The sequence below is a fragment of the Podarcis muralis genome, chromosome 9 (assembly GCF_964188315.1).
Source record: "Podarcis muralis chromosome 9, rPodMur119.hap1.1, whole genome shotgun sequence".
NCBI lineage: Eukaryota > Metazoa > Chordata > Lepidosauria > Squamata > Lacertidae > Podarcis > Podarcis muralis.
This window is the reverse complement of record NC_135663.1, coordinates 30,036,574-30,108,662: the sequence shown is the minus strand read 5'-3', so window position 1 is coordinate 30,108,662 and position 72,089 is coordinate 30,036,574. Positions and strand designations below refer to the sequence as shown.

Sequence of the window (72,089 nt, the reverse complement as noted above, 5' to 3'; positions counted from 1 at the left end):
AATGACATGTTGCAGAATACACCACCCAAAAACAAACACACACAATCTGGAGGAGCTCCAAGAAACATCAAAAAGAAACTGTTGGCCAAGAACCTAGTCTATGGTTGCAGCCCAATGCACATGTACCTGGGGGTAAGCCCCATTGAACTTAATAACCCTTCTCAATAGACCTGCATAGAATTGCAATGTCAGCCTTGTGTTTTAGATAAATCCATCACACAAGTCTGCCATTGTACAATTCCAGAAGTGTTATTTTGAAGTGATAACATGGAGACTTCATGATCATTTGTGGCATTATATAGCAATGACCTTGGCCGTAGGTGCAAAGGTGTTTTGTGAGGAGTCAGGCAGGTCATCCTACTATCTTTACCATATGACCCTTTAGATTTGACGCCTAAAGTACCCCTCCACTCCCACAAAAATATCTCCCCAAACCAGGGGCGAGCAAGACTCAGCAATTGGCTGAGCAAGCAGTGCCCTCTGTTTATTTTAAACACTAGTGTATTTTTATTTTAAAGTGGCTTTTCCTTCCTTTTCGCCTACCATTCCCTGTGCTTTGCAGGTTGGAGGTGACAGCTAGACACATTTGCATTGCTTCCACCTGAGCAGCTCCCAAATTATCTCTTCCAAGTATCGCTAATTATGTTTCAGAGCTAACAGCTGTAGTTAAGCTATAAAGATTTTAAACTTGAGTCTCATTTCAACCAAAATAGAAACTGGCTTTTTAATAGACTGTGCTCAAAGGTGTAAGAGGTGAGGAAATCTAGCAGTCGGGGAATGCAAATAGTTTGGGTTGCCAGCTTGTAACAACAGACATTCACAGCCGGTTTGCAAAAATACTGGATGTGCTAATGGGCAATGGTGAGGGGAGACTGAAGGGGGGGGATGATGGTAGAAGAAGCACCCTCTACATGTTGTTATTTGCTCTTGTGCTCAATTCTTGCTTGAGGGTCCCCACAGGCATTGGGGAGCATTGGGGGAACAGGATGTTGGACTAAATGACCCATTGGCCAGATCCAGCAGGCTTTTCTTGTGTGATTGCAGTTTATAGGAGAACTCTTAGGAGCCTATCAGAGGAGACTGACAAGAAAGAATCGAGGGAATCTCTGAATGATGGGAAATGTATGACTGTTGACTATGGGGGATGCAGGACTGCTAGGCTTCAGCTTTGAATTTTGGGGTTGGGGGAAATACCGGTAGGGTGTTTTTGCCCTCACTTTGCCCTCAAAAAACAATATCCCATGGAGCAAACACCACCCTCAACTTGTTGTTATCTAAAGTTGACAGGTGAACTCTGGGGACGCTAAGAGTGTCTTAAAAGGGTAAAGGGACCCCTGACCATTAGGTCCAGTCATGGCCGACTCTGGGGTTGCAGCGTTCATCTCGCTTTATTGGCTGAGGGAGCCGGCGTACAGCTTCCGGATCATGTGGCCAGCATGACTAAGCCTCTTCTGGCGAACCAGAGCAGCGCATGGAAACGCCGTTTACCTTCCTGCTGGAGCGGTACCTATTTATCTACTTGCACTTTGATGTGCTTTTGAACTGCTAGGTTGGCAGGAGCTGGGACCGAGCAACGGGAGCTCACCCCGTCGTGGGGATTCAAACCACTGACCTTCTGATCAGCAAGCCCTAGGCTCTGTGGTTTAACCCACAGCGCCACCCGTGTCCCTTAAGAGTGTCTTAGCTGTGTGCTAATTCACAAATTGCAGCTGCAAAATGGTTGCGTGTTTAGACCTTTTAACCTCCCCCTTAAATACATTCAGACAAGACTCAAATTTTGGTTTGGTTTTGGGCAGAATTTATTGATTACATCAAGTGAGTGGTTGCATAGTCTCTGGTTCAACTAGCTCCCTGCACCGTGGCAGGTAGCGCTGACCCAGGGCACCAGCATAGGTCAGCCTAGGGTGAACACCTGGATAGACGGAAAGCCATGGTCAGGCTAGTCCACCACCCAGATGTCCCCCTGGACTCAGGCACGGGCACAACCCCTCTCAGGGTTGACCAAACCATTTTGAGTCCCTGGATTCCTTTAACTTAATACCCTTCCCATAGGGGTGGCAAGATCATTCCCCCATCCCTATCACCTGAACCAGAGCCTATCCACAACCTTACAAGTTGTGACGATTTGCTACGTGGCAGGCGAAACCCAAATGGCAACAGCCAATCAGCCAAGTGGGGGAAATTCCTGCCGTGGCCCTGTCCCAACGATAGACGACACACGATGGCATAGCAAGGTCAAGTGCCAGCCCTAAATATAGGGATAGGTGGGTGGGTGTTCCAATGCACTGGCCCAAAGAAGAAGCTCAGGGTCATGTGCATGGGCATATAGAGGTCCCTCGATCTGTTTGGCCAGCGTCCCATTGGCCTGATTAAACCCAGCATCGAGGGCCCTACCAATAGGGTGTTGTGGCTATCCAATCATACCCAACCACAACACAGGGTGTTGGTTGTCAGGTGGCATCACAACACGTGCCCTCTTTGAGGGAGGACACGATATGGCCTGGCTTTAGTATTCCCCACACTGTACAGGGACGCGGGTGGCGCTGTGGGTAAAAGCCTCAGCGCCTAGGGCTTGCCGATCGAAAGGTCGGCGGTTCGAATCCCCACGGCGGGGTGCGCTCCCATCGTTCGGTCCCAGCGCCTGCCAACCTAGCAGTTCGAAAGCACCTCTGGGTGCAAGTAGATAAATAGGGACCGCTTACCAGCGGGAAGGTAAACGGCGTTTCCGTGTGCTGCGCTGGCTCGCCAGAGCAGCGATGTCACGCTGGCCACGTGACCCGGAAGTGTCTGCGGACAGCGCTGGCTCCCAGCCTATAGAGTGAGATGGGCGCACAACCCTGGAGTCTGGCAGGACTGGCCCGAACGGGCAGGGGTACCTTTACCTTTACACTGTAATACATGCTGCCATTGGAAACTTCAGAAAACTCCCATTGGTTCAGAATGCAGGCAAAGATGCCCAGTGGTTCCCAGGTCATTTCAAGGAACAATTCAAAATGGTTGTTTTAATACAGTATTTGAAAGTCTCAGTAGCCTGTCTCCAGTATATCTCTGGAAGCATCTTTCCCCATATAGACCACCTATCTTCTCTATTTACTGTTTGGATGGTGGAGAGAAGCGGGGAACCTGATCAGTGGTGGCACCCTTTCAGAGGAATTCTCTTCTCAGGCTAACTCCCTCCCGACTTTTTCAGAAAATTGTGAAATTCTTTTTATTTCAGCAGGCCCTCAGACGGCTAGAAATTATTTTGAATTAGAGTGGCCTCTTTTATTGCCTTAGGTGCTCTTTTGAAATGGCTGGCATTTTACAACACTCTGATCTTAGCTTTTAGAGTTTTCAATGAATATTAGATTGTTGTTGCCCTTATTTGTGTTATGTTGTATACTGCCTCAAGTTAATTGGGTGGAATAGAAGTTCTTAATAATAAAAAAAAATCAAGTGAATTCTATTTCACATTTCTTTAAATGCAGAAAGTATGCAAGGTGCCTTCGCTTCAGGTAGATGCTATTTCTAGCCTTATCAAACCCTACATAATTTTTAAAAGATTCTTCATTCATCTTAATTTAAGACCAATCAACATAATCGTATTACAGCTTTTCCTATCAAGTGCTAGGAAATGAGCCAATTTGATCAAATGAGGTTTAAATTGGAGCCAGGAGAGTATATTTAACACTTAATCAGGATGAAATAAATCCAGAACTCATATAATTTGAGTGCCATTTCTTTGAAAGTGCAAGCTTTATACTGCTGTACAACTGTTACCATGTGACAGCCTGATCCATAGCCCAGTTAAGCTGAAGTACTTGGCTTTTATTTTAATGATTCTCACTGAAGCCCCGTACATTAAACAGGCTTGGTTTAGCTTGATGGGAGATTAGACTTACCATAGAGACACCAAAGATATTCTCAGGTTAAATAAAAGTTCACCCATCTATAGGCACTCCCTTATTTAAAAAGACATGCATATGATACTCTCTTCCACATAGGATTTTCATTGTCTATTGGATTTAGGATCATAGCAAACTGCATTATACTGAGTAAGACCATTGGTCTGTCTAGTATTGTCTATATATTGACTGGCGACAACTCTTCGGGAATTCAGAAACTGATCTCTCCCAGCCCTACCTAGGGATGTTGAGGATTGAAACTAGAACCTTTGGCATGCAAACCAGATGCTCCAACACTGAGCTATGCCCCCCAATTTATGTGGGCTGTAAGCTAACATCATCAACGGCCCTGCTGTGAATGGCCCTGCTTGGGGTTTCAGGATAAACGTTTCAACGTTAGTAACTCAAAAGTATCCATTCCAGACCTGCCAAAATACAGTGGACTATACTTCAAATCAATGTCAACATGGAGAAGTTCCACATAAAGGTCTAAGAGGACTGTGATCTCATCACATTCCAGTGGTGGTCCGTATTTCAAGGAATTCAGGGTACTTAAGCTAACTTGGAAAAGGTCATTGAGGAGCTGTAAAGGCAAGTTTTCCTCTTTTGGGGGCTTCACTGCTTCCCATGCCAGCATGTGTTTGCATAATTCAAGCGGGATTCTGGGAAGAGAAAACATGTGGTGGCAACCAGGCAAATAAGGAAGAGCCACCACTGTAACAGTAGGTGACATTGCTTTTACACAGTTTAAATTCTTTCCCCTAAACTATTTGTAACATTTCTTGCTGCCATGCTCAAAACCACTGAGATGGTGGCCCCGTTTTGCCATCTGGGAACACCCATGGATTGGTTGAATTGGGGAGGCAATTTTCGACTCATCCTCGATTGAAGCTTGCTGTTTAGCAACCACTGCTGCTCCTGTAGAGGAGTTTGGAGTCTTCTGTAAAAGAGAAACTGGGCAGATCTTAGAAATAGTACTTCCAGGCATGGTTCATGGCCCCACCCCCACTGAAGTTTCATCCCAAGGTGCCATCTTGGAAGCAGTCTCTAATGGAGGGGGTGTTCTGATGCTATCCCCAGCCAAGGGGCACATCGTATCCTGTTCACAGACCTATATAGGGGCCCCCATTTCACATATATTCTCAAGATAGTAAAAGTGAAGTAATGTGCATATGAATAGGTTTTTTTTAATCATTGCTTTCCTGGCAGGTAACTGGTGAATGTTGTGGTGTTTGATTCCTTTGGGTTGGAGTAGGGAGTGCAGGGAGCACCCAGAAGCATTCTATTACAGAAAACAAGGAAGAGGCAACATTAAAAACTCATTGCAGATGCTCAAACAAAAGCCCCGAGGGGTTGAAGCTGCTCTTTCACATACAAATCACGGCAAATAATTGAACGGAGTGCAGTTTGTATTTCATAAGCACTGAGGTCTTGGAAAAATCTTCATATACAAAATGATAACAGCTGCTGTGCATTATGCATGGCGTACTGCTGCTCTGTAGTTATGCTACAAAAATTGGTTTCTTGCTGCTGCAAAGCAAGAGTATTAGTTTACAAAAAAGGACAAAATAAAGAAATTCATAAAGGGGCTGCTGATTATGTTAATAGACCTTAGCTAGAACAGAGAACATCCAGTATCTGGGGGGGGGGGGGAATGAGTATTCAGTGGGTCAACATGCATTCTGTTCTTCTAAACTGGTGTGCAACAACTCTTTCCATGTACACTGTAGGCTGGTTCATTCTAGAAGGAATGGGAAATCTGTGACCCTCAGAGGTTGTAGGACTCCAGCTCCCATCAGCCCCAGCCATAATGGGCAATGGTCAAGGATGATGGGAGCCCGAAGTCTAGCAACATCTGTATTCTTATTGTAATATGTGGAAACAGATATCACTTTTGTGTATCTTTCTAGATTGCATAGGGTCAGTCTACCAAGAAAAGCTGTATGGAGTTTATGTATAGGGTCAACTAGCATAGATCTTTGATGTTAAAGGCTTTACATGTGGCTGCAGAAAATGTATGAGGCTAAGCTTGACTGTGTGCTCTGCCCCACATTTCTCCGCAATGCTCAACCCTGCATTTTTCAGAATCAAGTATGTAGTTTGTTCAGGAATGGGTAAGGTGGTCAGGAAGAGTTAGAGTGGATGTGTACATTTGAGGGAGGCTGAGGATGGATTCACATTTGCAGTGCTTCCATTTCATAATACTGGTAAAAACACTCTTATGCACAATGCTACTTACACCAATTAATCTTATGCCAGCTTTTCACCATGCATCTTAAATGATGTTGGTGCTTACTGGGGCTGATGTTCAGCAACATCTGGAGGGTGAAAGGTTCCCCACATCTGAACTAGACTATCCTGATTCGAATCAGTGTGAGTACTTTAAAATAAACAAATTAGAGATATCAGTTGGGTTTCTCAGCTGTTACAGCTCAGCCAAACATCTTCATCCCTGGCTGAATTATGGCTTTACTCTCAAGGAAATTAGTCTATGCAAAGTTTCAAGACAAAAATTAATTGGCAGTTCTTAACCTTCTTCATGTACAATAAATAAACACATGGGGTGTGCAGCTGTTCCAGATGTTTGTTTATACTCTCTGGAAGAAATGGCCTTGGAGCATTACATAAACATTGGCAAGGATTTTAATGTTCATATAAAAGAAGGGACTGTGTACTGTAAGATCATTTTTAAATAATGCATCTACTGCTTTTAAAAATTTAGCTAGTGAATAGTTATGATACAGCCCATAGCTCTCCCTTCCTCTCATAATTAGAACTGCAGGAGTTACTTGGAGCCACATGTGAGACCAAGTGAAACTCACTTTAGCTGGAATTTCATTAGAGTCCTGAAATTTAATTCTGGATAGAAAACCAACTTTGAATGATCCTGAGCCAAGTTATGGCTTAGGGTGAAATCCACAAGAAACTTAATTATTCTGGCTCATTGTTGTCCAGAAAAGCGGGGGAGGGATACTCGTGCCAGTACATTTTCCTTTACAGCTGATTCTGCCTTTGGCTCTGTGGTCACGGAGGCAGGATGGGCTCTTCAGAATGGCAGAGGAGAGGAGTATCCAAGTCCGGTGACTAAGAACCATTGGTGTTCAATATCCCACTTCCCCTTGGCACAAGCTTCATAGGCCCACATTGTAAGCTAGAAAGGAGGAGGATAGTTGGAACAAATGCTGAGTGACCAGGAAGGTAGATTGTCTTTTTGGAGAAATGAACACACACACACACACACACACACACACACACACACACACTTACTTCAAGTGAAGCTCCTTTTATTTAGAATAGCACCATCCCAATGACCAGCATAAGCAGTAAAACGAATACCACCTCTCATCATCCTAGTATTATGGCACAGCTATGCAACTGTAAAGGCAGGTGATGGTATTTGTCTACTTTTTTCATGGCGTATCCCACAACTGTCTGGAAAAACTGGGACCTCTCAATTTTCCCTGCAAGAGAACGGTGGCCATTTGGGTTGCTCTGATTTTGCAGTGAAAAATGCACTTGGGGGGAGGGTCATATTCTTTCATGGTGCCCCCAAATGCCCATTTTTGAGTGCCATGCCCCCAGCGTGAAAATGGTCTCTCTGCGCTCATGATATAAAACTGAAATATGGCATGCGGGAAGATGGTGTCCCAGATTTTGGCTTCAAAGTGTTCAGCTAAAGACGTTGTTTCTAAACATTGGTCCAGAACTTCTGAAAACCATGAACAACTAGTGGGTCAAATGATATTTGCGTGCAGCACCCTAAAATTCATGTGGTGCCACCACTACCCGATTCTGTCATGATTCTTGACTGCATCTTGCACATCATTCAAGCAAAAACTGCCAGTGATTACATCTTAAATGTGATGTTCAACAGCTGAAGCCTTGTTGGTGGTGCTGACACCAAGGGCTGCCCCATGACAGGGCTTTTCCGTGGTGGTTCCCTGGTTGTGGAATGCCATCCCTAGGTGAGGTGCACCTGTCCGCATCATTATTAACTTTCAGGAGAGGTTTGGAAACATTCCTGTTTGCCCAGCCATTTGATGACAGGAGAATACTCACCTTGCCAACCGAAAGATCACTGAATGAAATAATGTTTTTAACTGAAGTTGATTTTTTATATTTCTAAGTGTGTTTTTTTTAATGCTTTTGCTTTGTTTTACTTTTTAAAATGTTTGCTTGTTTGCTGCTCAGGAAGAAGGGCAGAGGATATAAATGCAATAAAAAAAAGTACAGTGGTACCTCAGGTTAAGAACTGAATTCGTTCAGGAGGTCCGTTCTTAACCTGAAACTGTTCTTAACTTGAGGTACCACTTTAGCTAATGGGGCCTCCCACTGCCGCTCCACGATTTCTGTTCTCATCCTGAAGCAAAGTTCTTAACCCGAGGTACTATTTCTGGGTTAGCGGAGTCTGTAACCTGAAGCGTCTGTAACCCGAGGTACCACTGTATATGAAGCACACCTCTCTCCTACACCTGCCAGTGCAAGAAAAAAGGATTAATTCAATGGTGTTTCTTCTTCAATATTTTTAAAATTATTATTACTTTTTATTGGGTGGTTTTGTGTTACAAAGCAAACAGATAAACAGGGAATGGTACATCTATTGTCTCTATTTTCTATTTATAGTCTTTTTCACAGTTTGTTTACATCTGATGAGAGACATTTTTGGCATAGACATATTGCAGTTGGGGGAGAGAGATGGGGATATGTTTTGTTTTTTATTCTATTGCCTATTCTTAGTGTAGGGGGTGTTGTGTCAGCATCACATGAGTAGGTGCTTTGTTTGTGTATTTATTTATTTTTATTGATGTTGCAAGAGGTTAGGGGTTCCTGAGCTTGGTTGGTTGTGTTTAGTTGATTGTGGTGTGGCTTATTTGTGTGAGGTTTCTTCTTCCATATTGTCAGGCAAGTGATCTAGGATGTTGACAGTACTGTACTCCTGTATTACAATCACATTTGTCACACCCTTTCCAGCTACTGTTCATTGGAGTGACATTGGGGAAACACATTAGTAAAAGCCTGAATGGCAGGATGAACAAAAAGTGCCAGCATGCAGTGCTGACTCTCCAAAAGGTAAACACAAGTGCCACCTAGTGGAAGACACATCCTTCTTTTTGAGAGAACTGAAAAGCTACGGCAATGGACAATTGTGTAGAAATGCCAAACACTGGAAAGCAAACCTCCAGAAACAGGCTCTAGTTAATTTTGATTATTATTCTTTAGCTTCATTTTTTGCATAGTGTCAAGGACTGGTTGAACGCAGAGGCATGGTGGGAAGAACCGGCTGGGAAACCACCAAGAGTCTGGGGAGTAGTGGTGGGACAGTAATGAGTGGTCAGAAGGAAAAGAGAGAGAAGACTGGGAAGAGAAGGTGTCAGAAGCTTAAGAGGTAACAGGGTTTAGGTAGCAGGGAGAGTCTATGGCAGAGAGCTGCCCAGAATCAGAATCAGAGGCAGGAGATGAGGAAGGCCAAGAAGCAAAGAGGAATCTGGATGGTGAAGAAACCAAGGTGTCTCCCCATCTTGCTGCGACAAGAACCAGGAGAGGCATGAAGAGAGAGCAGAAGTTAGCTTCCTGCAGGCACAGTCTCAGATTGCTGGGGAAGCAGCTACATGAATAATTCTGGTTCAGCAGGTTATCATGCCCTTTGTACGGAGGGGGTGTCACAGTAGGGCAGAAAGTCAGCAAACCAACACAATGTGATATTTTCTGAAGCTCGAGCCCATCTGGAAGTCATGCCCTTTGATGTGGTAGCACTTTCTCCTGGCCTCAGATGTATGAGGACTGTAGGGTGGTTAGGGAAAGGAGCTCCAGGCATGTTCCAAGGAACTGTTCTCAGCAAGCTTATGTCACTGGTCACAGGACTGCCTCTGCCAGCCATCTTGTCTCAGGATCTTTGGCTGGATTGAGAAGGACTCAGATCAAGATGATTCCCATGTGATCATAAAAATCTCTAAGTAGCTTCCATCATCCTCAGAGGCTGAGGGTGACTCCTCTGCAGCCTCTTCTGCAGGAACATGTGACTGAAAAATAGTTTGTTGTTGATTAGTCCTTTAGTCATGTCCGACTCTTTGTGACCCCATGGACCAGAGCATGCCAGGCACGCCTGTCTTCCACTGCCTCCCGCAGTTTAGTCAAACTCATGCTGGTAGCTTCGAGAACACTATCCAACCATCTCGTCCTCTGTTGTCCCCTTCTCCTTGTGCCCTCCATCTTTCCCAACAGGGTCTTTTCCAGGGAGTCTTCTCTTCTCATGAGGTGGCCAAAGTATTGGAGTCTCAGCTTCACGATCTGTCCTTCCAGTGAGCACTCAGGGCTGATTTCCTTCAGAATGGATACGTTTGATCTTCTTGCCGTCCATGGGACTCTCAAGAGTCTCCTCCTGCACCATAATTCAAAAGCATCAATTCTTCGGCCATCAGCCTTCTTTATGGTCCAGCTCTCACTTCCATACATCACTACTGGGAAAACCATAGCTTTAACTATACGGACCTTTGTTGGCAAGGTGATGTCTCTGCTTTTTAAGATGGTGCTTTAAAGATGGCTTATGGGTGCTTTAAAGATGGCTTACAGTTCTTGCAAGGGCTGGGGCCAGTGCAGCCCTGCCAGCCTTCTGAAACCCTTAATTGATTCTGGTCCTTGGCTGACATGCCTTCCTTAACTCAGTCAGCGGGGCAAACTGGGAGCTGCCTTGCCTTGCCATGCCCTAATCATTTCACTTTCGCTTTCAGGGCTCCAGCAAAGCATGACAGTGTTGAAACTTTCTAGGGTGAAAGTCTGCTGAACTTTGGTTCAAATCAAGCCATGTCGGTTCATTTCAATGAGTTCTTTCAACATGATGCTACACTGAACAATGATAATAATACTTTGAAACATCAGTATCCCCCCCCCCCCCCCGTTATGAGCTGCCCAATTAACAATAGCCTAATATTGGAAATAATCTATAGAAATCCCCACTGAAATCTGGTTAAGTAATATTTTGAATCTAGTTCTATGGGAACACCTAACTCACCACAGAAGGGTAATTAAAGGCACTTGAAGGATAGACATTTTGGTGTGATTTGGGTTCCTTTCTTTTCTTTTATAAACAAGATAAAAGATACTTTTATTCCACCCTCAACACAAGAATCTCTGTGGATACTTGAACTGATAATACATAAATAAACATATTGCTTATGTACTGTGTACTGCATATGAAACTTAATAAGAATGTACTACTGGACAAGTAACTGTAGTTATGCTGTTCTTGAATTAACATGAAAAACAATAATAAAAATGGGGGGGCACATCAAGGTCTTTGTTTCTTTTTCCTGCAGAAATGATAGTAATAAATTAATTCAAAGTTAACACCACAGTTCTTGTGATTGGGAATTTTGACTACTTTAATATTGCAACTTCCTGGAAAAACCCACAACCCTTTCCTATGAATCTGATGAAGATTGTTGGATTTTTGCACTTCAGTTTTTCTGAAGACCAATCCAGTTGCATTGAGACAACTACTGTACTTTTCCGTGTATAACACGCCCCCATGTATAAGACACCCCCTATTTTTCAGGACTAAAATTTAAGGAAATGGGGGGAGATGGCTCAGAATTGTTGAGCTTTTTGGGGGAGGGATTGCCCAGAGTAGTTGAGCTTTTTTAGGGGGGGGATTGCAGAAAACCGCTCAAACACACACAGTGAAAAATCCACCTCTCATCTGTCCCTTTGCTGGCAGAAGCTGCCAATCGCCCACCCAATTGCCGCAGCGTCAACCAATCAACACCAGCCCATGACGCAGCAACCAATAGCATGCCCAATAGCTGCTGCCAGCCGCAGCAGCAACCAATCAAACATCCACCCTATGCATTACCCATGTATAAGACTCCCACTTTTTAGCATGATTATTAAATAAAAAAACCAGTCTTATGCACAGAAAAGTACAGTATACCCAAATTGTTATAGTGTCTGAAGTTTAGATTTTTCTTTGTTAGGGGGAAATAGCACTGATTACTTAAGAACAAAACACACTGTGTGGTATTTATTTCACTGTAGTTATAGTCATGAATGCTCAGAATGTGATTCATTAGTTCATTTTCCCACTAGATGGCACAAAAGTCCTATCTTTTAGCTTTTCCCAGAGGATATTCTAGAAGTTAGCAGCTATTTTAACAAATTAACCTGGAGGACAGACTGTGATCCTTTTTAGAGGCAGTAAAAAGCTAAAGTAGCTTATTTTTCTGCCATTCATGGCAAGATGTGCATATCCACCGAAACAAATATATAACATAGGAACATGTGAAGTACCTAACAGGATAGATATAAGTATTCATGAATCTAAGCAAAGACAGTTGTTCCACAGGTCTCTCTTTTTTTTCTAAAGTAGGCTAAGCATTTATAATGTGCAGCTTTCAAAGAGAAGATGTTTCAGTCACATGGGATGTAGAGAGATTAGTGATGAGGGAGGGATTTTATTTGGTTTGCACTGAAAGGCGAATCGACCCAATTCACACTTTCCAAAGCAATCTGAGAACCAAAATGCAGCCATTCTTTGAAATTTGCACTTATCTGAATTTTGTCATGCCGTTTTCCAGCCAAGTGACATGTGCTGGGATAAAATGTGCATATTAATGTATGTATTAGTGAAATGAAAATACAAAGATGTGTTCTATTAGAGAAAACTGCTTTGCAAAAATAAGTGCTAGTTGACAAAATTGCCTACAAACATGTGAATTTCACACTAAAATGGTGGTGGGTTTCCAAAAGGGTTTCTTTCAAAAAATTGCTAACCAATGTGGAAATGTGGAGACCTGAAATTATGACTGGAAAAAATGAGAAATGGAGAAAACCCAAAATTGACAGATCCGCCCATCTGTAGTAGAGATAGAGAGGTGCATGAAATAATTTTATGTTTTATTTCAGTGACTTAGCTTGATTGCTGCTTTTGGAAGTGAGGAACCAAAATTTCAAATATTTGTAGTAATGGCATTTACCAGGTAGCTTTCAGTCATAATTCCTCAAGTCCATATCACAAATTAAAACTTTAAGTCAGACACACTGAGACTAAGAGCCACGAGGCCTCTCTGATCAGATTTTTTAAGGCGGCTTACAGATAAGAACAAAAATCACTAAAAACATAGAAAAATCATAGCAATAATTACATACCAATGTAAAACATACCAATAATTACAAAAAAGCAGCAAAAGCCAGTGATGAACACAAGACATTCAAGTTCATTAGGTTCCCATTTTAATGTGAACCTATTGAATCCACACTTCTCCAACTTTTGCAGTGTGGTTCTCCATCATAAAAGCATGTCTGTTAGTGACAATGACATTCAAAAATGCATTTTATTGTGGCAAATTGCCTGCAAAAATGCGTACATTGTGATATTTGTGTGTGTGTGTGTGTGTGTGTGCGCGCGCGCGCGTGTGTGTGTACAAAAAGATAAATAGAGAGAGAGAAATGGTGTAAACTGAAGACTGAAAAATAAGAAACTGAGCAAAACTGAATGATTTGTTCATCTCTAGTCAATGATGTGTGTGTGTTTAATATTACACAAATTAATCAGAGGGGCTGCAGAAGTGTTCTTAACAACCCTCTGCTCATTTCACCCTCCACTTCTAACATACAAGCACAAAACATTCCCACACTGCAGCCTGGACAGCTACTCCCCTTGCTGCCAAGTCGGGACTCTGCCTGCCTTGGGGCCTAACTTGGAGAGTAGGACGTGTGTGAAACAGACGCCCAAAATATTATCTTTCAGGAGACAACTTGATGTTCTGACACTACCAGTTTTTGGCAGAAAATAATATATTTAATTCATCCTTCTGTTTATTTTTTTAATTTTTTTTTAAACCTGTGTTGTTTTGGCAGTTAAGAATCTGACAGCCTTAAAACCAGAGATTAAAAGAAAGGGCTGGGTGTGCTTTTGTTGAGGGCGAACTGTCAACTGTGGAACGTCTTCCTGACATTATAAAGTTTCAATATTGCTTTGAGATATTTAATGGGAAGCAATCCATAAATGGAAATAAGTACACAGGATTGCAGGCAGAAGACGGCCTGTTTGAGTTCAACGTCTCCCATGTTAGAAAGATAATGTTTTGGATCCAAAGAAACACGAGCAAGAAGAAAATAGTTGGTGGTGATATGCTCCGAAAACATGTTCAAGAAAGATTTGATGCAGGGCTGTAAAAGGGTTAGGATTTCCAAAAGTCTTCCCATGAGCAGAAAGTACCGTATTTTTTGCTCTATAAGACTCACCTTTTCCCTCCTAAAAAGTAAGGGGAAATGTGTGTGAGTCTTATGGAGCGAATGCAGGCTGCACGGCTATCACAGAAGCCAGAACAGCAAGAGGGATTGCTGCTTTCACAGCGAACTCTCTTGCTGTTCTGGCTTCTGAGATTCAGAAAAAAAAAATTCTTGTTTTCCTTCTCCAAAAACTAGGTGCGTCTTGTGGTCTGGTGCGTCTTATAGAGCAAAAAATACGGTACATTTGATCTAACCCATTAACTTCATTAAAATTCCAGTGGAGATCTTCGGTGAATTGCATTGGTGAAGTAAAATTTTCTTTCTTGTATATCAAGTTTTGGAACTAAACAAACTATCTGCTAGTTGTATCTTAATCAAAGCTGCTTTGATGATAGAATAGTTTATTTGATCTTCAAGCACCCTTCTAGTGAACTTCTTGAGCACACAATGCAGGTTTCTCAAAAGCATTTCAGCCTTTTAAATTTTATTAGTCATACCCCTGCTTTGTGATTTAGCTCCGACAACCCAAATTTCCTTCATTTGCCACTCACTGTACTATTGCCTTAGTGATGCCACATGATCCTAACTTCTTGTTAAATTGTTGTTGATTTTCTTCTTGTATACAATCATTAACTGTAGCATTTGCACTTCTTCCCCTGTAACAATCAGATTACCAACAAACTGAAATCTTAAAGACAGCTGAGAGTAAATTCTGTAATTTTTAAAAATTGATGATGCATTGGCATCTTTCCATCCTGCAATAGGTGACTATTGGGGGTCTCTTCTAGCAAAGCAAGCTTAGACTTAGTTACCTCAATCTGATACCAAATCGTTTTAAGGATTTGGGATCCTGTTAGGTAGGTGACTGGTTATTATTCCGCATTTTCTCTTGCTGCTGGTGTACAACTGAATTACAGCAAAGAAATAGTGAAGTCTAAGCTGTTTAACAGCCCAGTAATAAGAATCTAGCTTTTTCCAGTTGCCTTGAGTAGAAGTAAACCCTTCATCTCAATTGGGTTATGAATTTGACTGTTAGGTATTAGAAATAAAATAAACCAGTTGCTGCAATGTTTATATCTGTCAGTCACACTATTAATAATTTGAATGACTACCTACATTTGCAAATAACAATGGTGTCATTCCTGCTAAGGGTCAGTGGGAGTTTTGCTGCTAACGTGACACAGGAGTAAGGATTCAGTTTTTACCTCTCAGGCACTGACATGAAACATGCTCCTTATAAGGATGGTATTCTTCTGGCCACTGATATGTCACAGGATGTTATTTTCATAGAGCTGGTAGTAGCAAGTGTTAACGTAAATCCCATAATTGACAGGTTAGTGGTTTGTGGAGGCAGTGACTTCCCCGGAGGGGATTTCTTGATTAATTGTGATGGCAGATTTAAGGCAGACTGGTTGCCAGTGGGAGGCAGCTGATTACACAGTGTCTAATTACAGACTTTCCACTTTCCAGGGCAATGTAGTGTCATGCGTAAACCTGCCAAAATTCTTTCAAGACAGGAAATGCAGGGGAAGCTAGGCTGACCAAAAAGAAAGACACTGCTAGCAAGGCAAATCTTTGATGGATCATGTATAAACAAGAAGCAGGGACAGTGGGAGACAGTGAGCTCATTGACGACATTGGGAGGCAGTCCGTGCAGTTGGGGTAGAACCAAAAATACCAAAGGTCAAAATCTAAGATATACTTCAGCTATGGGTAAGTCCCTTTCTCTCCCTAATTCAGATTGATTTCTGCACCTGAAAAACAGGAATATGGGGCAATTCTCAAATGCTGTTAACATAAAAAATACATGCCAATGCTCATACTGTATAGTACAAAAAAATGGGATCTGCAACAAATTGTCAGTGTGGTGTGTTCCTGTCTATTGCTGCAGTTGGTCAGCCTGACCCTACAGAAGACTTGATTCCATTTCCTTATCTGCCATATTTTCCATTTTCCCTCCCCACAGCCAATCAGCTCCTTGGTCAATCCTCATTGGGTTCTTTTGGAGTTCTTCCTACTCTGGTTTTATTTCATTTCAAAACTGCAATGCTACAATCCTTGTTGTTGCCCCAATCCTCCTGATAACCCCCTCTTGTGCATGTGTAAGCCATGGCATCTCACCTGAGCATCAGAAATTAGACAAAATGACTCTATTGCATGCCAAAGTGCAAACAGCCTTCTGGGTTATAACTGATATATCCTGTGTAATTTGTAGACTTAATGGGTCTCCTTCATTGAGAAGGGCAGCTGAAGGATATATTGTTCCATCATGACTGATCTTCCTCTATATCTACAGTTCACAAACAGCCACAGGGATATGTGAGAGGGAACACTCTCAATTCAAAATAGGTGATGGTAAGGTCCAATGCTCTGCCTTGTGAACTGAGGGTTTACCTAGGAACATGCCCCCCAAGATTCTCTATAATGTACAGGGTCTCTGTTGTAGAAGTTTCTCGGCAGTTTCTTGGCAGATGCTGATATGGAAGTTGTTGCATGGTGGTAAAAAATAAAATAAAAAACCCACTATGCTATGCAATTCCATGTCAGCCGTCAGCACTGCCAGATGTTTATTACCATTGCAGGTCAATGATCAAACATTGCAAATTACATATCAGATATCAAAACCAAACATCATTTGGCTGAAACACAGACAGCAATAAAACTCTACGAATATTAGGAAACTATTCCAACATTTGCTGTTGTTATCACTGAATAATTTACATCATGAAACTTTAATTAAAGTACATGATGTTCCCAGGTGATTTCCCTCCAGAGAGAAATACTTTGAGAATATTCAGCATCAAAATCCACAGAAGAGAATTTTGAGGACAATTGTTGTTTTATTTCAGCTGCAAATGTTTCACAGGTAACTTGGATTCTTGTAATCAGCTTAAGCCCGGCTCATTGTATGCCAAGGCAATGTGCCCCCCCCCACCCCATTTTCCACAGCAATAAACCAGACAGAACACAGTGCTTTTGGATCAAATAAGGCCACAACTTTACTGATTGCAGATGTTAGAGGTTTGGCATAGGCATTGGTTACAGCCATTGACTTGAAGCCTGCCTTCCGGAAGTATACCCAAGGTCAATCCAACAGCGGGGGAGTCCTATGACTTATATCAAGTAGGAGTACCCCATGGGATGACTGTCTTGATGAGTGCTGTGGCCCTAGCCCCCATCTAGGACAAAAGCAACTCCTCACATATCTCTTTAGTGAAATATCCTTTTCTCAGAGGGACAGGCAGAGCCACAACCTCTCCTCCAGCCAAGACTAAGGCTTACCCAATACCTAAACCACCAAAGTTGTGATGACTGCTGTGAGGTAGGAAAAAAAACAACACTGGACTGGAGCAAATTTGCTGGATCAATTTCTGTCCAGCCCCGAATATGGTGACCAATGAAGTCTACAGCAAGGCCAAGCAAGCATACCATAATTAAAGCTGAAAACATAGGCAGGGCCCAGGGCTGTCCGACTTGCAAGCCCAAGGAGTGGAATCAAGGGAAGCCTGAATGCTCCATTGGGCCCGCTTCTGAGGAGAGCCTGTCTCCAGGCCCACCCACGACTGGGCAATTTGCAGGCAGGCCTGAATCCAATGCCCTGGCCATTGACGCAAGTTGTTAGGTCCAACGTTCAGTGCCAGCACCAGAAGTGAACTATGGCGGCTGCGCCAGGCTGCAACACTGCCTGCCCCCTATGTGGTAAGTGGACTTGCTACAAATGTACTCTGTTGATGCTTTGACTACTTGGCCAATGCCAGACAATAATTGACCAAATATTTCTTTGCTGGTTGAGTTTACGAATAACTGGCCCATCCTAATGCAGTCGGGGATTGTTACACTCCTAGATCAAGAGAGAATGGAGTTGATATAAAGTATGTTTTGATGGTGTGAATCACATTTAAGTAATTTGCAAAATATGCTTTGCTCATACGGAGCAACCAAAGCTTTTCTCTGACCTTCCGTCCGCACACCTGTGGGGTTCTCCAGGATCACTATCTGCTGGGATGTACAACACATCCTCTCTCCCTGTTCCTCTCTCTTCCCGTTAGCAGGTGATTTACGTGACCCCCATTGGCTTCTGTCAGTTACCTTTGATTTGTGAACAAGCTGGAATGAGCCCAGGGCTGGTGGGATCGCATGGTGACAGAGGGATGTTTGAAAGAAAGGTTACATGCAGCCTTCCACTCCTGTGAAAGCCAAACATGCCATTTTTCATAGCTGTAGCTCTGTGATTTCACCTTGCTCACTCGTTTGGCAGGAAGCACAGCTACCGCCTGATGACAGTTCTGAAACAGAAGCAATTGAAAGGGCTTCTTTATTATCTGGAGGTCAAAATAATCAGAAAGTGGAAGAGAAGCAGACAGTGTGACATACAGAATGAACCAGGGTTGCCAGACCCTTATTTTAAATTGAGGGTGAAGGGGAAAGAAAATTAAAGAAACTACCCTAATGACAGTAATAGTCCTATGTCAACAGAAAAGTGCACTTTTCTTATTAGTGGAGAAGGAGAATCCAGTGGTTTCTTTCAATGGGCTTAACTTTTACCTGAGATCGATTTGCCTCTTGACCTCAGAGTTCAGCAGTAGTCAAAGTAGAATTTGTTCAGTGTGTATCTCTTTAGAAATGAAACCTTATTTTTAACCATCTATAAAGCATGGAATGCAGTAGGGTAAATGATTGAGCGCAGTCCCATTGAGTTCAAGTAGACTTGCTCTCAGGTATAGGATTGGAGCCTTAAAATAGTTTCTATAGGTCAATCCTATGCATGTTTGCTCAAAGGTAAGAAATTCTGACTTCAATTGCACTTACTCCTAAGTAAGCAAGTATAGGACAACAGCCTAAGGCTGTAAATCTAGATGCACTTAGATGCACCCGTGGTGAGACTTCCTAATATATACATATATATGCATAGAACTGTAACCTTGCAAGTCTTGACTTCATATTCTTAAAGATATGCACTTATTTATTTAGCCTTTCACCCACCTTGTCCCCCAAGGTCAATGTGGATTGAACATCAGAAAAACCAGATACACAAGGATGTGATGATTGCTAAAAGTCACCTGCTGTAAGATGCCTGCCCAACTTCTTCTGAAATATTTCAAGGGAATTTCAAGTTATTTGCTTTTAATTAGGTCAAGTGTATCTGTGCAGTATGATTAATTGCCTTAAAGGTAAAGGTAAAGGGACCCCTGACCGTTAGGTCCAGTCACGGATGACTCTGGGGTTGCGGTGCTCATCTCGCTTTATTGGCCGAGGGAGCCAGCGTACAGCTTCTGGGTCATGTGGCCAGCATGACTAAGCCGCTTCTGGCAAACCAGAGCAGCACACGGAAACACTGTTTACCTTCCCACTGGAGCAATACCTATTTATCTACTTGCACTTTGACGTGCTTTCGAACTGCTAGGTTGGCAGGAGCAGGGACTGAGCAACAGGAGCTCACCCCGTCATGGGGATTCGAACCGCTGACCTTCTGATCAGCAAGCCCTAGGCTCTGCGCTTTAGACCATAGTGTCACCCACGTCCCAATATACTTCATAATCCACTCCTATACAACAATCCTATCCATAATTGTGCTCCTACCAAGAAAAGCACTCCCTGACCCCAAAGAGACATCAGCATACTCAGGCAGCAATAGGTCCAGATAGTTTTCTCTCTCGAGGTTGAAAGTAGACCAGGCTTACAAAATTTTTCTACTCCCATGCTCTTAAAATATATGCTACAAATTGATAGCTATTTATCAATGGACAATACAATTTGGAACTCATGATGATAGTACAAAGTAAAGACTTTCCTATCCCAAATTTAAGCTCTGCATTCAAACTAGTTATTCCCAATGCAAAATCTTTTTACAAATTCATTTCAACAAACTGATTCTATCTATGAGACATTTTCAAATGTAACTTCTGTAAGTCTTCAACAAAGTTTAGTTTCGCTTTTACACTAGGTATCCTGTTTTCCAACAAACCATGGTTAGTTATACAAGCTTGCTTTCTCACCTAATGGCTTGAACTCTAGCAATTCATAATAGTTTAGTATTCTGTGCAAAGATGGCTAATGCTAAATTTTACAAGTTCATGCAACTCAGCATATGTGCTATCTGTTAGCAGTGCCTGAATGTCCAACCTGGTGGTCTGACATTAATGGAGCTCTGACATGCCAGTACCATCCTAATCTCTTCAATCATATTGATCCGCTGAAGAGCTGAATCGAGTTTGAGTGCTTCTTATTCATGTTGTTTTTGTAGCTGCAGTTTGTAGTTTGGGTGATGGGCCAAAAGATGACAAGTCTTTTACTCCACTTGAAATGGCTAGTGAAAACATTTTTTAAAAATAAAAAAAATCAATTATTGCTTCTGCAAGGTTTACACGCCACTGAAAAGTTTTGTAACTCAGCCAAAATGATCAGTTTTTCAACAGGACCAGCCCTTACAAGTATCAGATATGTCTGAACAAAGCTCTGCTCTATTCTGCCTTGCAGTCACAAATGGCTGACGATATCCCTGTTGAATGATGTTGTTGAGTGATGGAAAACATACAAGTAGTACTCAGGACAAATGTCAGAATGGTACTTTGTACCCTAAAGATCTATTGCAGACTTGTGCAATCAGGAAACACTGGAAAAAGGCAGGCACTCAATAGCTGCAAGGCTGGAGAAAATAGACTCTGAAGACACTTCCCAATCACCTAGCTTGATGCCTCATCACCCAGGCTCCTCTTCCCCAACGTCCATTGAGGCAACAGTATTCAGGGAACATGGGCTTTCTCTGCACTAAAAAAGAAGAGAGCTATTGGGCTGTTTTCCCACTTGAATAGGGCACCATTATGATCTCAATGGAGTCAGAGGGAAGTGGAGAGATAGACATTTGTGAGCACCCAGAGGCATTTGAATGATGAAAGGAGGGTTACACAAGTCAGGCATTCAGTGGGGAAGGACTATTGATAGTAGCAAAGCACATGCCTTCAAAGAATCATAGAACTGTAGAGTTGGAAGGCACCCCAACGATCATCTAGTCCAAACCCCTGCAATGCAGGAATCTCAACTGAAACATACATGACAGATGGCCATCCAACTTCTGATTAAAAACTTCCAAAAATGGAGAGTCCACCACCTTCTGAGGGAGTCCATTCCACTGTCAAACAGTTCTTACTGTAAAAAAAAAGTTATTCCTGATGTTTAGTTGGAATCACCTTTCTTATAACTTGAAGGCTCGGTCCAGTATACCTGAACGAGCGTCTCCACCCCCAACGTTCTGCCCGGACACTGAGGTCTACCTCCAAGGGCCTTCTGGCATTTCCCTCGCTGCGAGAAGCTAAATTACAGGGAACAAGGCAGAGGGCCTTCTTGGTAGTGGCTCCCGCCCTGTGGAACACCCTCCTACCAGATGTCAAAGAGAAAAACAAGTACCAGACTTTTAGAAGACATCTGAAGGCAGCCCTGTTTAGGGAAGCTTTTAATGTTTAATAGACTATTGTATTTTAATATTCTGTTGGAAGCCGCCCAGAGTGACTGGGGAATAAATAATAAATTATATTATTATTATTATCATTATTAGTTCATGTCCTGCCCTCCAGAGCAGGAGAAAACAAGCTTTTCCTTCTTCCATGTGACACCTGTTGAGATCTTTGAAGATTGCAAAAGAGCAGACATCTGCTACACCAGGGATCTGATGGTTTGCCCAAGGAGGGTTGCCTATTCAAGGTGAGCATCAAGAGATGCTGTTTCCTAACTCTCTTCGTGGTAGCAAATACACCAGAGCTGAGTTAGGGGAGAGATTGCCTTTGGCTAGTTGACTGCAAATCAAACACATACGTCAACAAGGCTGTGGCCCACAACTGAACCCATTTGCAGTGCCTTGTGTTTTCATTCCAGGGGTGTGGGGGAGGGAAGGCGGAAGCAATCATGTTTTAGGTTGGAACAAATTAATACAAGCAACGCTGGGCACATGTGACACAGTGATCATGGAAACGCTGGCACAGCTCTAAGTATAAAAGAACCATCTGACCATGCTTTAAAAACCACAGTACACTGTAACTCATTATCAAAGAGCTGATATACAAACAATGGATCAAAGTCTCCCAGCATTCCCATGCTATGGGTAGGAAAGCCCGGCTTTCTTCCATTTCAGATGAACTCAAGATGAAAATGCTGCAGTGAATGAGACCTTTTCCACTGATGAGAGAGAAGGAGAGCAATAACTTAAGAAGCCTCTACTGATGTTAAGCTCTCAGGTGTTGCCTTCAGGCAATTTTTGTGTGTTGTTGATTATTAATCTTTGTAGCTTAATCACTATAAACACGGATGATAATTATCTTAAAAGGGAAAATGCTTTCTTTGTTGTCTTCAGCACAACATTAGGTGTGTGGTTTTTTTTACTCTTCCCTTAGAGTGTAAACCACACTATCTAAACTCTCTCCGAAGTAAGAAATATAATCCTCTAAAGCGGAGCAAAAGTATTTTAGCCAGGAGGTGGTTGTCAAAGCTGTGGCAGTTGGTAAAGTGCTCTGCTCCTGCAGGAAAGCCTTTCGCTTGAACCTTTTGGAAATCTTTTCTTTTTGTGATTCTGTATTTTAATTGTGCACACATAAACAGCTTCAGCTCTGCTCTCGTCATGGGCAACAAGTCATGTCCCAGAATGGCTTCTGCACCAAAAGGCACATTCAGCCGGTTCAATGAAAACCATGTGGTCTCTGCAATGAAGGTGGGAACAAGTGGAACCTGCAATGAAACGTTGTAGTGTGGAGTGCTGCCCTTCACGGTTCCAGCCAGGCAGCTATGCCCCTTTCCAGGATACTCCATTCCATTCCCATTCCCACCCACTGTTTTACATTTCCCATTTCCTCCTACTCAGCAGTAAGTCAGCATTCCATATCCACCAAGCTCAGTCTCACTAGCCTGCTCTGTGATCCACCTTATTTTTTGTGTGTGTGACAGGGGGACATCTGCCATTATATTTCTGGTGGGATCTGATTAGACAATCCTCACTTTCAATTCTATGAATACATTAAGAAAATAATATTTTTAGAAGTGCTAGACTTCCAGTTTTGGTAAACATCCCAAAGATGAAAAAGCTATAGGTGAAGAAGTTAATACAGATCCTTTGGTGCCTTTGAAAGTCAGGCCAAAAGTAATTTGCCTAAAGCTATGCCGATTGCCCCAGGAATTATTCAAGCTCTCTTGACTGTAATTTAAGGCTGATTTATGTGGTACATTTTTGTGGCCAAACCTCACATGCACCGGATTGTGTGTGTGTTTGTCTTTCCTAATCAGCAGCTCCTCTGCTGACTTGAGAGTCTCCACATTCAAAAGGCTTTCAAGCTTTAAAAGCTGTCTTGAGATTCATGCAACAGTTTTGCTGTGGAATCAAAATTGATCCAAAAAGCTCCAACATGCCATATGTAGCCCTCTTTCCAGTATGTCTGAGCGATAGACAAGAAATCAGGTTTTGTAGGTGATTTGTCTGCCTCTTAAAATGTCATGTGCATTGTCGTGCAAGATCATAGATCTTTGGTGATCGGTTCTCTGATACTTTGCCTTCTAAAATTATTCAAAGGCATGCTCAGATGTGCCTAATTTCAGTGATGAGATCCTGCTTGGGGAAGCACATTTACTGAATTTGGGATTTACATTCAATAGCATGCACTGACTCCCCCACGCCTGACCACGCCTGACCACCATTCCATTTGTTGCTGGGCAATCTGCCAAGTGGAGCTCCATTTTAAGGCTTGAGTAGCTAAGCAGCTTTCCTTCACACGGAGCTGAATTGACAGGTTTGCTCCTGGATTAATCACACACATAGTTCTTTTGAGACAAAATTGCATGTGACAATATTAAACCCTGGTCACCTTTGATGTAAAGATCAGACAATGAACCCATGAATGGCAAGGTTACACCACCATGCTATTCACCAGCAATTCTTTTTTTACTACAGACTGAGATCAGAAATGCCAGTTTCTGAACCAATTATGAGTTGCTGGCTTAGGAGAACTTCCTATCAAAGCCAAATGTGGGCTATACTTCATAGTCTATATTCACAACTGTAACCAATATCTTCCAGAATTAGATAAAGGTTTATAAAAGTGGAATCTTAACATTTTGTGGACAGACACTAAGAGCACATGGATCTATTAGAACAAAGGAAGGCAGAGGTGCCAGTTTCTCAAGATGATAGGGGAGCCCAACGCAATGTCCTGACTTTGCACATGCAACATCATGAGGAGCCAGGGGGCGGAGCCAAATGCCCTCTGAACATTAACATTGGGAGCCCCCAAAGTGCCTTGGCCCCCCAGGAGCTGGCTCCTATGGAGGAAGGCTTGAGACTACTGTTCAAAATATTGGGAGGAGTTCAACATTGCACCAAGATGATCATTCCACGAGGGCAAACACTTTGGCTTGCCTGATGGAATGATCCCCTATGATGTTGTTGTTGTTGTTGAACTTTGTTAGTTACTTTATCTTGCTCAGGGCAACTGAAAGTGACTTACAACCAACCAAACAGATAATAAACCCCACATAGATACACTAAAACCAAGAGAAGGGCCTACTGCATGAGGGAAATGTTTTTCAGTTGGATGACCACAATCCCTCATGGGTGGTGGCAGGTGTTCTAGGCACCACAGATGAGTGGCAGGAAGGGGCAGGGGCAGAACTGGGTGGAGCAATGGTTGTGACAGCAGACTACATTCCAGCCATGTGGAAGTCAAATGCTCTCTCTCTCTCTCTCTCACACACACACACACCATCCAGGTGATCAAGAGGCATTGTCACATCACAAGGGCATTCCAACCAGGGTAAACATTTGAGCAGGGCTGGTGAAGGGTTTGGTCTGTGAAGGGTTTCATGGGCTAAACATTGAGGGCTGGAGGATTGTGTTCTGTCCTTCTCCCACCCCAGGCTAAGAACCCTCATCCCTGAACTATAGGATAGGCTTTTATCCTAAATAAACAGCTCCTGTTGGGGCATGCTCACCGATAATGTGCTACGGGTTGCAATCCCAGTGAGCACAATGAATAGTGATCAGGTTATACTTGGGACTTCCTTCCCTATATTGCTCCTCCTTCCCTACATTGCAATTGATATGCTTTTTTGCTAATTGCCCACTGCTTTATTAACCTTGGGTTGTTGTTGGGTTTCTTTTATGAATTCCCAAGTCCTAAACACTTGCCGTAAGTGCTGGAGACGAACTGAATTCAACAGTGTGCTTCTTAATAATGCAGCCTTGATAGGCCATGTAACAGCAGATGGCACTAACGCACTAATAATAAACACTCCACAAAACAGCACCATATTTACACCACATCTACCAACCCATACTTTTCAGCGAGCATTTTAAAACACATTTTTCTATAGATCAAAGAAGGCTGCAATATACCAGGTCAAGCTATTTGCACAGTCTGCTTAGCCCGCTATATTGTCTGCTTCTCTCATAGGGCAGCAGCTCTTCAAGGTCTTAAGGCAGACATCTTTCAAATCACCTGCCACCAGATCCTTTTAACTGGAGATGCCACAGGTTAAATCTGGGGGTTTTTTTAAGTGGTCCTCTACCACTAAACTATGGCCCTCTCCCCTTTCATTTTTATTTAGCAGTCAGTCTGAACTTTACCTATTTATTCCTCCTTTTACTAGCAATGGCAATGGATTTATTTTCTGAATGGTTCAACATTTCCTAAGTAGCTACTGAATTTTCAAATCTGTGTTGAACTTTGTGGGTGTGGTGAGTTTTGTTTTTTCCTGTATCTATGTAGGTTTTGATTTTCTGGTTTTATGCATTTACAGTGGTACCTCGGGTTAAGAACTTAATTCGTTCCGGAGGTCTGTTCTTAACTTGAAACTGTTCTTAACCTGAGGCACCACTTTAGCTAATCGCCGTGCAATTTCTGTTTTCATCCTGAAGCAAAGTTCTTAACCTGAGGTACTATTTCTGGGTTAGCGGAGTCTGTAACCTGAAGCATCTGTAACCCAAGGTACCACTGTATTTTATATTGGAAGCTGTCCAGAGAACTTTACATGATGGGACGGTATACAAATGCCACGATACATACATACATACATACATACATACATACAAAAAAACCCACAGTGTCAACATTTCACATGACTTGCACCAGAATTGTACTTTTAAAATTTAATCAGGAATCTTTTTAGATAAAGGTTGTTCTCCTTTTAAATAAAGGCTGAGTAATGATCTGCACAGGCTACTCTGGCTATATTTTTATAACTATTGCTCATATAGGATTTGATCCCACAGAATTATGTGTACTCAACTCATTTCCTAGAAATATGTGCTTTCTGCAAGATCTCGCTCATGCCCGTGATTAACACTCTGGTTGGCAACTGGTTCAAAAAAGGATTAAAATACTGACATTGGGATGGGCTGCAGTGAAATGTTACAATGAATTCTTCGCATGTACCCTGCCAAGTTTGAGCTGTGTGACATTTCTAGTGAAAGGCATTTGAGATAGCAGGGCAGGAACTTTGAAAGGAACTGGCCTACTTTTGGGTCACTCCTTACAATGGAAGGATGTAACCCCAAAAAGAGCATGACCAAAAACTATCTTAAAAGCAGAAGTGCTGTTGTTGTTTTTTACCCATGCTCTGATATTTTCTTGTGATCCTGCATTTCTTAAGTGTCTAATGCTTTCATAATCTTTCTCTCTTCCTCAGCAGCCAACTGAATCAGTTTTTAAAGGAACATCTATTTGAGATTCATATGAGATATACTCATCTGATTTGATCACAGTTGTTTATATTATCACTGCTGTTGACAAGAGGTTTAACGGCCGAATTAACCTATAGATTAAAAACAGGAAGCGGTTTAAAATGACAAACTGATTCCCCCCTCCCCCCAAAAAAAATCATGGGTGTATAGTCATGGGAAAAAGAAAGTGCACCCTCTTTGAATTTTGCGGTTCTGCATGTCAGGACATAATAGCAATCATTTGTTCCTTAGCAGGTCTTAAAATTAGGTAAATACAACCTCAGATGAACAACAACACATGACATATTACACCATGTCATGATTTCATTAACAGAAATAAAGTGAAGATGCAGAAATCATGTGTGAAAAATTAAGTACACCCTTATTGTTTCCATAGGAATCAAGAGGCTAAGTAGTAGACAAGGGCTGCTAATCAAATGCCCTTGCTTAATTGATCATCTGCAAGTGTGCCCACCTCTATAAAAGCCAAAGTTATGGGTGTGTTTTTTCTGGTCTGGAGCATTCAGATGTGCTTTAACACAATGCCAAAGAGGAAAGATGACACAATGCTCTTAGAGAAGCAAGTGCTGCTGTTCATGAAACTGGGAAGGGTTTTAAGGCCATTTCCAACTAATTTTATGTCCACCATTCTACAGTGAGAAAGATTATTCAAAAGTGGAAAACATTCAAGACAGTTGTCAGTCTTCTCAGGAGTGGACCTCCCAGCAAATTCACCCCAAGGTCAGACCATGCAATTCTCAGAGAAACTGCAAAGAACAACAACCAAGACTTACGTCTCAGGCTCTACAAGCCTCACTTAGCATGTTAAATGTTAAAGTTGATGACAGTACAATTAGAAAAAGACTGAACAAGTATGGTTTGTTTGGAATGTTTGTCAAGAGAAAGCCTTGTCTCTCTAAAAAGAACATGGCAGCACAGCTTTGGTTTGCAGTTGCATCTGAACAAACCACAAGACTTCTGGAACAATGTCCTTTGGACAGATGAGACAAAGTGGAGGTGTCTGGCAATAATGCACTGTACCACGTTTAGCAAAAATCAAACACAGCATATCAGCACAAGCACCTAACACCAACTGTCAAGCACAGTGGTGGAAGGGTGATTTGAGTTTGTTTTGCAGCCACAGGAACTGGGAACCTGGCAGTCACTGAATTGACCATGAACTCTTCTGTGATAAAGTCTTCTGCAGTCAAATGTGTGGCCATCTGCCCGACAGCTGTAGCTTGGCTGAAATTGGGTCATGCAACAGGACAAGGATCCCAAGCACACCAGTGAATCTACAACAGAATGGCTGAAAAAGAACAGAACCAGTCAATATCCAGACCTCAACCCAATTGAAATGTTGTGCGGGACCTTAAGAAAGCTGTGTAAACAAATGCCAGCAAACCTCAATGAACTGAAGCAACGTTGTAAAGAAGAGTGGGCCAAAATTCCTCCACAACAATGTGAGAGATGGATAAAGTCCTACAGAAAACAATTACTTTGTGCTATTGCTTCTAAAGGTGGTTCTACAAGCTTTTGAACCATAAGGTGTACTTAGATTTTCACAAATGGGTTTTCCATTTTGGCTTTATTTCTGTTAAATGAATCATGACACAGAGTAATATGTCATGGGTTGTTGTTTATCTGAGGTTTTATTTACCTGCTACAGAACAGATGGTTGTTATTATGTCTTCATATGTAAAACTACAGAATTCAAAGAGTGTGCACTTTCTTTTTCCCGTGACTGTAAGTCAGAAGAAACTGATTTTACTTATGCTCCCCAGTTATGTTAACATTTTCTTTTGATATCAGTGGAAATGGGACAAACCCAACTCTGCCTGGATTATGTGCCATGTCACCTATTGCCTGAGATTTTGGAAATATGGTCCAGGCATTATAAAATCTATTAACATGCATAGCACCCAAGATAAATTTAAAGCTTATCTTGCACCACTGTCAAACATGGAACTGGTGCTTGATTTGCTGGATGTGTTTCTGGAGTAGACTAGCTGACCATATTGGAAAATCTTGGACCATTCTTATTTATTAATTTCAGAATATTTATAGCCCATCCTTCCTCTAGATCAGAGCACTGGATGACTCTTTCACCCTAACCTAATACACAGGGCTGTTGTGAGGATAAAGCTGGGGGCATTCTATATGTCACTCCGTAAGAAGGGTGGCATAAAATGTGGAAATTAGGGTTTCCCAGTGGGATATTTAGAGCACAGTAAAAATAAAATAAAATTGCTTAATTTTACCGATAGATGTAAATGGAATCAAGAATAGAATGGAGTGTGTGTGTGTGTGTGTGTGTGTGTGTAAGTAATAATGCAAAGCCGTTTTGCTTCATTGGAAAAAAAATGAAAGGAGAATCCCCCCAAATTAATGTTACTTTATGGGAAAGAGCAGCAATAAGCTGTAGGGCAGAAATTAATGAATGTTAGAATGATGTTGGAATGAATCTATGTGACTTTAGCAAAAATGTAACAAAGATTTAAGAAAAATAGACTGTTAATTGGTGAAAAGAGGGAAAGTAAACTTATATTAAGATCAAGATAAATTTTCAGGATAAAAATTTTGAAGAGAGGGAAAGGATTTGCTGAAATGGATAATTGACTTAGAATACAAAAAAAGGAGGTGTGAGGAGGTCAGGGAAACAAGCAAATGAAAGATAAGTTATGGGAAGGTTCGATTTTTTTTTTTATTGTTTCTATTTTTCTGTTTTTTTATTGTGATGTGTTGTTTTGCTATTGTTTAATTTGGTGTTGTTGTTTTTTTGTTTTTTTGTTTTTGCCTTCTTGTAAACTTAAAACCTTAATAAATACTATTTAAAAAATAATAATAAGCTGTAGGGCAGAAGAGAGGTAAGAGGTAGGAGCCATTTTTCCTGACAATTGGAGCCCTGGAGACACATTGATGATATACATGAATTAAACTTCACAATACATTCTCCACTCTAAGAGAGATTTACCATCAAATAACATGATAAGAATAAACAGCAGCATCAGAAAGTTCTGTAGATGAATTTTAGCTTCTCTATCTGCCTCAATACCTTCAGGAATGACTGGATAGTCTTGTTTGATAGATGTTTATTTTGTATGTACAGACTGTGCCGAAGATTAATCTGATACATGCCGGATGTGTTGTTGAGCAGGGCAGAGTTCATGTTTTGCATACCAATTTGAAACAAGAAAGTGACTTTTGTCTGGGATATCTGAGGGAACCCGTTGCCAAGAAGCATATAATGTAAGTCTGTCATATATAATGTTACTGTTTCTTCAGAATGAACGTCGTTTTTGAAGAGCTTTTGGCTTTATTTTTCTCCAAAGTAGTGGAATGAATAATATCAACAAATAAACTGAACTGGAACATTGCAATAAATTTGTACTGGTTTACATGTCTCTAGGTAGCTGTTGATGGAAAAATATGCCTTTTGCCCTAGAGTTGCACGTTAGTTGGAAATCTCTGGATATGGCTATTGAAGTTGTCATTAAATTTGTAGGGATGGTTTCTAACTAAGTAATACTCATAGTAGACCCATTTAAATGAATGGGCAAGACGCTGGACACCAAGTCACACAAAGTTTTTGAAAATATTCTTTTACAAAAATAATAATATGAAACTGGAAGACACACTTGTTGATTTCCCTGATGAACATGGATCAGAATTAGTCCATGGAAGTGATTTGTACAACTTTTCCAGCCTCAAAACTTTGCAAACAGATCCTCTCTCTTGGAAATCTTGTTGAATCTTCTTCCCATAAAAAGCCAGCATCTGGAATGGAAAGACGCACCTATAAAGTGTTATCTCAAGATGAACTCATACCATTCGGTAATCCTTCATTTTAGCTAATGTATCAGTTTCTCCAGGCCTTAAGAAATGAACCTGCTGATTATTGATGCTGGATGAAGTTGGGGCTTAGTGTTTCTGTTTTCACAGTGGATGTGTTACTCTCTCTTTCTCTGTAAATATGTATTTAAATTGTATATTGTGTTATAAGCTGATCTGTGCTTCAGTGTGAAGGAAGAATGGGTTATAAACTAATAATTATATTTATTATTGTTTTATTTATTAGAGGGAGGGAGGCAGGCAGGCAGGCAATGACCCATCTTTGCAGATTTCCTTTTCTTGGTGGTGCCAGAAGTGGAGGGGGTATGAACCTGCAGGAGAGGGGAAGCCAGTGAAGATTGTTGTCCCCTATGACAGCCTGCAACTAGGATGGGACCAGGTTGTGTAGGTCATGAGAAATGGGGGTGGGGGTTATTGACACAAATTTGGCAACCTCCATTTATTCATTTCTTTGCATGTCTGACAAACATATTGATGGTTAAACACGGAATGTTATTTAGTTATTGGTCTGTGCTGTATCCTATGCAATTAAATTTATAGCATAATTTCATGCTGGGTGAAAAAGTATTTCCTACAGGGAAACCACAAAACCCATAGTCAAGTTGCATACTTTCTGCTTTTTATTTGGATTTTAAAAATGCAGTTGAATGGCAACTATTACAGGCGTTTCTAGGAACAAAAAACCTTTGCAGTTCATTAGTCTCTGTGCTACAATTAGGGGTTTAGAGCAGGTCCAGTTCTTTCTTCTCCTACATCATACCCAGATGGAAGAAAAGCCTTGCTTGTGGAAAGGGGTGTGGGGAGAGAGCAACATGACTAAGGGGGGAAACCAAAGATTCACATCATTCGCCGTGTGCAATGTGCCTTCACAAAGTATTTTGCTTTGTTTTTTTACCAGTTCAGGCACTGGTAACTTCAAGGCTGGACCACTGTTTGGACCTTCCCCTGCTGATCAGAGAGTCTGAGGTAGTAAACCACAAAGTTCTTGCCTATCACAAAGAAAACACAAAGTGAAGATAAAGTTTTTCAGAAGATAGTCATTCAGAAATTGCAGTTCTTGCAAGCTGCAACAGCAAGCCCTCTTGATGATGTAATGTGCCTTTGCTGGTGTTGAATGGCTTTATAGATATGGTTCAAGAGACTCAGTATTGTTGATGTTGTAAGGTGCTAAATGTCTTCAGCCAAATCCTAACCCTGATCTGCAATCCCTGATCAGGGAGTTAGGATTAAGCAGAGATGTACCTCTGATGACTTCTGCTGCTGTAAATGCTCCTGCTGTACCTGCCCAAAGTCCAAGTGGTTAGGAAGCTACCACTTCTTTCCTGCATAAGGTAGCCTGCATAAGGCTCCAAATCAGAGCATTTCAGTGGCAAGGCAGGGGTAGAAAAGAACCAGCCATAGATTCACCAGAATCAAAGCTGCTATATCCCCCTGAGCAGGGTCTGATTTGACAATCAAAATATCCTTTTGGTGATAGCATTTCTAGACCATCAGACTAAAAATTGTGTGGAGACAGAAAGCCATTCTCGATAGCCACTCGATATTTCCTTAGAGGCTCAGTAAAACAAAATATTGCAGGTTCTGTAGACTTTTCTTCTCTTTTTTCATTATCAAATGCACAAATACAAAATCAAACGTATCTTCATATAACAGGAAATTCACCTCATCAAATGCCACAGGTCCTATGGCCATAAAAAATAAATAAATTTCATTAGAAAATGAACAAATCCAAAGGTAAATTTATTATCATATAAGAGAAAATTCTCCTCAGGAAGTCCATAATCATGAGCCCTATAAAGGAAGCAGAGCTAGCTTCTGTTACCTTGAGGCAACAATATGCTCAGTCACAAAATTACCTCAAATTACAGTATTTCACAAACACGAAAAAGACTAAAACAAAGAGTCAAGTATTACCTCAGATTTAACAGGCTATGTTGCCATCATAAAATTAACAGCCTCTTAAAAGTTTCTATTCCCTTTGCAATATCTACCCTAATATCTTCACCAAGTTTCTCAGCCAAGGGTTTCTTTGATTTCTTTGGGAAAAGAAGAAAGAGAAGGAAATGAAATATATACTCCTAATGATGGTAAGAAAACTAAAGATTTCAGAAGGATAGCTTTCTAAAACTTTATATCAGAATATTCAGTTACATTAACAGTATAGTCCTGTACATGTCTGCTCACGAGGATCCCTTAATGAGTTCAATGGGACTCACTCCCAGGTCAGTTTTCCATAGGATTGTTACCTAAAGGTGTCATTGCTGAACCCGGGCATCCTCAAAACTTTAAAGACTACACCTTTTAATTGTTGCCTTATGATTAGACATTGAGAAGAATTTGATTTGGTTTGCACTTAAAGGTAAACCTCCCTAAATTCCACTTTCCAAAGCAAAGTGAGAACTGAAAAACATCCATCTGTCAGGATTGTTTGGCTATACTACTACTGTACTTTTCACCTTTGGCACCACCCTTTACCCCTTTCCCATTTTATTTGCAGGTTTCTGTGATCTTTGATGGGTTTTCAAAGCATAGGAAGCTCCCTTAAAATAAGTGAGGACATTGGTCCATGTAGCCCAATATTGTCTACTGTGACAGGAAGTGAGATTCCAAGGTTTCCTGCAGGTGCTTTTCCTAGTCCTATCTGGAGATGCTGGGGACTGAACCTAGGACCTTGTACCTGCAGGGCAGGTGCTCTACCTGAGCTGTGGTATTTCCCCCTTTTGCTTCTTGCTGTTTTAAAAAACAGCAGCATTTGATTTATTTATCTTCCTTCCTTTCCTACCTTTGTGGGCAGCAACATCTCCTGTGTCCTTCAGCTGTCTTAGATGCTTGTTTCTTGTATTGCACACGTTTGACAAAAAGATCACTTACCCAGAAACTCCTCTCCTCAAAGCCAATAAAATTAGAGAGGGGCTGTTTTCTATGCCTGAGGTAGCTCAGCTTGTCTTCCACCATTTCCATCAAGGCAGCCTCGACACCTGACAAATTGAACACGTCAACACAGTATTGGTACGAGCTTCAGTGTCACTATTCATGAAAGAGAAGAGAAAGGATAGAATAGCTTTGTAAAATGCCGGCGTTTGCACATTTCTATTTTTCTCTTGGCTTACTAAAGAGCACCATTATGAGATCACCCAGCTAAAACAGCATTAGCTTTCATATTTTGTTTCCTATAACTTATCTCCAGCATCGCTGGGACTATGCCCCTTCTGAATCCAGTTCTGTGTCAGGGATCACATGTTGGAGTGTTTCCCTTCATCAGTAAAATATTCTTGAATACAGAATGCAAGCATGACAGGGAAAAGGCTAGGCAGAACAGCAGTACAACAAGGAAACACAACACAATCCAATCTCCCCAAATAGATCCCCAGAATGTATGAGATTGGTATAAAATCAGTATGAAATATACACTTGTATTTTTTTATTCTGAGACCAATCTGTATTCTGAAGAGAACTGTATCGGATGAAAGAATGTCTAGAAGCCCATACTCATTTATCCAAGAATCCAGTTGCCAGAATTCCAGACTGTAGCCTAAGGAATTATTTCAAATTATAAAGAGCTTCCATAGGTGAATTGATCCATCTCTTCCTTCTGCCACTCTGCCCAAAATCACGATATCCTAAATCCAAATTATCCACAATCCATATCTATTTAGTACATGTCCTGAAAACCTCCCAGAATGGAGATTTCACAACCTGCCTAGACAGACTGTTTCGTTAATATGGTTAGGAAGTCATTTTCTCCTGCTTCAGCTACGTACACTTTCCTGAAACTTAAACACATTGCTTCTTCCTCTGTCCTTGGTATAGTGGGAACAACCACCGTATTGTTTTCAAGACTGAAGTACTTCTGATGCCCTCCTTTTGCGTGAGAACACAAGTTGTGTAATTTCCTCCGTTTTCTTTATTAGTCAGCTACTCAAGCATGTGAATTGAGAGTTTCATCACCCCTTGTTGAATTCACACTGGCAAATATTCACAACGGGTAGATTCTCAAGGGATGTCTACTGCTACACAGAGAGCAAACCTGCAACTCTGAAAGCATAATGTGTTTTTCTCCTGTTCTGAAAACATAAATACTTAAGGATGTAGCAACATATTGATGGTGTTAGAGAGTTATAGAATGATAGTGCTGAAAGGAAACAGAAGGTCCTATTGTCCAACCCCCAACTAGAAAGCTGTACCATCCATTCTGTGATTTATTATTATCCAAACCTCTTATTCACACTCACAGTGAGTTTTTGATAGAACTACTCCTGATGATTCAGGAGAGAAAGCCAAAACACACTATCAAAAGTTTAAAAGTAAGTTTAAATGTAACTTCCATTGCAAGTGTCACCATGTCTCCTTGGAAGTCCCAATGAATTCGTTGGGGCTTACTCCAAGGTAAATGGAGTTAAGATTGCATTCTAAGGCCAATAGCACATGCACCATATACAGGCAGGACACCACCTCCCTACGGAAGGTGATCTGTACATCTCCAAGAGCAAATACATATCATTTCACTTTCACTCTTTCTTCCACCCTCTTTTGCAGAATGTAGAAAGCTCCTCACAAATAGGTGTAGACTAGGAGTATTACACACATGCATGGACATCACTTGAACTGTCTATATTTGATCACTGTAAATAGAGAACTGGAAGCTAAATATATGAACTGACCCACTGGAAACAACTGAGATGATGTGAATATTCTGTCGGTGCTGTTTTATTTGTAATTGCACATTCACACATGCCAGCCATCAATGGATATTATAATTATCACATGATGACTATCCATGTCCCCAGTTCCATGAAGTGTTATTATTTGTTCTATCAGCTAATTTTCTTCAGCATGCATTGTTTTCTAAGGCACACAAGTTCTAAGCTATTGAACATAAGCACTCCTCCTCCTCTGTGGTCTATGTGGCTGTTCTTGTTGGAACAGCTCTGTGGCATTTATTCAAGGAGGGAAGGAATTGCTTTTTCAGTGATCATGATTTGGCAAGGGGAAAGCCACGAAAGGATGCCCAGATTCAGTCTGTCAGGCCCATTTTTTTCCTCATCACTTTCAACAGCAAATTTATTTTGCCAGTTTCAGGAAGATGTGGAACATACTCATACACTTGCTTGATACTGAGCTGGAATCTGAAATTCATTTAAATTCGTGAAAGGAAGAAACCATAACAGTCTGAGAGTATAGCTCTTCTCTTACTCACTCTCACTGAAAAGGGTACTTAAACAGTGATCTAAATGGGTAACTTGTATGTAAAATTGACTTTGGAAGTTGCAAGAAAACAAAAATGTACCATATTGACTAAAATGCCCTCCTTCTGCTGTACAAACATGTCCGTGATATACTTCTGAAAATACAATTATTCTGTGTGTGTGTTATTAAAGATCCAGTGTAGTGGTGAGGCTGTTAGATTAGGAACTAGGAGGCCAGGGTTCAAATTCCTACTCCAGCGTGATGCTCTCTGAATGACCTTGGGCCATTCATAGTCTCTCAGCCTAACATTGAGAAGATAGAGAAATGCTATTGGATGAGAAGAGAGAAGGCGGAACTACTCGACACCTATTTTGCCTCTGTCTTCACCCAAAAGGAAGGCAGTGTACAACCTGCTGATAACAGAATAACTGATGCAAGGAGGGAACTGCAGCCCAAGATAGGAAAAGAGGTGGTAAGGGAACACCTAGCCTACTTTAAATGAATTCAACTCTCATAGCCGCTGTCTATAATCTTCCAGGATACCCCTGTTATTTCCTTGTGTCATTGACCTTTTTGTGGAGGAGTGGTATCTTCATTGAGGTGTTGTTGTTTTTTTGAAAGCTTATAATATCCTGTCCCCAAGCTTTGTGTTCTCTTGTAATAGCAGATAGACTTCAAACTCCAAGGATGGATGAGGAGCAACTTTAAGTCCGCTAACCATTCTAAAACTGAGGGCCTAGGCCAAGAATAATGCTTGAAAACCCAGGTGGCTGAGGAGGCTAGATTCTTAGGTCCCTGAGGACAAGCAAGATGAGTTTCTTGTCCTTTTTCCAGGACTGCCAATTGACTCTTCCTGGTCCTGCAGTCAGTCCAGTTCCCTTCCCTGTTCTTATCTGAAGATGCCTCCACTAAATTAAATAAGTAAAGGTTCCATATGGATTCCAGATGCTTAATGCATAACTGGGGGGGGGGGGAGATATAGAGCATAAATAACCATCAAGATCACATTCCAAAATGCAAAGCATTAACAAGCTGGAAAGAAAAGGCTGTGGAATAAAATCCCTTGAAATTAAGTAATGCAAGGAAGGGTAAGAAAACAGATTCTCCCTATACCTGTCCATTTCTCCATTAGCGATTTTCCAGATGACCAGAGTCTTGGTTACAAACTACCTCAGACAGGATTTTTAGGAAAGTGTTTCTTTGGTTGAATGAATAATCATTAAATGTTGGGCTCTGAGCTATAGCATATCCCGTTCGATTTTTGAAAATACTTAGCATGATGCCCCCATAGGATAAAGTGAACAGTTTTAAGAGCCAAACTGCATGAGAGTACATTATAATTTCAGTTCATTCTTTCTTTTTCTCGCAGTAGAGGGGAAAAGTGGATGTAAATCTTTCCTCATAATAAGAAAGGATGCCAGTAGCTTTCGTAATTTCAAAAGGTGCCAGAAGATAATGGCAGGGAACTATGAATATAGCAATTGGCTACTGAGAGTAAAATCTGGGTTCTACATTTATGTGACATTTGATTTTCTCTAAAGGTAATCATTTCAGGGGCTACAAAAATACTCAGAAGCCCACTTTCACGTTTCACTCTTTTGCACATCTTTCCATACCCATGTGCAGCCATTATTTCTGGTGCTTGCAATAATATAGGTCAAGGATGGGAAACTTGTGGTCCTTCAGATGCTACTGGACTCCCGTCTAGGGTTGCCATATTTCAAAAAGTGAAAAGTGTTGAGCTTTTTTGTGAAACCTCAAAAGAAAATCAAGATTTCTACACTACTGACATGGGCTGCCATTCGAGAACCGGATACAGCCTATGTCTGGGAAATTCCAGACGTATGGCAATCCTACTCTCATCTGGGGGCAGCTAAACTAAATTTGGGGGGTGCTGGGTGGATCTTTGCACCCCAGTGGCTCATATGCTAAAGACGGCCCTGGGGCCAACGTTCTCTGTGGATGCACATCCAAATATGTGATATGATGATAGTTCAATGCAGGGGAAGAGCTCAGTGGTACAGCATTTGTTTTGTATGCAAATGGTCGCAATTTCAATCTCCAGCAGTTGCCAGTAGGACTGGAAACACTAGAGAGTTACTGTCAATCAGTGTAGACAACACCGAGCTCAGTAGACCAACGGATTCATCTGGTATAAGGCAGCTTCTTGCCTTCCTGTGTCTACAATGGCACCTGCATTTGGATGTGTATCCAGATGTCAATCCAAATACATTCCTAAATCAGGTTGCCATTCCTCTGCAGTGTGCATCCCAACATAAAGGTGCATCTTGTAAAGGGAGCATGTTCCCCTTCCCCCCGACTGGATGCAAAACTTGTGGGATATGGGGAGCTGTTTGTAGCTCAGCGCTAAGACCATCCAAGCTAAAAAGACTCAGCTAGCACTGGGGAAGTTTGAGGGCACAAGGAGAAGGGGACAGCAGAGGACAAGATGGTTGGACAGTGTTCTCGAAGCTACAAACATGAGCTTGACCAAGCTGCGGGAGGCAGTGGAAGACAGGAGTGCCTGGCATGCTCTGGTCCATGGGGTCACGAAGAGTCGGACACGACTAAACAACTAAACAACAACAACAACAGCACTGCTCAAATAGAATCAGTTCATTAAAGGAGAATCAGTGGAAAATTTTAAGTTCCCAATGGGGCCTGATAATATGCAAGTATATCATATTTTATTGCTTGGAAGTGTGCTTGGTGTGAAAATTCCTTAATTGATTGATTGATTAGATTTAAAAGCTTAAAAGTTTCCGTCTGTATCAGTCTCACTCTCACAAAAAGAATAAATGGATATTCTATCCTAAGGGTAGGGACTTTGTCTCCCCTGTCCTGCCACACACCACAGATATTGTTAGACACTGAGCATGCTGTCTGAGGCCCATAGCATTTGGAGGGTCACAGTCTTCCCATCCCTGTTCTAAACTAAACAAACGCACAAAGTGGAAATTCTTAATGGCAAGGTCAAAGAGTGACATGCCCAATGCTGCTTTGTGATTTCCTGGCTGGGCAAGCATTCAATTCATCTCCAGGTCCAACATTCTGTCTTTTGGATTGCATTTGTCCTCAGTCCATGTCTCTGTTATCTTTGTGAGTCACTCAGAGAATGATGTTATTGGGCTTCCAACATAAATGCTGCAACTAAATAAGTAAGTAAATAAACTGAAAAATTGCCCAAGCATTTTAGCTTTTTTTAAAAAAAAACAACCAGAATGCTCAGAAAAGGAATGACTATGTGCAGTATTTGTGTGTCACCAACAAATTAATGGCAGTTCCCACATACAAGTCTTCTAGCATGTGCAAATAGCAAAAAGTGAGAGAAACGGGAGTGAGGGTTTTTTTGGAGATCTGCAAATGAAAAAGAGTGGTGTTGTCTTCATGTTCTGCTTCTTGGGGCCTCCCATAGACACCCAGCAGGGCTGTTTTTAATCCTTTAGTCAAATATGGTGAAATGGCTTTAGAAAACAGCAATGATATTGGATTGTGGGGTAGGCAGGGCCATGCACATATTTTGCATGAAAAATCAGGGTTCCAAAATGTGCAAGTACCTCCACAACTACATGAGGCTTCCCCACTGCAGACCATCATCCTTTAAGTTGTGTAAGGGTCCTTGTGGGTTCATTTAAGCGCTGTTATGAATGCCTGAATAGGGCTACAGAAGTCAGGGCAAGGGCAGCAAACTCCTCTGCCATGTGTTGAAACCACACACATGCCAAACATGTGCAAAAGGACTTATGGCTTAGGTCAACTTTTATACGGTGGATTGCCATGATGTGATCATAGAAAGCTAGCATATTAGAGTCAAGGGTTGTAGTCTAGTCGTTTCCTTCACATGCTAGATTTCTACCTAGGTAAAGAAAATAAGTACATGCTTATTTTCTCTCACCAAAATCAATGAAATTTGTACGTCCTTGACCAATGCCATTGTGCTCATTAGTTAAGAAACTTGCTGAATTATCCCTTGGCCTTTTTCCAAGTTTTTTTTTTCTTTCCCCTAGAAAATAAACATGAAACAGAATATCATAAGACAACGATGATCTCTAAATCATTTAGTGCATGCTTCAAACAATCAATTTAGTCACCATGTTACCATTCATTCCATGGAAGGAAATTTATAGACAGTTGCTATAGATCTGACCCTTCACATTTGCATTTAATTCATCTGCAGAATCCTATACTTTTCAAGTAGTCGCATTGTTCATACCATGCACAATTGCTTTTAATGCAAGAAGCGATTCTCACGTATAAAGTCCTAGTACTAGAAAGATTGGGATTCCAACCAAACTTATGCATGCTACCTGGAATGCAGCCTTTTCAGTAGACTTTGATTGATTGTGACAGTTTATATCCGCCAAGAGATCCTACCCATAACAGGAGAACTGCCTGCATTTTATATACCTTGAATTCAGCTAGACTGGATTTATATGTCTGAATGCAAAGCAGGCAGGAAACCTTTTGGACACTGGACAGGAAGTCTTGTGAAAGGCAAATTCTTGAGCTTTTCATTCAGTCACACTTGTTTAAATTCCTTTGGGAAAGGTATATTTTTTCACAGCCTTTGGCATCCTGCAAATTCAAGCTGTGGCTATTCATGCCCACGCACAATACTGACTACTGTGGCATGGAAGCCTGTATAGATTGTCCCCATGCAATAAGGGGGAAAGGGGGGGGGGAGAAAAAACTTTATTTAGTTGCAGTAAGTCTCACTGCTTTCATCTTTGAATGCCCGGGCAAAGATTTTCATAGAAATGCAAACACATTTCATTTAGAAGTATTGATGTGTGTTGGATAAATTAAGTGAACAAAGCCAATGTTGGTGACGACAACAGCATCAACAAAAACAGTAGTATTTTTAAATCCTGCAGTTCTCACTAAGCACTGTTTCACTAAGTATAATAGCTTTAAATTACATCCCTTCCCACATCCTACATCCCAAGTAAGTTCTTGTATTGCTGTAAACTCTGGAAACTAAAGAGGAAAGCAAGCAAATGTCTGTGGGTGTTTTGTTCTTTGTTCCCTTTTTTGCATCTCTTCTCCCACCCGACGAAGTTCTCTTTTCCAGTCCCATAGCTCCATTGGGGATCAAATTGTTTATTTGCAAAAGCACAATTTCATAAATTTATTTAGCATCATTCCATTCCAAAGGCTTGTGTGCACATTTGTCAGTATCTAGAGACCTTCCCTAAACCAAGTCAGATTAACGAACTATCTAACTTAGTTTTGCCTACACTGAATGGTAGCAGTTCTCCAGGGTTTCAGAGAGAGAGATTTCCAACTCTCAGCTGGAAATGTCAAAGTCTGGACACGGGGCCTTTTGTGTGTGAAGCACACACTCTACCACCAAGCTGCAGACCTTTCTAATTGCTGCAGCAGATTTAATCATCATGCTTTCCTATACTTTGCTTTTCAGTTGTGTTCAAGTGGCGAAACAGTAGTTTCATGCATTCTGAGGGCATTCTTTTGTTAAAATACTTACAAACAACTAACACGGAATGGTACTAGCTTTTAAGATGTGTGGTTCATGTTAGGTTTTTAAGGCGTGCGCTTCTATGAAGAGTTTTAATTTCCAAACATCTAGTTAACAATGGAGGTGCCATATCAACCCGTTCATCTCGTTTAGCATCCTGTGTCTGGCAGTGTCTGGGTAATACGCAGAGGTGTTGAGTGAAAAGCCACTGTGGTACACCTGGGTAATTGTGTAACATTATATCGTACGCTATAGCAAACACTGCTTTTGACTGCTCCCTTCTGTGATTAATTTAGCCATGTGGCTGAATAATTGATTTCCCATGCATGAGTTGTATTTAGTAAGGGTGGAAAAGATTGATATTTCTCAATCTCCAACAACAAATAGTTTAATTTCAATAACATTGTGATGAGGTAGTTTTATGCTTTTGGGCCTTTGTTATTGCGTTGCTTTAAAAAGGAATTATATCACTTACATGCACACACAGATATGTTAAAAGGGCTTATAGGGTGGAGAATCTGAGGCCTGGGGACCAAATGTGCCCCACATGTCTCTCTAGCTGCTCCTTCCAGGTCACACTCATCAGTGGACTTGTTGTACAACCTGAAGTGTTCTTGCCTGGCTAGAATATGTCCTTGAACTGTGATAATGCTTCTTCCTAGCTTGGACGGAGGATGGTGGTAGAGGAAGATATGCAGAGAAACCCCTGAGTTTTGTGTGGTTGAAATGTGTGCCACTATAAAAACACAAGAGTCACATCCTTGATGCTGCCTACTTTTACCTCTGGCCGCACCACGACTGAAATACACTATGGCCCTTGGAAGGTTGTCATAAGGGGATTTGGCCCTCAGGCTGAAAAATATTCTCCACCCCAGCTTTTGGCTTGGGCCAATTTTGGCCAATGTTTCTAGACGACCATAATCTTTAGAATATTATCGATCACATAAGGTGAACATAAAGAGGCATGAAATGAGACTGTGGGGAGAGGGAGGAGTTTAGCTTGACTGGAAGCAAATGGACTTGAGGGTGCCCCCCTAAAGATCTATGCTGTTGTTTTGAGAACCACAAACACAACCTGTTGGTTTGCTGCCTATTTATTATTGTTGTTGTTGTTTAGTCATTTAGTCGTGTCCGACTCTTTGTGACCCCATGGACCAGAGCACGCCAGGCACTTCTGTCTTCCACTGCCTCCCACAGTTTGGTCAAACTCATGCTGGTAGCTTCAAGAACACTATCCAGCCATCTCGTCCTCTGTCGTCCCCTTCTCCTTGTGCCCTCCATCTTTCCCAACATCAGGGTCTTTTCCAGGGGGTCTTCTCTTCTCATGAGGTGGCCAAAGTATTGGAGCCTCAGCTTCATGATCTGTCCTTCCAGTGAGCACTCAGGGCTGATTTCCTTAAGAATGGATAGGTTTGATCTTCTTGCAGTCCATGGGACTCTCAAGAGTCTCCTCCAGCACCATAATTCAAAAGCATCAATTCTTCGGCAATCAGCCTTCTTTATGGTCCAGCTCTCACTTCCATACATCACTACTGGGAAAACCATAGCTTTTACTATACGGACCTTTGTTGGCAAGGTGATGTCTCTACTTTTTAAGGTGCTGTCTAGGTTTGTCATTGCTTTTCTCCCAAGAAGCAGGCGTCTTTTAATTTCGTGGCTGCTGTCACCATCTGCAGTGATCATGGAGCCCAAGAAAGTAAAATCTCTCACTGCCTCCATTTCTTCCCCTTCTATTTGCCAGGAGGTGATGGGACCAGTGGCCATAATCTTCGTTTTTTTGATGTTAAGCTTCAGACCATATTTTCCACTCTCCTCTTTCACCCTCAATAAAAGGTTCTTTAATTCCTCCTCACTTTCTGCCATCAATGTTGTGTCATCTGCATATCTGAGGTTGTTGATATTTCTTCCGGCAATCTTAATTCTGGCTAGGGATTCATCCAGCCCAGCCTTTTGCATGATGAATTCTGCATATAAATTAAATAAGCAGGGAGACAATATACAGCCTTGTCGTACTCCTTTCCCAATTTTGAACCAATCAGTTGTTCCATATCCAGTTCTAACTGTAGCTTCTTGTCCCACATAGAGATTTTATTTATTTATTTATTTATTTATTTATTATTATTATTATTATTATTATTATTATTATTATTATTATTATGGATCTACTTACTTCCAGTAGGCTCTGACTGTATATTTGTAAATGAAAGAAAAATTGCAAAGACAGGATAGGCTTCCAGCTCTCTCTTATCCAGGGGAATCTAAACCTGGTGGCAGTAATCTTGGGTTCCTGGAAAGCATGTGGAGAAGTGAGGGGCATGTCATAGTTTAATACTAATTATACCGCAAAATGCATGTTTTGTGACTTCACAGTTTCTCCAAATCCCTCCCCCCCCCCCAGTGAAACAAGGCTGTACCTTTGGCCTCCATCAGTTCTCCATTGTAAACAATGGAGTTCACTGTAAACAATGGAGTCATGGCAAAGCTAGGTACATACTCCACACCTTATTCCTGCAAATAGTAAGAGGAGTGTAAATATTTATTTATTTACTCCTCTTATGTGCACCCCGCCAACATTTGCCCACAGGCAGCTTCATTGGAAAAGAAACACTGCGGGCAACATCATAATTTGCTTACTGTATCAACCTGAAGAAACATGTTTCTTTGGAAAACATTAAAGACTTCTTCATATGTGGAAAGTAAGACCTTCGGAAAGAATACAGAGGCTGTGTACACACAACCATTTACTCTGGATTCAGTACACTCCCACCTTTGGTTTGGGAAGTAGTTTACACAGCACATTAGTCACAATCCATATCTATCATGGATCTATTAAAATTGTGCACCGGATTTGGCCAAGGCCTGAATCCCGGGGCAAATTGGACCTTTTCCAAGGGTGCCAGGAGCTGGTGTATCAAGCAGTAAGGAGAGGCAAGGATGAGTGATAAGAAGGCAGGGAAACCACAAAAAATTCACATTTAACCAAAAAGCTTGGGCCTCACAATCACTTTCTCTCTGCCTAACTTAGCTCACAGGTTTGTTCTGAGTAGCGGCTGGGGGGAAATTTGATTCAGGTCACATTTAAAGGGAAACCTACCTCATTTTCACTTTCTGATGCAAAATGAGAACAAAAACAAAACCATCTATTGAAATTCGTATTTCTCCAATTTTTGCAGTGCTGTTCTCCAACCAAGCAATGTGTACAAAAATGCACATACTGGGGTAAAATTTGTCTTAACGTGCACGTTAGTGAAAATTACCCTGTTGCGTAGATTAGAACCGATCGGCAAGCCCAAGAGGCTATGCATGTATATAAGGAGGAATTTGCACTAGTTTTCATGGGGAGTTTTTTTTTAAAGAATATCGCAAACCGAAGTGTAAATGTGCAGAACTGAACTTAAGATTTGAAGAGCAGTATTTGAAAGACCTACATTTTTGCACAATATTCAGATGGAACAAATAAATTGCCTTAAATCACTCCAAATTTGCCTTGTCCCTTGGTTAAAACCACTTTCTGGAAAGTATTCAAATAGGTACAATTTTGTGAATTGAAATAAGATACTTTTTGTTAACCTGTCACAGATTCTGGGTTCGGAAAAGTGAAAGGGGGGGGAATGAAAGCCATCCATTCTCTTGTCTGATTCGGGGCCGTCCTACAGTTTGCATGAATATGCTGCCTACCTGTTTCTCCAATTTAGTCAGGAAAGGCTTTTGTTCAAAGGTTCTTCTTTTTTCTTTTTTAAGGCATATAATGTATGTTTCAGAGTTGACACATTGGTAGTGGTGCTTTCATTAACGGCTGAATTTATCTTGTGATGGTGAGGTTGCCATGGTAATTGCCAACTACTAGGAGGTAATTACTTTAGCAAATTCTCATGTAGCTAATCAGTATATGAGACAGACAACCCAAGGGTAGCTTTCAGTATGTACATTCCACTTTCAGAAATTTATTTGTTTTGACAGAGCTAAGGTGGGGCGGAGGGGGGGGGAGAGGGAGATTAGCATTGATCACAGGTTTTTTTTGCCATTAGACTCAACATTTGATTCTCTTCTAAATGACACTGGCTGCAATCTTAACCCTGCATCCTGCCTGGCTATGCTTAATATAATAGCAGGTCCACCATCAAATCTGCAGGCCTGCCATGCACATACATCTCAGTAGTAAAGGTAAAGGTACCCCTGCCCGTACGGGCCAGTCTTGACAGACTCCAGGGTTGTGTGCTCATCTCACTCTATAGGCCGGGACCCAGCGCTGTCCGCAGACACTTCTGGGTCACGTGGCCAGCGTGACAAGCTGCATCTGGTGAGCCAGCGCAGCACACGGAAACTCCGTTTACCTTCCTGCTAGTAAGCGGTCCCTATTTATCTACTTGCACCCGGGGGTGCTTTCGAACTGCTAGGTTGGCAGGCGCTGGGACCGAACGACGGGAGCGCACCCCACTGCGGGGATTCGAACCGCCGACCTTTCGATCGGCAAGTCCTAGGCGCTGAGGCTTTTACCCACAGCACCACCCGCGTCCCGGGTACATCTCAGTAGAGATGCCCTCAAAAACCCACAATGCACAATGTTCCTGCTCAGCTCCTGTTTTCACTTGCTTGGTCTCTCCTGTATTGAACACAGCCCCCACTCCTGTAGCCCCATTTAATTGGATGTCAGGATTCGATAGCCTTCCTTCCACTCTGAACAGAGTAAAGGTGCAAAGACTTTCTGCCTTTGAGCAAGCACTGTTGTCCAGAGCAGGGTCAGGAGAGGCATGCCCACACCATTTTGCGACCCTATCTCTTTCTCTGCTCTATTAGATGTGGCAGCCATTTTGGGTTACGCCACACCGCAACGGCAGCCATTGACACGCACGCTCCACAGCAGCCATTGTGTGATTGGCGCCATGGACACTTTCTTCAAATTCCAAATATGCCCATTGCCTCCCCCTGCCCCAACAAATTGGCAAGCCATGGTTTAAGATATCAATAAAGCCATGTTTGGAAAGGGCTCCTCCTCCCCACCATGATCCCATTATCACCATTTAAGGCTTCTGTATCAGTGAAGTTGCACCAGAGTTGAGGCAGTGCCAGCATAATTATATGCTGGCATCCTTCTTCCTGACATGCTTGCATAATAAGCCCAATGTCAGATCACCTCCAAGATCTGCTGGCACAACAGACTTAGTCAAGTTCCTACTGTCATCCAGCCAGTATAATTCCTGCTCTGTAAATGCCCTGTAGAGGCACAGAGGAATGAGTTTACTTAGTAGTGAATTGTGCGCTATTTCTGCTTGCGCACGCCAGTCCTGCCTTCCCCACACAGCAAAGACACACTTGCACACACAGAGACCAATCTAAACAGTGTGTTCCAAAGTTCTAGATCTGCAGAAATTTCCAACTCTGGAAGGTACTTTTTCAACATGTGCCTTTCTGTTGCCCCTAAATTAATCTATTTTTTTAATTGCATAACTGTTTATGTAACGCAGTTCTTGCCAATGCCAGAGGTGATGGGTGTTCCCAAAGTACAATAGTTTGCATTCCATAATATTTATACTATTTTTGAACATGCTGCCCATACACACACACACACACACACACACACACACACACAGAGTGTATGACTAAGTGTGACCACATATTGTTGTGTGTATGATTAGAGCAAATAAAACTTTTAATCTGCATGGACAAGCTTAGGAAGATGAGAGGATTTCAACCTATATTCATGCTCTAAGAACACACCTGCCCCAGAGCAATGTGAATATAGATCTAGATCCAAACTTGTAGTTTACATGACAGGCCCAAAGGATTGCTATGTCTGATCCTCTAATTCCTACAGAACATATTGAAATCAAGTATACATTCACAGGTCCAAAATCAACTAATTCAGGCACTACTTAAGATGAGCAATCGAAGATAGTAACAAACTCAGATGTTGACTGCTGACAGGACTAGAGTCAAGGTGGAGACTGAGGTTTGCAGAAGTACAAAAAAACTTTTTTAAAAAAAATCTATGAGGACATCTCCCTGCTCCAAAAATATATCCAGCCCCATGAAGACTGAGCATGTTGAGCCACCATAAAATATTAAATGTCACCTAGGACAAAAATGGGGTGGGAAGAAAAATACCCTGCTTGGAAGGAAGGAAAATCTGGAATATCTGGAATCCTGCACAGAACACCTAATTGCGGGTGAGGATGCCCTGCAACATTTTGTTGCAGGTTTCACTTGTTGTTGTACAAGAGACTATGTGAACTTTAATGCCTGATCTGCATTCATTCTGTGAATGTGAATCAGTACCAGAATTTCCTTGGCCCTGACATAAGTGAAATTAAGCTATAATTAACAATACCTCTTTCTCTAAGCAAAGGAAGGGGAGGGATGTCTTCTAAAATAATGCTTCAGATCCGTCATATACTTTAGGCTGGAAATGACACGCCAATAAGTTAAGTGAAGGGCATGTCACAAATGATTTCCTCCTCATTTTATGCTGTCATTCTTCCCTACAGCTCTGAACTTGGTGCCTGTCAGGTCTAATCAGTCTTGTTGTGTATACTATGCTTGCTTGTGAACCTCAGCCCAGTCATTAGTTAGTAGTCACCCGGCTGAAGAAAACTTAGTCAATTAATCATACGAATCAATTGATAAAATTAACATAGAAATAAAATAAGAGAAAGCATTTTTTAAGCTTGTGACAAAAAGAAGAGTAGACCAGACTGATGAGATGATCATGTTGGAACAATTGATTGGAATCCTGCTTCTATATGCTTGTTTCTGCCCAAATTCTAACACCTTGGAAGCACAACTCTTTTTACAGAAGCTTAGGCAGAATCCACAATCCCTTCCACACACTGAGGTCACTGAGAGAGGCACTTTTGCATGCCCACCCCTCATCTGAGGGATGACTGGATCATCCTATTCCCATTCCACATCATCTGTGTATGTCTCAATAATAGATCCCATCAATCCCATTCTTGGCAGATCTTTGTTTTAAAAATGCATAAAAATTCACATTTAAATTGTATACATATTATGTGCATTCTGCCCCTGAAGTGTAAATTTTTGAATGATTTCCAGTGCACTAACTCGAAAAAATATATACATGGAAAAATAAGATTGTGGGGGAAGACCCAAACTGCATTGCAAAATTCAGAGAAGTTTGTGATCCAGTTAATAGGTGCATTCTGATCTAATCCAGGACCAGATAATTACTTCAGTTTACTTCAAGGTGAAAAAATGAACTTATTTATCCTCCATCCTTGGGTGTGGCTGGCAGAAATGCAAGAGAGGACTTCCTCCATCGCAGCCTCCTTTGGAACTCCCTGTCCTAGGGATCCATATTGCAACTTTCTGAAAACTTATTTTCCTAATACTTTGTTCTTAGTGTTGACTGATTTTATCTGTACTCTTTTTGTTGTCATTTGGGTGACTGCAATTTTTCTGTTTATTTTCTTGGCTGTTGTGTTTGTTTTAAACCTGTTTTAAAACCAGTGGTGAAAGGTTGAGCAGTTAGTATTAGTGGTTAAATTACCTAATAAGCTCAAACTTCTAGGTGAACACCTCTTTTGACCATTTACTGTTTCTTTGCTATTAGCTTCAAGGGTAAAACCACCTTCCTAGGGGCCATGTCTAACTTACAATTCACACAATGAGTATCTACTCTGAGACTAAAACACTTACTTTGTGCAATTTCATTCCATTGATCAATCACTTATTTGGTTTCCATACTGAATCTTAAGACTGGACTTAATCTTTTTTATTTAAAAAAAATAACTGAATGAAAATGTTATTCATATAGTACTTATAAATGCAGCACTTTATGTCCTGTGACATAAGTGTTAGGAAGTCCCTTGCCGATCCATGCTGTCCCCCATTTTGTTCAGCATTTATCTGGTTATTTCATTGCATTCCCAAATGCCACCTTTGATCCACCAGTGTGCTGTATCTGTGCTGACCAAACTATAATTTGAGCACACAGTGAAGGGGATTTAATAATGAGTGCTGCAAAAGACATCTGCCCAAGAACCAAAAGGGCCATGCCCACCACAATTCTGAGTAGAACAACGGTAGGCAGACCGTATGCTTGTCAAATCTAATTCATTTTTACTAGAACCCCCAGATCTACAGTATCAATCAGTACCAACTGCAAAAGACATATTGTTAGAATAAAAGAACTAATTTGAGCCTAGCAATTGCCTACCCCCCCACCAGTACCAGAACTGAAGCAAGCCCAGTCCTTTCACACAAAAGCTACTCCTGGCTCATCATCATCATTTCAGCACCCTAATTTAAGTGGGGGAAATCATTTTGCTGCTGCCATTGTTAATCTTTTGCAGATCACTCAGAGATCTACCAATCAATCCTAATCTCCCGCCCTTGAGTAGACTATGATAGAGCAACCAATAATAACCTCATGTATATATAACAAAGCTATCAGATAAATCACTTCCAGCAACTAAGCTTGGCAAACCACCTTACCAACCAAGCCATTCTACACATTATGTGAGGCGTGCCACTGTAGATTGGGGTGTGAATGTGCCACATTTCTGAAAGTCCTGCTTAAACTGTTCCATTTGTATTGTATACTAAGCTGTATCCCAGCGTATTGGCTTTGTCACATTCAAGAAGGAAAAATTTAAGAATAGGACACACACAACCCACTTGTGGCTGGGGAAACTCAGCCAGATGGGTGGGGTATAAATAATAAATTATTATTATTATTACTTGCAGCCTGAAGCACTGCTAGCCAGAAAACTTCCCTTAGCCTTCAGTCTACACCATGTGTAGAACAGCTCACAGGCCGAGTCAAACAACATTTTGCCCTGCTGAAAGAGTCATGTGAATTAGCCCAGTGATTCTCACAAGCTGAGCTCTTTCCCCCCTCATGCCGTTTTGGCAGCAATATAATCAGATCACTTCCTAGTTTAACTTGTGTATAAACAGTGACCCTATTTATACTTCCCAGCAATCTTTCCTCTTAGTAGCAGGATTACTAATTGCTGGTTTACAACTCTTTCCTCCCTGAAGCTGTAGGACCAGTGGAATTTGGCTCCCCTCCAGATTTTGTCTTGCAGGAGACAGACATTTCCAGTTCTGCTCCGCCCTTGCTAAAGTGAAGCTGAGGCAACAGAGAGAGGAGACGTTTTGCTGCACAGGCACACACAGACCTTTGTTTATACAGCTTGATTGTTGACAGCACACTCACACAAGAATGGAAGTTCAGAGGGTGACCTGGCTCTCTAATCTCTGTTAATGTTTATCTAAAAACAGAATGATGGATTTATTGATGCAGCCCTAGCCTTGTAAAGTTATGTGTGGTTTCCACTAGGAAATTGTTTATTAAATGTTCAACTAAGGCTGGCCTGACTTTATCTGGAGGCAAATAACATACTGTTGTGTGTTTGGCGGAACTTGACTTGCCAGATGTCAGCTAGACCTACATTCTGGAGGTTGTATTGGGAGGATGGATTGCCTTTCTGGGAGAAATACAGCTCTGTGCATTGGAAATCTGGGTATCTGGCCACCATAGATGGATACGCAAGATCTTCCACACACAAAATTCAGAAAATTGTGGAGAGTTTTCCTGAGTGAATCCAAGGCCTGGAGAAATCTGCCACCTATCCGTCTCTTAAATCTGCCTGTATTTAAACGAAATATTTGCCTTAAATGAATAGATGCAGGGACAAAAAATGGTGGCTAACGTTGCTCCCCTGCATCGCATAGTGGAAGGAGCCAGCAATTCTTTCCCACCTTAGATTTCAATCCAAGCTGCAGAAGGATTCAGGGGCATGTAAAACTCATTTCTCCTTTGAGGTTGGCTTTTGCAAGGCCCCACGGTTCTTTTCTGAGCCCTGCTTGGGAGGACACCAACATTTCTTCCATCGATACATTTTTCTGATCAGATCAGACTAAGGAAAGTAAATATATAGGAAAGCACCTCACAGCTGCAGCCAGAACTGCATTACACAACTTTCACAGCCTCTTTGATATCCTGAGTTCCACAGATCCCTCATCCCTGCATTTAGCTGTATGTGCATAGGTTCTGTATGCATGATCTGGAACCCTTCAAAGAAGCAGGGTCCCTGATCATGCATGTACAAGATGTACGCGCAGAGGCTGTATGCACACAGAACCCATGCTCAGAGATGAGAAATGCATAGAAGTCAGGAGCGGAGCAGTGGAATCGATGTGTTCTGACTGTAGAAAAAGCTTTTGTATTACAAACATCTGAGAGCTGGAGCTAATCGTACCTCCTCAAAGTGCATACCTGCTTCTCAGGCTTCAGGGTCAGTGGCGTAGCGTGGGGGGTGCAGGGGGGGCCAGCCGCACCGGGCGCAACATCTTGGGTTAGGGCAAATCCACGGGTTAGGGGGCGCAAATCCACAGGTTAGGGGGCGCAAATCCACGGGTTAGGGGGCGCAAATTACTTGCCTTGCCCCGGGTGCTGACAACCCACGCTACGCCGCTGTTCAGGATACATTGTATATGTAGCACAGTGAGGAACCTTTGCTAGATTTCTCTTTTTCCTTCAAAGCATCAGATTACCCGAAGTTAATTCAGGTGAAACCTTTTCCTCAACAATATCTTGAATCCAAGCACTCTGCAGCAACAGTAATTCATGTCCACCTCAACATATTTGACGTACCCTTGAAAATAGCTTAAGATGATATTGAGTGAATGGTTATTTTGAAAGAAAGGCTTTTCCTGTTTAGAGCAACTCTCTCATTGTCTTATTTTCAAAGGCAAAGGCCATTTGCTGTTCCCGAGATGTATTTTACACGTGAATCCAAAAGCCTCTTAAGCATAATCAGAGGGAAGTCAGGTTGCTTAGAGCAAAGCTTTCATAAGGCCTCACAACTGGGTTATTTTAATCTTCTAAAGCGTCTCTTAATTTGGACCAGAATGACAGCAACAGTAATTGGAAGATGAGTCACTGGATACCCTTTAGGTGAGACATCACCAGTAACAGAAGGCCAAGAAACAGGGCTTTAAAAAAAAAAAAAAGATAGAAAGATAGAGACTTGCTTTTATTTTGCCTCTGGGCTTGTAGCTGTCAGTTTGGAAGTATTTATACTGGCGCCATTCATGTCAGGATTGCTGGCATTTCCATTAGAATTTCTGTTTGTACCATGATTTTCAAGTCATTATCAATATTTTTTATATGAGCTGGTCTTCAACTAAAAGTTGAAAAACAAACCAAAAATTGTTCTTATGTTTTGGACACCAGATTAAAAACAATCCTAAACCAGTCTACTCAGAAGTAATACTGTGGCCAATAGGGCTTACACCACCGGTGTGCTGCCTTAAACTGCAATCCTATATCCACTTACCTAAGAAAACATCCCTTTGAGTTCCATTAATTTACTTCTGAGTAAATATGTGCTTTCTTTTAATAATAATAATCTAGGTTGTTATACAATACATGCTCTCTTTAACACATCAATAAGTTAAGCACTGGTTTTGTAATATTCCTCACCCTGTAATTTTATTAAGTTGTGTGGCAATACAGGATTCAATCAGAATAACAATGTTACACAACACATTGCTGCTGCTTTATAAATTTTTAGTAATAGTAGTTGTGGGTAGTCGTGGTTGAGGTTACAATGTCTTTTGATGCTCTGCTCAATATCTATATGATAGCATGTGATGTGGTATGTGGCTTAATCCAGAACCATGCAAACAGGAGTTTACAATTTTTGGCTGGTCTTGCTAGCCAAACACTGTGGCCACCAGAGTCTTCTTTGGCCCTATATAGCAGCACCATGCCAACCTAACCTGCAGGGGAAAAGGCATCAGAGCACTCTCCAGTTTGACCACTCTGTGTTAGGTGCACCAAACACCTCAGAAAAAGGGACCAAATAATAGAGCCCCTCCTTTCAACTTAGAAGTTGAGAAATAGGCAGAGATCACAGGATGTCTGGGATGATGATCAACCATCTCACTGGTGCTTAGGTTGGTCAGAAGGCTGATCTCCCACCACACCTGCCATGGTAACCACAAATGCAGAAGCTGGCATGCAACCCCATGTGCAATACTGCTTGTGTGAAATGGGTCTTAAGCCCAAACAGGGCACAGTCAGTATGTGGAGGACTAGTGGGCATTGTGCTTTGTGGCCCTACTCTTGACCACCATACATTGATCCAGTTCTCCTGCACATATTGTTTGTACATGTAAGTTAGACATGTGTCTAGTTTCTTGCTAGACAATTAGGAGCCCTGAATCTCAGAGCATTCCAGATCACATTAGCAGAACCTTCAAACAAAACTTCTTGTACATACATAGTCTCTCTGTAGAGGAGCTGCATCAAAATCTGGAAGTCAAGGTTTAGGTTAATGTAATTTCCACCTTCCACATTTTTGACTGCTCTGGTTTGGTTGACTAAAGGCTGTAGCCTACCATCCTGTTCTCACAGTGGCCTACAAAGATACAAAGGCCTGTGGGAAACCTTCAAACAGGACCCAAACACATACGGTACTCACTCTCCCCTCCTGCAAATGACAGCAGTCTCTCCGTTGGCCAATGTGAAAATAAGCAAGATAAAAATGAGAATGACTTTGGACATGCTATGCATGAGAAATATTATTCTTAAATGGCATAACTGTTCATTAGTTTTCCCTCTCTTTCTTCCAGAAGAAAATGCCTCTAAGATTATATATACAGTGTCCCTATTCCAACTGAAGAATCAGGTTTCTCCTGATGAGGAACTGGATATTGCACACATTTATGGTCACCAGATGGAAGGTGAGTTAAATTGCTCCTTGTGGCGCTGCTGTGGAGCTATCCACAAGGAAGCATTTCACCCCACAAATCATCTAGTATTCCTCAGATTCCACTACAATTAGTAAAATGAAATAAAGTGCATGCTGGTGTGTCCAGCAAAGCTCAATGCACCAGCTTAGAGAGGTGCCTTTGAAGAGTGCAGCCTAAATGGGAAGTGTCTAAAGAAAGATAACATTTCTTTCATTGTGTGAGCCAAGTGAATTTGGCACTGAACTAATAAATGTGAATGAGAGGGGAGGGCAGGGAGAGATGAACGTGCACCAACTAGCACCAAACACAGCCAACAGCTCTCGGAAGTAGTTTCATCAATTTTTATTCCCCTTGAGGCACCAGGGAAGGGAGAAACGGGGAAGTGCAGGTTGAGCAATAAGCTCAAGGCATACATAACTGAATATTTTAGATTTAGACCTTTACATATTTTGTGCCTTCTGGAGAACATCACTTTTAAGTGCCGGTTCCTTTCTATCTTCCTTGGCTGTGTCTCTGAACTTGCCCTTGGCACCAGCTTGAACTTGGAGAGCTCTTTCTTGAAACAAAACAAAATTAATTAGAGCATCGCACAGGCTGAGGCATGCGGAACAAGGAGTGGGGGTCCTATTGTAGCTGGCACTGTAGATCGCTTGATTTCAGAGAGAAGTAATATATCAGTGTCTCTCTGAAAAGTGTTGCTCTTAAGCTGTTGGCCCCTTGCATCCGTTTTGCCACAATCATGGTCCACAAAATGCCATTTGTTGTGTTCTTTAACTGACATGATATTCGCAGATAATAGTAAGCCTACAATTAGAAGGAAGTCACATAGGTGATTGGATTTAATTTAATGGATACTGATCTCTATCACCGATGTCTCTGCCCTAGATGCCAATCAACCTATATCAAGCATCTAATGTAGAAAGAAATTGCTACAAATGTGAAATCAGCATCTACATGATAGAGAATAGAGTTGGTGGGGTATAAATAGTAAATCATCACCACTACCACCACCACCACCATCATCATCGAACAAGGCACTTTCCTGAAAAACAGGCATCTCTAAAAAAATGATAATGGTCATGGGGACAAAGAATAAGGTCTTCCTTCAAGCCTTAGCATGAAAATGCACATTTTTGATGGCCGTTCAGCTTGTCTGATCATGTAGACCATGGGTCGGCAAACTAAGGTCCGTGGGTCAGATCAGGTCCAATTGCCTTCTGAATCCGGCCTGCGGACAGTCCGGGAATTGCAGCATGGATTGCCAGTGCACGTGCTCTTTCCCTCTCCTTCACATGGCAGCAGTGGCAATGCGTCCTCCCTCCGTCCTCCTGGCTTCTCCCTGCCCTGCCTAGAGGAGGAAGGGGGCTGGGTTTTTTTTTGTTTTTTTGTTTTGGTTTTTTTTTGTGTGCCAGAAGCAGCAGCACTCAAGCGGCCGCCATTTTAAGCAGCCCCTCCCTGGAGCCCTTTCGTCCCTCCGCCACCACCAGCCCCTGGTGCTCACAAGACACAAGTAAGCAGCCATTGGGGCTCATGATGCTCTTGCATCATCGCCCCCCCCCCAAAAAAATATAGTCCGGCCTCCCACAAGGTCTGAGGGACAGTGGACCGGCCCCCTGCTGAAAAAGTTTGCTGACCCCTGACATAGACAGATTCTGCTGTAGAGGCTCAAGCAGTGACTTTTGCCTCAGTAGCAATAGCATAATGCTATCAATAGCAAGTGCGGCAGATCAAGCTGACTTTGCCTATTTTATTGGGTGGAGGGAATCCACCCCTTTCCCTTACTGTCAACTATATGAACCTGCATAGTATCTACGGTTCACAAGGTTCTGCACAGGAAACAACGCTAGACATCTTGCTTCACTGTATTTTGGAGCTGCTGTCATAGAGACAGATACATAGATACAGGGCTCATTCCTAGTCACATAAACCTATATTATCCAACAGTGTACTGTACTGATAATAATCCTGGGTCAGCCAACATGGTGTGTCCCCCGGTGGTGTTCGACTGCAACTCCCATTGTCCCAGACCATTGGCCATGCTGCCTGAGGCTCCTGGCAATTACAGTCCAACAGCTTCACGTTGGCTGCCCCTGCTGTGATATACATGAAGAGTCTCCTCCTTGTGTTGCTGACAATATATTACTTCTGAGCATAAAACAGCCGCCATGTCCTAACCTGCGAGAATCTTTCAAAGGCTTTGACATGGGATACAAACACTTTCTTTACATTGGCTCAGCCAGGGTTGGTCCTACAGTAGTAAGGTTTTGTGAAACAGCCTGTAGATAAAAATGGAGTATAAAACAAAAAGCAGGAAGGCGCTTACCAGCAATTGTTCCACAGATGGAAAGAATTGGGATTATATCACACAAAACAACATCTTCTAGCTCAAACTAGCAAAAAACACACCAAATTTGTAGTCTCCTAATTTGGTGTTTTTACAGTATTACTAATTTGCCAGTGTGTTTGTACTACAAAAAGAAGCCAGCCCAGCCACTTTAGAAATGTCACAACTCAAATTATAGAGTGCATGAAAGCATATATATGAAAGCGAAAATAATGTCATTTTCTATAGGTAGAAGTATCACACTCCTTCCTTCTAAATTGAATATGCATGGCTGTTTTACTTATTTAGCTTCCATGTTGTCTTAACAGACACACAGATCACTAACCTGAGCACCAGGGCAGACCAGTTTGTAATAATTGGTCAGTTAAAATCACATGGACTCTGGCCCTACTGTTACACAAGCTGATGGAGTTTAGTTGACATTTCTTCACTACTAGCATTGACTAACCTAAGAGCGTCCTCATACTTCATATTGAGGCCCACCTCACATTCAAAGAACATTGTGACCTCAGTTTGTCCAGGACGCTGTCCTATAACATGCTTAGCCTGGACGTTAATCCAACACTGGTGTTAAAGTCTCACTCCTTGTCATTAAACAAACCCTGAATTTGCTACTCTGGCTCTTCATTATACTGAGAAGATTTTTTTAAAAATCATGCACACATGGTTCTGCTTTCCCACACACATTCTACATGGCAGTGCACCCTATTATAGGAGATGGTTGGCTACTTGGTCTTCGTTGTTTTCTTATGGTTCTAAGAGGAGTTCTGTGAAAACATTTTGCATTTAATAAATATGACTCAGAAGTCATAGAGCCATCACTCCTTCCAGCAACTATTCCAAACTCAAAACAGATCGTATGGCAGAAAGACAGTGAAATGCAATTGGTTGTTATTACATAGCCATGGTAACATCTCAGCATGCTTTGCTATAATTCCAGATGGGAGAAAGGGAAACAGCATATGGATGTATTCATATTACAGCCAAGGCTTCAATGCTTAATAAGAGGGGTGAATCAAGACTTACTGGAGCAATCTTTCAGCTAGTTTTAGTTCCTTACAGATGAAAAAACAGATGAGGAAAGCTCATTTAGAGAATAAATTTAGACATAGAGTACACATACTCTCAATAAATCCTGTTTTTCCTTTGTTTAAAAATAGTGATTCACAAATAATGAGCAATTTTAAAGTCACTCTGATTCACAGTCCTTTAACATAAAGGACAACTGCTAAAAGTTGAGGTAGCTTAGCATTAGATTTGTTTAAAAGTGTTGTAATTAATAAACAGAAAGCCTGATCTTTTCACAGTTTTTCAGCTGGTTGACAATATTGAACTTCTTGAATATATTTGTGAGGCATTGGATGGGTTTGGATGATCATCCTATAGTTTAATAAACTGAGCTATGGACAAGACCTGCCCACATGCTCAGCATCTTCTGTCCCCTCTCCACAGCATGTCTGAATGAAAAGTGGGCAGTCTTTAATAAACCTGTTTCCTGTTTCATCTGAAATGGACAACTATGGTTATTGTAACAATCCAAGAGCATAAACCCACTTCAAACTGTGTTCTGCATTAGGCAACCATAGATGGCTGATTTGGGTGAAACAGGAAACCATGGTTAATAAGACACTTGCTCATTTCCTTCAGGCACAGCAATGGGAGGAGAGAAGAGGCTAAAGTCTTGCACGTATCTTGGCTTATTAAACTGAGATGCAGTTGTTCAAATGCAACCATGTCAAATGTTGGGCCTTAGACGGCCTTGAGCAGAAGCAGAACACAAAGCCAAAGACACAGGTGAGGGGGTGTAGAATTGTGATGGGGGGGGGGGGGGAGCCAGTACTATATGTTCATAGAATTGTACAATTATAGAGGGTCATGCAATGCAGGAATCTCAATTAAAACCTCTAATGAAGGAGAGCCAAATGTTGCCAAAGCAAAATCACAAACTAATCTGGAAAACTTTCAATTCCTACCAGATCAGGAGAATCTGATGTGTTGCATGGGTGTGTTGAGTCACAACATAGCCAATACTGAACCTTCTGAACTGCAGCCTAGGTAGCTTACCACATTTGCCTCCTTTGGAAGAGAAATCAATCGGAGATTGATGCACTTGCAGGAACAGAAGGAAAGTCATCGTCTTTCTAGTCTACTTGGCTCCTTGCCACTCCACTCCACTCCACTCCACTCCTTCCTTTGGATTATTTCCCAGAGCCAGAATCTCCTTAATGTAAAGCCCCAACACAGACATGCTTTGGCTAAGGATTGATTTATATTTCTTTATATAGGAATTCCTGTCCCACCATTCTAGCCTCTATGTACCACACAGGTTGGTTTACAACTAGTTATTATAATTGTTGGTCTTGTTTATTAGTTTCTTTTTCCAGAAAAAAAGAACTTATAAAAAATGACTTTTAAAAACAAGTTCAAAAACAAGGATAGATAACCTAAAACATTCGGGCTGCCATATTCCATAAAGGAAGACCCCAAAATTGTTGAGCTTTTGGGGGGGGGGGAACCTAACATAAAAATAAGTTTCTTGAGCTGTTTCTACTGGATTTTCCATCGTGCATGGCAAGCCTACACACACACACACATACAGATCCAGTTTAACATCAAAATACAATAAGATGCAAACAAAACAACTAAAAGTTACATAAAGCGGTAATTACCACAGATGAAAATGGCCTTCTCAGATAATACTTAGTAGACAAAAGCCTGCCTAAAATGATGTCTTTACCAGCTGGTAAAAGCAGGCAGAAAGAGCTCCATCTTTGCTTCATGGGCCAATTCCACAATATTAGTGCAGCCACTGCCAAGTCCCAATCTCTTATCACCAACCATGCCTCTACCCTAGGTGAGGACTCCTCCCGTGGACTTTTGCCCATATAGCAACTGTTAAGAGGCATCACCAAGAGGTTTTTACTCATTACCACATTAGCCTCCTTTTCTTCCTGGACCACAGGCAGAGAACATTCAAAAAGAAATACTGTGTGGATTAATTTTAGAATGCTAACTTATTTCACAGATCTACAGATACATAGCTCTTATCTCATCATATATTCTACACCAAGGCTAGGTCTACACTGGTCTATAAAAATGCTTAGAAAATAATAATATGGCTCCCAATGCAATTTTCCATTGACAACGGATTGCTGCTCTACAACATCCTCTGGTGTCACATTTTTGTAATGGATTTTTAATGTTATAACTGACCAGTGTAGATTTGCCCCATGTCTTCATCTTATATAACTCACAATTCATTTTGACAGCTTCTCACTACATTGAATAATACTATATGCTCCCTTTATTGTTGTTGTCATTATTCACATTCCCAGTGATTTTCATATCTACCCCAGTCCATGCATACTTAAAACAAAAACAGTCCCAAATGGGAGTTTAATATACTGAATGAGAACTATCAACTACTTCTGGATTGTCACTGGAGAACATCTCTGGAAAGACGGCTGTGTTCCCACTTTGACAGGGTTAAGAGAAGTTCCAGTGTTATCTTCCTAATATCCCAATTTGTTTTATCCCAATAGGTCTGGGTTCCAGTTGGAATCCAGCACTTAGCCATTGCATTAGTCATAGATGAAAACATTCTGTTCCTATTAGCTATCCAAATGCTAAATCCCCATCCTTGGGGATAAGCAATAAATATGACACTCTAGGTCTTGGAGAAGGTTCAGCTTTGCTGCGGAATATAAGAAATGTATTATGTGCTTTTAATATGTGCACAATGAGTATGTACTGTATCTGAGGTTCACCTTTCTTTTAAAGCATGACCTTCACGAATGTCAATATACTGGACATGTTAGAGTTTGCAGAGAATAATCTTGGCAGGTCAGATCCAGTGTATGTTTTAATTCCTCAATCAGCTGCACACAGTCATTTTTATTATTCAAGGTTATTAGGGAAAGCCCTGCTCCAAAATCCTATCATAAAACAACCCCCTTTATTTTAATTACTATGCCTTAGAACAACAACAAAAGCTGCCTCAGGCTTATGGAGCCAAATGTTCATTCTCTGTTTTTGACCTAGCACAAACACCAAGCACTCTCACTTCCAAGGTTCTCTATAATGTTTGACAGGTATCTTTACAGTTTGTTTGGAAAGGAAGGCTAAGCTCTGCTGCAACATATGAAAGGAAATCACATCAAATGCCATCCGTATAAACCTGACATGTCAACAATGCCTTCATCGGAAATGTTACAACACTTCTGTTACCGTATCTCCCTTAGCAACGCCCTATGATTTGTTTAAGCTAGATAAATCTTTAAGAGCTTGACATTGAAATGTTTCAGGGGATAATATATCTCAATGCCTGTTAAACTACAAGTAAAACCTAATCCTACTAGATTTCAGAGATGGCACCTGCTCAGTCCTGCTGGATTTGTCTGCTGGCATGCAGTGTGTGAGAGAGGTGAAGCTGGTTAAAACCACAGGGACAAAACTCCCAACTACTCTGCTTTCTACCCCCCCCCCCACCTCCCACCCCCTAGAAGGCTACAAGGGTACGGGTAGATTGGTTTGCTTGTTTAGATTTATATGTTAAAAAGGTAAAGGTACCCCTGCCCGTACGGGCCAGTCTTGACAGACTCTAGGGTTGTGCGCCCATCTCACTCAAGAGGCCGGGGGCCAGCGCTGTCCGGAGACACTTCCAGGTCACGTGGCCAGCGTGACATCGCTGCTCTGGCAAGCCAGAGCTGCATATGGAAACGCCGTTTACCTTCCCGCTAGTAAGCAGTCCCTATTTATCTACTTGCACCCGGGAGTGCTTTCGAATTTATAAGTTACCCCATTCCTAAAGGCTGAAGATTAATAACAAGAAAAAAGGGATTTGCAGAATAAAATCTTATACAGTGGTACCTCGGGTTAAGTACTTAATTCGTTCCAGAGGTCCGTTCTTAACCTGAAACTGTTCTTAACCTGAAGCACCACTTTAGCTAATGGGGCCTCCTGCTGCTGCCGCCACACCGCCAGAGCACAATTTCTGTTCTTATCCTGAAGCAAAGTTCTTAACCTGAAGCACTATTTCTGGGTTAGTGGAGTCTGTAACCTGAAGCGTATGTAACCTGAAGTGTAACCCAAGGTACCACTGTACTAACAGGCCTTGCTTAGAAGATGAATAGAAGGGATGTCCTATATATATATTATTGATTGATTTATTACTTTTATATCCTGTCGATGAATGTGCTGGAGGTCACCTTTCCTAACTCCTTCCTGCAGCTTTCAGTGCAATCTTGCACACTGTTCTGGGAGAGTCGGTGGCCCAAATGTTGCCTCCATCTTCTGCCAGTGGGATCCCTCCCCTAGCTCAAAAGCCCTCCCCTTTTATATTCATTGAAACTATAAAATGCATGCACTGAAGTAAAATATATGTTTAAGATAAAATGTGCTGATTGAAACAATTCCCTGACCAACTCCTCCTCCCTTGTGTCATGCCCTTTTATATTTGTTTGTTTGTTTAAAGTCTAAAAATTCTTCAAATTCATGTATAGGGAGACAGCTTACAGCCTGTTCTTTACAGTATGTCCATTTGTAATGTCTTCATCCTGACTACCTCTCAGTTCCAGGGTATCTCTAACTGGGGCTGCTATTATTTCCTTCAACTTGATGTGGAAGGTTAGCCCAGACATCCTGAGCTGGGCTGCCTGTCTTTACAGGCCTGGCCTTCAGAACACTGGAGTCCTTTGGTCCATTGCAGACCATTTCCTGGCTGTCCTGGGACAAATGTCTGGCCTCACTTCCTCCTATTCCATTGTCCTAGGCATATATGATCATGGAAGATAATAACCATCTTCAGGCATTTGTTTAAGTATGGATGAGTGTGTGGAAGGGGCAGACTGGTGTCGTGTGATCGCAGATTTTTTTTCCACTTTCCAGGGTTCCAGATACCTCATACAGGAGTTTACACGTGTTTGGGTGTCCATCTGTAGGCTGGCTCCACAATGGTTGGGATAGGGATGGTAAATTGACCCTGATGCATTTACTGGTGCCTAAATGAACATCATTCCTGCTTACCAGTGAGCTGCCAAGGCAAAGTAATTGTTTAATCCTCAATAACACTGTTGAAGAAAATTACTAATTACAAATACCATGGAGATGCAGTATTGCCACAGGAATAATCATCGCCATAATACTTTTGGAGCTTTTGTTTTGTTTAGTTTCCTTGTTGCAATAATGTAGAGCAGCTGTGAGGTGAGAGGTGACAGCTGGGCCTTTCCGGAATGTACTATTATTTCCAGATCAGCAGTTTTCTTTTGACCTAAAGTAAATTCTGGCCTATTTTGGGGGAGCGGGTGCCTGCAGGGAAGATACCTCCAGTACTGCTTTTAGTTCCTTTGAGATAGCTCCCCTAGTTCTCTTTTCTTTTTCTTTCTCAACAAAAACTTCAGTATAGAAATGAGGCCATGAGATTTGTGCGGCAGGGTTGATTAAATCCCAGCTGTGCCATAGAATTTCAGATCTTAAAAAATCAACACATTCTAAAAAATAGGTAGCCTTTGGGGGTGGCTGGGGGCATTTTAAATGGTTTGGTATTCCATTGAAGCTATTCCATCCAGTCAACTGCTAGCTTTCTACAGTGTTCCTTAATGTTGTATATATTCCCCATAACTGCCAACAAGTGCATTGTAAACATTTGTTTGTTCGAAGAGTGCAAAGACTCTATTATGCTGAAGTTGAGATTTATTGGGTGGTGGGTGGAAGAGAGAACGTACTGGTAGTTGTATAATACCTGAAAATTTCATTCACATATGGAGCAAACAGCAGCTTGGCAGTGACAACTCATAGTTCTAATTTCCTATACAGAACTCTTTTTCTCAACGGATGTGCTTGTTTTAATATGCCTTCATTATCTCACTTTCATCTGTCTCACTCTCAACCTGTCACTCATTCTAACCCTGCCCAACGTTTCATTCCACTCTCCTACTGTCAATCATTCTTGCTCTCACTCTTCTGCTAAAGGTAGCATCTTTTAATTTGTGTTATATGTCTTCTCCACTTCTTTTAATGCTTCCATGAAAGTTGCAAAGCCAAAGATCAATTCTATCACTTTATAATTCTAAAACCTGTGAACTATTTTTATTCTTCTTCTGCAAAATCCCATGCCACGCCATGATATGCTTCATGGCAATATATCACACACAGCAGTGTATGCACTTGCAAGTGTTGTGGCCTTCAAACAATGAAACAATTAAATCAGCAAATAATATACAAATAAAATAGAGTCAATCAAGAGATGTGAATTTTATAAATGATGGTATCCATAATTGTGCAGTTTTTGCCCAGCTGTAAATACACAGACATGATTGATTGATTGATTGATTGATTGATTGATTGCATTTCATAGAATCATAGAATTGTAGATTTGGAAGGGACCCTGAGGATCAACCCCCTGCAATGCAGGAATATGCAGCTGTCCCATGTGGGAATTGAACCTGGAACCATGGTGTTATCAGCACCACATTCTAACCAACTGAACTACCTTTTCTCCAATGAGCTCAAAGTGGAGTACATGGTTTACTTCTTCCCTCATATTATCCCCATTACAGCTGTGTGAGGGTGGTTAGGCTGAGGGGCAGTGAATGGCCCAAGGTCACCCAGCAAGTGTCATAGTCAAGTGGGAATTTGAACCCTGGTCTCCCAAGTCCTCATTTGACACTCTAACCCAGCCTTTCTCAACCTTGGCTCCCCAGATGTTGTTGGACTACAACTCCCATCATTCCTAGCTAGCAGGATCAGTTATCAGGGATGATGAGAGTTGTACTCCAACAACATATGGAAACCCAAGGTTGAGTGCTCTAACCACTATACCACACTAGGTTTCCTTCTAAACTAAAAATGATAGAGTAGTACATGAATTTCCTTCATCTATGACTGTCTAGTACTGTTCAGAATGTAAATTTTGTTTAAAAATATCTTTTCACATACTAAATTGCAATAATTACAGCAAAAACAAGAGTCTTGTGGCATTTTAAAGACCAGCAAATGTATTATGGCATAAGCTTTTGTATCCCATAATTATATTGTAACAATTATATTCAAATGTGCCCCACTGAAGTGTGTGTGTGTGTGTGTGTGTGCAATTTAGGCCCTCAAAAAAAAAAATCAGCCATAGCAATAATTAGCACTTGGAGGAAATCCTTTTTGTTGCTAAAGAATGGATTGTCAAAAGGTATGTTCCTCTTTTTGGTCCATATGGGGTTAATTTAAGTCTGCAGAAGCTGACCCAGCTGAGACTAATCATGACAGAATGAGGGTTATATAAATCTCTCTGGCCTAGACAGAGGAGTATAGGGCAGGGATGGCTTCAGCTTTCCACCTGGCTTTGTTAAAGGAAGTAAGACAACCCATTGAGGACTGCTATCTTCATGGTAAGGTTGCAATCTCTCTCTTATTTTAGCCCATTTTCTATAAAAAGTGTAATGTAGGGCATCATGGATATTCCTTATTTTAATCACCAGCCTTGGAATAGCTTCCAAAGGAATTTTCAATATGGCAGCTCCTCCTGCCGAAGGATTATAGAAACATTGAATTGTAGAGTTTTGAAAGGATTCTGAGGGCCATCTAGTCTAACCCCCCACAACACAAAAATTTCAACTAAAGCATCCATGACTGATGATTATACAACAACTGGAGGGCCATAGAATCCTCATCTCTGACCTAAACAGAAACCAGCTACACAAATATAAGATGAGGGACACCTGGCTTGCCAGTAGTACACGTGAAAAGGGTTCTTAGTAGGCCACAAGCTCAACAGCATGATGTATCTGCAAATATACTAATGCTATTCTAGGCTGCATCACTGTATAGTGTCCAGATCAAGGGAAGTAATAGGCACCATTCTATTCTGTGTTGGTCAGACCACACCTAGAATACTGTGTCCAGTTCTGAGCACAACCATTTAAGAAGGCTATTGACAAGTTGCTGTTGGCTTTTAACTCCCTTCAGTCCGTGCCATGGTGATCAATAGTCAGAGTTTATTAGAGTTGAGGACCAATAATATCTGGAGGGTTACAGGTTCCTAATTTAGGTCTTTTGTTTTTGCTTTGATATTTTTTATTCTTCTTTCATTGACTTGTTGCACTATGTTTACCAATTTAAATGGACTGTGAAGGAAGGAACTGCTCACCTGCCCCATATATATACAACTCCCAAAGCCTGATTCACTATGGTCCAATAAACTGGACAGGGCAACCTGCTGTTCTTCTGTGTCAATCAGAAATATATGTATGATTACTTTAAAAATACCCAGCAAGTGTTACTGTGATGGTCAACTGCTAAATGCAACCAGATGTAAAAGACTGGGGTGGGGGGAACCAAACATCTTCAATAACTAAGTGTGGTGTCTGACTCAAGACTGAAATTGTCACTTCATTGAAAAAATAGGATCCACATTCTTATGTTCTGTATATGAGATGCATATCACTCGTCTTCCTTCAGTGTTAGGTAATATCTACAGTATTATGAAATACAGAACTACACTAACAGGATGCTAAGAAATACTAAGGGCTCATAAGAGCAAGACTTCAGTTCTTGATTGAGAAAGCACCAGGGAAAATAAAAGGGTTGGGAGTAGGGATATGGATGTCATCACAACCTCTACAGTGAGCCATTTTAGCTACATAAAACAGTTATTAATAGAAGAACCTTTATTTTGTTTGAATAGCTCCCAAGAATTTAAATGTCAACCAACGTGGGCTTGCTGATGCTTTGCAGACCTTCAGAGGATGTTAGAAAACCATGATCAATCGTGCTGAGACAGAAACATATTCTTGAATGAAATTAACAAGGTATGTGCTTCATACTTATAATGTTTAATATGTAATCTGTAGACCCCACTTCTAATAACCTTTAGGTCAGAATGAACACAGGAAAAGGAAATGTGTTGTAATAAATACCACTGGATTTCATGAAAGCAAAATTACATCCTGTTAACCGTATAAATTCCAGATATCTCAGTGAGAATTATCAAATTTGTCAATACCATGAGTGGGTTGACTAGTGGATTTTGTCTCTTAAAATAGCAGCTGAACTGTTTCACAGGAAGTATTTAGCTGTTAGTACCTTCATTCTTTTCCCACAGTTCAGAAATACTGTTTCTGTCTGCAAACATCGAGAGAGAGAGGGAGCTGTTTGGGACAGCCAGCTGCAAACCACATTATTTTGCTTCCAGAAGACATTGGGACAATACTGTGTCTTGATTTAAGACAGTGCCATCCAGTGTCTTTAAAGGGGAAAAAATAAGGGTGTCCAGCTGCTGATCACACCAATGAATTCTCCCCGATTTATTTTCAAGCTGTGTGTGTGAGATAGAGAAAGGGTAAATGCCCTCCCCCAAAATATTCATGGCAGTAGTTTCCTCCTCCAATATTTGGTAGCTTCCAAAATGGCCACCTCTCCTGTTCCTCCACCACCCAAAATGGGTAGCAGAACAAGGAAGGCCATTTTAGCTCAGCTCTTGAATATCCATCTCATTCTCATAGGTTTTGTTCTCTATATTCAGGGGTGAGGAAGCGGTGGAACTCCAGATGTTAATGAATTCCCATTCCCATTAGTCCCAACGAACATTGCTAATAGTCAGGGATGATGGGAGTTGTAGTCAAGGACACTGACTGTGGGGTACAGTGGGGTACACATGTACTGGGCCCCACGCCAGCAGAGGGCCTGGACTCTTAGCTTTATTTTTAAGTAAGTACATTTGTAAAGAAAGTTAGAAAGCAAAGTATGGAGGCAACCTTCTAAGGCAGATAAAGAAAATTTGCTGTGATTAAGGATTTTTAATCCTTGTTGCTAAGCAATCAAATGAAGGGAGCGGGGCCTCCAGAGCAGCAGAAAAATAAGCAAAGCTTGCTGGTGGTGGTGGTAGTGGATGAAGGAGAGTCTGCCTCTGTTCCTAGAAGATGTTTGCTTAGGCACTTTCCTCCATGTTCAAATTATCTCATACACTCCTCAAGTGAATTGCCTTGTTGTACCCAAAATTGATAGTTTAATAAAATTTCAAAAATTGGAGCTCAGTAAATGGAAGAGGAAAATATACCTTTGGGATGAGAAATGTGATCCCTGACGAGAAGTTGTGGAGGGAGCTGCCTTTTTCCTTGTTTTCTGTTTTTGCTCTTTATATCTGAAACATCAATACATTTTTTTTTATTAAAAAAAGGAGGAGGAGGAAATTTGCAACAACCCACGCAATTATTTCTCAGGACACAGATCTTGGCAACTGAAACTTTTTAGTGATCTGGCCTACATAAAATGTAACAAAAATAAGAGCCATTCCATATGAGAATTGCAGACTATGCATACAAGAATCCTAACAGAGCTAGGAAGGAGATTCTGTGGCAAAATTTGCTCAGTTAGCAAAGTGGTGGGGGCATGAGGTATCCTTGCAACATTACGGCTAAATTTAGATTAAAAAGGCATACAGTTGAGATGGCTCTTGCAAAGCTACAAGGGACTGCTAGATACTCGTATCAGAGCGGGCACATAAAATGCAAAGAAAGGAAATAGCTCCTATTATTCCCATTTCCTTTTCACTGATTATTTCAAGTTTTCATGTGGATTCTTGCTTTTAATCAGCACAAGATGTTAAGGCATAACTAGGACATGCTAAAGGCTTGCATAAACAATACTGCTACTGTACCAATGCTCTTAAAATGTAATTTACTGCATTCTCAAATGCATTAAGACTAGGTCACTTCACTGGTATACCAATGCCTCCACCCACATCCCTCCTCCCTGTAGAGATGCCATGCTAGTGCAGTAAACTATGCCTCAGTTGGTTCCCATGTTGCTTGAATTTGTTTGGATTTGGTGGGGTGAAAAATAAAGACAAAGGCAAAACCTGCTACCTACATTTCAGAAATATTGCCTCCCATCACCTCCACAGTTCCAGCCCCCATTGCATTCTAGGTGTGAAACCCATGGCCATAACTATGAGAAGTAACTGAAATATGTGTTTCCTTCTTAGTATGTGATGAAGAGTTAATTTGTGTTACTCTGAGTACAGTTCCTAGCTTCCAGATCCATTTTTGCATTCTCTTTCTGCCTATTCTTTCATCTCCCAAATATGCATTATGTACAATGAAGAAGGTGGTGGTTCTTTCCACTGGTTGTTGCCAGAAAGATCAGACATTCATAGTCATCCTTTTTATTGTGTATTCATGATTGTTTGTGTTCATGATGCTATTGGGCAGACATTAGATCTCACAGCTTCATTTCCATGGAGGGCATATCCTGTAATCTCCTGCTGAAATCCCCAATACCTTTATAACACAAATGTTCTAGTTTATTTTTGTCCCACTTTTCTCATGGTAAAGCCCTTCTGGACATCAGCATTTAGTGTCACATAACCAAAGCAAAATAATCCACAACTAATGAACTTTTTATTGTGTCAAGAATACACAAACAATAAAACACCACACTGGAGGGGCCCCATGTAGAATGAACCCAACCAACAAAGAAAACATTTATACTAGAGTAAGATTTTATGGACAGAGAATGTGCAAGAAAAGCCACTGTCTTGGTCCCTTCTTATTGGTTCAAGTTGTTCATCTAAGTGATACATTTTTTCAAAAATAATAAATTTCAACATGACCTGCAGATGACACTTCTAAAGTTCACTAGCAATTCCTTTGAATGACAAGTCATGGTATCAATGATCTTTCCCATTTACTAATCTTAGTGGCTTGACCTGATGGAGAGGTATAAGCACATTCAAATCCTATGCTTTCACCATGTCAGTATAATGGAATTACTTACCACTTATCACTATAGTCAGAAGCTTTAAAGGATTAGGTGCTTGCCTTGTGAAGTGAAGGAATCTGGTACAGGAAAGTTGTCATTATCAGTGCATGGAAGCAGGCTATGCACAGTGGATCTTTCTAGCTAAGTAGTTGGTACCCTGTGAACATTCTAGTTGGCCTTCTCTACTGGGGCTTGGCTAAAGAGAAGCTAGTCACTTATTATAAGCAGCTACCCCAGGCCTTTTTCTTCTGGCCAGCCTGACTCCCGGGGAAGTTGTTCATCAGGATAAGAGGTCCCTGCATCCTGGAATCTATCGTGACTGCAAACATCTGAATTGGACAGTCATCTAAGAGTGCATTGGGGTCATACAGTGAGGATTTTCATCCCACTTTGCCTAGGGTTGCCATATTTCAATAAGTGAAAGTCGAGACACAAAAGTTGTTGAGTTGTTGAGCTTTTTTTGAAGCCTCTTCAGCCCCTAGGAGTTGGCTCCTATGGATGGCAGAGAAGCACTCCATATACCTTAAGTGCCAAGTGCCATGTGTCCCATTTCTGACTTCTTTGTAGAATACTAATGCAGAAATAGCAGTGCTGTTGCCAACTGCTGTCAAGGATTGGTCACCATCAGTCAACATCCTTGCCCTCACACCTTAGCAGATCCCAAATGATTTGTACCTGTTCGATTTGCCGATTGTGAATAAAGATGATTTCCAAGGAATGCTTCAGAACACTTCTTCTAGTCTCTCAGAGATGGATTGTTGCTCTAGGCATAGATTTTCTCAGAATTTATGTGCTTCAAATGGGATCTTGTACAGACAGAAATCAGCAAGTTGATTTTTTCCAAGAGCAACCTGCCATTTTAAGTAGTTGTTGGCTTAATAAGTTAAATAGCTCCAGGAGACACACATGCCATGATGATTGCATTTGGTAAGAGAAGACTGTGCCTATGGGCCTCTGTGCATCAGTGCCAAGATGTGTCATCCTTGTGGTCTGTGTGTTGCAACCCGGAGTTAGTCTCATTGCTGATGATAAGGGGCAGCCGATCTTCAAACTCTGCTTTTTTTAAAGAGCAGCTAACAAAAACAAAACTCAGTTGAGCTACACAAACACCATTTGATTGACAAGATAGGTATTCCTTTGCAATATATTGCAAGCAGTGCATAACATCTCATGCCCCTAAGCTATTTTCAAACTTTAGAAAGCCAAGAATAATGATCTGGCATTGTTCCTGAATGAACTGAGCCTTCAGCTCTAAAATCCGCTGTAACTTTCCCAATTGCCTCTGGAAATTATAGAAATACTGTTCTTATGGATTGGAGTTGTATCACAGAGTTTTCTTTTTCTTTTTATAAAGGGGGGGGGGAGCATTCTAGTATAAACAACTGCAAAAACTGAAAGAGGCTGAAAGCCCTTAGGGGGTTTAAGCATTTGTCTGCTGATTTAATTTCTTTTGATTCATTGGGCTGGGGAATGGGGCCCAATTCTTTCTTTTCTTTTTCTTTTTTACTATTGCGTTCATGGGGGCGGGGGGGGGGAGAGAAGTGCCCAAAGCGATTAGACTTCATGCAGTTCCCAGAATTTTCTGTATCATCCTTTGCAAAGCAGAGCAGAGCCTGGATTAGATTGTGACACGATAGAAGGAGCACAATTTAATTGTTTCATTAATACAGTCAATTGCTCAGGTCCTTTTAAGGAATTGTGGCTTGACTAGCAGTTCGCACAGACCTCGAGGGCCATATGAGGCAGTGCCTATAATGGAAAGAGGAAGGAAAAACTGTGCAGAGAGCCATGAAGTGTGCTTGTATCACACTGGGGGCTGTGTGCGCGCACACACCTACACCGGGGGGAAATGAAGCATAAGCTACCCTTCTTTGTCTTTCTCTTTCATTTATTCCTGGGATGTTCTGCCATGGCTGTTTGGAGGTGCGCTGCTCACACCTCAAATAGGCAGACAATTAACAACTGGTTGGTAATCTGGTTAGTAATCGCTCTAGACTGAAGCAGACAAACAGCTGCAGCAGATATGCTGTCTGGGAAAGTCCTTCCCTTCAGCAGACCTGCTCTTGCCTAAAGGTAAAGGTACCCCTGCCCATACGGGCCAGTCTTGACAGACTCTAGGGTTGTGCGCCCATCTCACTCTATAGGCCGGGGGCCAGCGCTGTCCGAAGACACTTCCGGGTCACGTGGCCAGCGTGACAAGCTGCATCTGGCGAGCCAGCGCAGCACACGGAACGCTGTTTACCTTCCCGCCAGTAAGCGGTCCCTCTTTATCTACTTGCACCCGGGGGTGCTTTCGAACTGCTAGGTTGGCAGGCGCTGGGACCGAGCAGCGGGAGCGCACCCCGCCGCGGGGATTCGAACCGCCAACCTTTTGATCGGCAAGCCCTAGGCGCTGAGGCTTTTACCCACAGCGCCATCCGCGTCCCTTTGCTCTTGCCTAGGGGTGGACAAATCTGCAAGTTTTACCTTCTCGTGATTCACTTTGCCCCGTTTCCCCATCAGTTTGCATAATTTTATCTTAAAGGTCTACATGATAATTTGCATGCCTTTGGGGTCTCATTCTCCTAACGCAGGGGTCCCCAACCTGCGGCCCATGGGCCAGAAGTGGCCCACGGAGGCTATTTAACCAGCCCATGAGCCACCCCCCAACTGAGCCGCCTGCTCGGTGAGTCCCCGTGCACAGCGCTAAACTGGCACAGCACAGCGCAGGGACTCTCTTCCGCAGCTCTGGAAATCGCTTCTGCACATGCCCAGACACCAGAAATCGCTTCTGTGCAGGCGCAATTTTCGGCGTCTGGGCATGTGCAGAAGCGATTTTCAGTGCCGCAGACATGCGCAGACAGTATCTCGGGCGTCACACTGCACTGGTCCAGCCCGCAGAGGATCTCCGTGGGAGTGATCTGGCCCATGCCTGGTAAGCCTTGCTGACCCCTGTCCTAATGCATGCAGTTT

General features: G+C 41.7%; 2 long non-coding RNA genes across 2 annotated transcripts; one reads left to right on the top strand and one right to left on the bottom strand.

The window, feature by feature from the left end:
• Positions 1-15,673: 15,673 nt before the first annotated feature.
• LOC144328863 (uncharacterized) lies at positions 15,674-66,182 on the top strand. Its single transcript, XR_013394171.1, has 3 exons — positions 15,674-15,824; positions 53,927-54,037; positions 66,064-66,182. It is a non-coding gene; the product is annotated as an uncharacterized LOC144328863 (long non-coding RNA).
• On the bottom strand, positions 29,645-39,849 carry LOC144328862 (uncharacterized). The gene is made up of 3 exons (XR_013394170.1): positions 39,740-39,849; positions 33,529-33,635; positions 29,645-32,339 (listed from the first exon to the last, which is right to left on the bottom strand). It is a non-coding gene; the product is annotated as an uncharacterized LOC144328862 (long non-coding RNA).
• Positions 66,183-72,089: the final 5,907 nt, after the last annotated feature.